The 72,089-nt window shown below is 41.1% G+C and overlaps 1 long non-coding RNA gene across 1 annotated transcript; it reads left to right on the top strand.

The window, feature by feature from the left end:
- Nucleotides 1-24,784: 24,784 nt before the first annotated feature.
- On the top strand, nt 24,785-55,829 carry LOC132398085 (uncharacterized). Its single transcript, XR_009513542.1, has 3 exons — nt 24,785-24,872; nt 24,991-25,082; nt 52,793-55,829. It is a non-coding gene; the product is annotated as an uncharacterized LOC132398085 (long non-coding RNA).
- Nucleotides 55,830-72,089: the final 16,260 nt, after the last annotated feature.

Below are 72,089 nucleotides of genomic sequence, written 5' to 3'. Positions count from 1 at the left end.
CTCTCGATGATCCTTTGGTCTCAGTATCTAAAGATGATGTGCGGGCTGCCTTCAAGAGAGTGGATCCAAGGAAAGCATCCAACATAGATGGAATACCAGGCCAAGTACTGAAGACCTGTGCTGACCAACTGGCTAATGAGCTCATGAATATCTTCAACCTCTCGCTCCAGAACTATATGGTACACACCTCCTTCAAGAAGACTTCAATCATGCCAGTATCCAAGAAGAGCATGATAGCATGTCTAAATGACTATCATCCAGTGGCACTTACATTCACAGTGATGAAGTGTTTTCAGAGGCTGGTGTTGAAGCATGTCAACTCCTGTCTGAGTGGCGACTGGGAACTGCGTCAATTCACCTGTCAAAGCAACAGGTCTACAGCAGACCATTTCGTTGGCTCTTCACAAAACCCTGAAACATCTGGACAGCAAAGATGTATACATCAGGATGCTCTTTATCAGTCACAGCTCAGCATTTAACACCAACATCCTCTCAAAACAAATGAGTAAACTTTAAGACCTGTGCGTCTTTATCCCTTTGTGCAATTGGGTCATGGATTTCCTCACTTGTAGACCCCAGTCAGTTCAGATTGGCAAAAACATCTGCCCCACTATGTCCATCAGCACAGGAGCACTACAGGGATGTGTACTTAGCCTCCTGTTCTACTCGATTTACACATACACCTGTGTGGCTAAGTACAGCTCACAACTCCATATACAAGTTTGCTGATGACACCACTGTTGTAGGCTGTATCAAAGGTGGTGATGAATCAGCATCCAGGATGGTGATTAAAAATTTGGCTGAATAGTGTAATAACAAAACCTGTCACTCAATGTCAATAAGACCAAGGAACTGATAGTAGATTTAAGGAGGGGGAACCCAGAGGTTCATGAGCCAGTAATCATTGGAGGATCAGAGGTGGAGAGGGTCAGTAACTTTAAATCCCTGGGTGGCACCATCTCAGAGGACCTGGCCTGGACCCATCATATAAACATGATTGCGAAGAAAGCACAACAGCACCTCTACTTCCTCAGGAGTGTGTGGATATTCGGCATGTCATCAAAAACCTTGGTGAACTTCTATAGGTGTGTGGTGGAAAGTGTATTGATTGGCTGCATTATAGCCTGGTACGAGAACATCAATGCCTTTGAGCAGAAAATCGTACAAAAGATAGTGAATTTGTCCCAGTTCATCATAGGTAAAACCCTCCCAACCATTGAGCACATCTATATGAAATATTGCTGTAGATAAGCAGCATCTATCATCAAAGATACCACCCAGGCCATGCTCTTTTCTCAGCTGCCATCAGCTAGAAGGTACAAGTGCCTCAGGACTCACATCACTAGGTTCAAGAACAATTACTACTCCTCAACCATCAGGTTCTCGAACAAAAGTGCATAACTACACTCATTTAAGGACTCTTTTATCTTGTTATTTCATGCTCATTATTTATTGCTATTTATTTATTATCTGCATTTGTACAGTTTGTTTACAGCCTTCAGTTCCTGATGATTACAGTTTACAGATCCTGTTTATAACCATATAACCACATAACAATTACAGCATGGAAACAGACCATCTCGGCCCTTCTTGTCACTGCTGAATGCTTACTCTCACCTAGTCCCACCTACCTGCACTCAGCCTATAACCCTCCATTCCTTTCCTGTCCATATACCCATCCAATTTTTTTTAAATGACAAAATTGAACCTGCCTCTACCACTTCTACTGGAAGCTCGTTCCACACAGCTACCACTCTCTGAGTAAAGGAGTTCCCCCTCGTGTTACCCCGAAACTTTTGCCCCTTAACTCTCAACTCATGTCCTCTTGTTTGTATCTCCCCTACTCTTAAATGAAAAAGCCTATCCACGTCAACTCTTTCTAACCCCCTCAAAATTTTAAATACCTCTATTGTCCCCCCTCAACCTTCTATGCTCCAAAGAATAAAGACCTAACTAGTTCAACCTTTCTCTGTAAATTAGGTGCTGAAACCCAGGTAACATTCTAGTAAATCTCCCCTGTACTCTCTCTATTTTGTTGACATCTTTCCTATAATTCGGTGACCAGAACTGTACACAATAGTCCAAATTTGGCCTTAGCAATGCCTTGTACAATTTTAAAATTACATCCCAACTCCTATAATCAATGCTCTGATTTATAACGACCAGCATACCAAAAGCTTTCTTCACCACCCTATTCACATGAAATTCCACCTTCAGGGAACTATGCACCATTATTTCTAGATCACTCTGTTCTACTGCATTCCTCAATGCCCTACCATTTACCATGACTGTCCAATTTTGATTAGTCCTACCAAAATGTAGCACCTCACACTTATCAGCATTAAACTCCATCTGCCATCTCTAATGACATTTGAAATATTTCTGTCAGACCCCCTGCTATTTCTACACTAACCTCTCAAGGTCTTAGGGAATATCTTGTCAGGATCCGGAGATTTATCCACTTTTATATTCTTTAAAAGCACCAGTCCTTCTTCTTCTTTAATCATCATATTTTCCATAAATACCCTACTTGTTTCCCTTACCTTACACAATTCAATATCCATCTCCTTAGTGAATACTGAAGAAAAGAAATTGTTCAAAATCTCCCCCATCTCTTTTGGCTCCACACATAGCTGTCCATTCTGGTTCTCTGAGGGACCAATTTTATCCCTCACTATCCTTTTGCTATTACTATAACAGCAGAAGCCCTTTGGAGTTATTTTCACCTTACTTGCCAAAGCAATCTCATATCTTCTTTTAGCTTTTCTAATTTCTTTCTTAAGATTCTTTTTACATTCTTTATATTCCTCGAGCAACTCATTTACTCCATGCTGCCTATAGTTATTAAAAAGATCTCTTTTTCCAAACCAAGTTTCCAATATCCCTTGGAAACCATGGCTCTCTCAAACTGTTAACTTTTCCTTTCAACCTAACAGGAACATAAAGATGCTGTACCCTCAAAATTTCACCTTTAAATGACCTCCATGTCTCTATTACATCCATCCCATAAAACAAATTGTCCCAATCCACTCCTTCTAAATCCTTTCGCATCTCCTCAAAGTTAGCCTTTCTCCAATCAAAAATCTCAACCCTGGGTCCAGTCCTCTACTTCTCAATAATTATATTGAAACTAATGGCATTGTGATCACTGGACCAGAAGTGCTCCCTAACACATACCTCCGTCATCTGACCTATCGCATTCTCTAACAGGAGATCCAACACTGCCCTTTCTCTGGTTGGTACATCTATGTATTGCTGCAAAAAACTATACTGCACACATTTTATAAACTCCAAGCCATCCAACCCTTTTACAGAATGGGTTTCCCAGTCTATGTGTGGAAAATTAAAATCTCCTACAATCACAACCTTGTGCTTACTACAAATATCTGCTATCTCCTTACAAATTTGCTCCTCCAATACTCGCTCCCCATTAGGTGGTCAATAATACACCCCTATAAGTGTTACTGCACATTTCCCATTCCTCAATTCCACCCAAATAGCATCCCTAGATGAACCCTCTAATCTATCCTTCCAGAGCATCGCTGTAATATTTTCTCTGACAAGCAATGGAACACCTCTCCCTCTTGCCCCTCCAATTCTATCACACTTGAAACAATGAAATCCAGGAATATTTAGTTGCCAATTACACCCCTCCTACAACCATGTTTCACTAATAGTCTCAACATCATATTTCCAGGTATCAATCCATGTTATAAGCTCATCCACCTTTCTTACTATGCTCCTAGCATTAAAATAGATGCATTTAAGAGACTCTCTACCTTTTACTCTCTGTTTATCCCTAACGGTGCAAACAACTTTATTATCTTTTGCTTCCTTCTCCCCTACATCTTTGGTCTGAGTGCCCCCCTTCTCTATCACCTTCTTATACTCTGTCTACTAGCTTTCTCTATTTGTAAACTAACCTCCTCTCTCCTAGTCTCTTCAATTTGAGTCCCAACCCCCATCCACTCTAGTTTAAAGTCTCCCCAGTAGCCTTCACAAATCTCCCTGCCAGGATATTGGTCCCCCTAGGATTCAAGTGCAACCTGTCCTCTTTGTACAGGTCACACCTGCCCCAAAAGAGATCCCAATGATCCAGAAACTTGAATCCCTGCCCCCTGCTCCAATCCCTTGGCCATGCATTTATCCTCCACCTTATTCCATTCCTACTCTCACTGTCGCATGGCACAGGTAGTAATCCCAAGATTACTACCTTTGCGGTCCTTGTTCTCAACTCCCTTCCTAACTCCCTATACTCTCCTTTCAGGACCTCTTCCCTTTTGCTACCTATGTCATTGGTACCTACATGTACCACGACCTCTGGCTCCTCATCCTCCCACTTCAGGATATCTTGGACGCGATCAGAAACATTCCGGAACCCTGGCACCAGGGAGGCAAACTACCATCCGGGTCTCCTGACTGCGTCCACAGAATTGCCTATCTGACCCCCTAACTATCGAGTCCCCTATTACTACTGCCTTCCTCTTCCTTTCCCTACCCTCCTGAGCTACAGAGCCAGAATCTGTGCCGGAGGTACAGCCACAGTTGCTTCCCCCAGGTAGGTTGTCCCCCCCAACAGTACTCAAACAGGAGTACTTATTGTCAAGGAGTACAGCCACTGGGGTACTCTCTAGTACCAGACTCTTCCCCTTCCCTCTCCTAAGCGTGACCCACCTGTCTGCCTCCCGAGGCCCCGGAGTGACCACCTGCCTGTAACTCCTCTTTATCATCTCCTCACTCTCCCTGACTAGATGAAGGTCATCGAGCTGCAGCTCCAGTTCCCTAACACGGTCCCTTAGGAGCTGCAGCTCGGCGCACCTGGTGCAGATGTGGACGTCTGGGAGGCTCGGAGACTCCAGGACCTCCCAAATCCGACACCGAGAACAACAAGCTGCCGTCACACTCATACTTCCCCTTTCCTCAAATAACAGGAAAAACTGAAACCTAAACCTACCTTGCCTCACCTGTTGAGCCAGTCCTTAAGCCTTCACTTTGCTCCCGGCTCACTCTGCTGCCCGCAAACGACGCTGCCCGCTCTGTAAGGCTGTTTCCCTTTTAAATCTTCCACGCTTCACTGCCCAATGTCACACGCGTGCGCAGTCCCGCCTCTCTTAACTCCGATGAGAAAAAGAAAAAAATCAAAGTTAGTTACTGTTCTATAGATTTGCTAAGTATGCCCGTAGAAAAAGAATCTCAGTATTGTATGTGGTGACATGTATGTAGTCTGATAATAAATTTTGCTTTGAACTTCCTTGATCTTTGAAACTATGAGTGAGTCCTATTTGTGGGACAGAATTTACTCATTTTGAATTAATGACACACGAGGCTATGCAGCTACCAGAATCTGTTATATTATAGATAGTTTTGAGCACTGCAAAGATAAGGACCCGATTATTAGTCTGTACAGGAAGCGGCCATTTGTCTGTATGATCTAGAAGGGAAGTTATTGATAGTCAGAGAGTGCAAGGCAGGAAGCACAGAAATGCCCAAGTTAGGGAGACCTGCCCAAAGCAGAAGATAAGGTAATGATTAAGACAGAACCAGGAAAATGCAAGCTACAAACTTGATGGACAGAACTGTTTACAGTAAACTTGACTGTAGAAATGTGTGCCCTGGAAGAAACTAAGGAAGGGCCAAAATGGAAACATGCTGGGCAGGAATGATTTACCATGCAAACATATTTTCACAGAAAGTGTAAACATGAGTTCCGATAAGCTATGCCCAGAAGAAATAGAATAATTGGGAATGTCATCCTTTTGAGCTCTCTTTCTCTCAATAGCAAGCAGCATGCACTCAGTGGTTTGAGGGAATAATGAAGAATGACCAGCCGTGGGATTTACTAACTGTATGCAGTTTTACATGAGGGACATGATACCATGTGGCACCATGAAATGGAAATTTTAAAACCGCACGATGCTCAGGGGGTATCTGGAAAGGAATGGACGTGCTCAAGAGATGGTTCCCATGTTAATATATAGCATGTTGAGATATGTGACTGACAAATCATTCACACTTAAGTATGACAATGAGGTTTATCAGTTAATATATGGCTTTTTCATTTGGAAATTGACCATTGTGGAGCTCCCTGTTGCCACATGACCACCACAGTAAAGCAAGGGCCAGAGAGACACTGAGAGGAATAGGGTCAGTATTAGAGAATATGGGTGAAAGGGTTAATCTCATACCAGACTACAGACACGTGCAGGTAGATTTTAACTGCTTTATGAATCCCCACTTTTTGCGGAGACAGTATTAATCACCCTCCCCAACATTTACTCTATAGACAAGTAACTCATAGTGAGTTTAGGACAGAAAAAGAGAATAGGAAAAGGAGACTTGATAGCTTTGTAAGGAGCAGATATTCAATGGGTGTGTCCACAGTTAATACTTAGATATATGTAACAGATATATTGTAGATCCACAAAGCAGTTCCTCTCAGCAAAAACTGAAGGGGATCGTAAGACAATCATAAGGAGGCATTATGGTAGTGTAGTGGTTAGCGTGAATCTATTACAACGCCAGTGACTGGGGTTCAGTTCCTGCCAGTTCCTGTAAGGAGCTTGTGTACATCTTCCCTGTGACCGCACAGATTTCCGCTCACGTTCCAAGAAAAAAAAACGTATGAGTGATTAAGCAAATTAGACATTTGGGTGTAATTGGGCAGTGAGGGCTTATCAGGCTGGAAGGGCCTGTTAGCATGCTGCTTCGCTCAACAAGATATAGTGACTTGGAAAATGCAGATTGTATAACATGTACTGCCTGGTTTTTGTCTGCAGTCAGGACAAACATTCTACCATTAGAAGGCAACAGGGTCTTGCACTAGATATCGGACAGTCAGCTGAAAGAATGGGGGGGGGTGAAGGTGCCACTTTTGAGATCTCACTCTGACTAATCGTGTCTTGTGAAACTGCAGAAAAAATGAGTGGAGCCTTCTGTATGTTGAAGCAATCCTCCACGTTCTCCATCATGGTGACAAGTAGACATACCCTCTTATGAGAGTGCATGATGCTGGAAAATACCATGAAGAAACATAGATATTTTAAAGCCACATGGCCAGTGCACACCATGAAAAGAAATTAAGTTTCTTTGGTACCTTATAATCAAGGGATAAAAAGATATGGGGGATATGGGGGAGAGTGGAATAGGGTACTAATGTAGATCTAGGTTTCTAAAACTGAATGTGAGAGGTGAAAGCTTAATGTATCAACCAATTGGACACTGATTGTGTTTGTCTAGCACCTGAGGTAAAGTGATGGAATTAAAGTAATTTTTGGCTGATATTGGCTAAAATTCTCACAAACAACAAAACAAGTCTCAAGACACAAGAGTCATGGATGCATAGCATTGAATGAAGGAACAAACTGCTGATGGAGCTCAACCGATCAGGTGGCATCTGTGGAGGGAAAGGGACCATTGACATTTTTGATCAAGACCCAATTTGGTCCAGATTCTAATGCTATCTATTGTAAAAATCCTTTAGAAAGAATTAAAAAGGTATAAAAAGTTCAGTTTCTTTCTTAATAGTAAGTAACATAAATGCAAGGGATTTTTGAAAATGTAGAACAAAGTAAATCAATGAGAAGACATAGTTCAACCTATTAAGAACAAATAAAAGCCTGTCAGATGAGAATTGTGAAAAATCAATTTATGAATAATGGGATTTCCATTGTAAGTAATTGAAATAGCTGACAATGGTTAATTATAAGTCAATATAAATTATTATTGAGTAAAGAATTGCTGAGGAAGAAAATGATATACATTTAACATCTTTTGGATGTCGCATTGACTACCGCTGTTCTGCACATTCATTCAGAGGAAATGTGCTTATTTGGATTTGTTAGCTCGAGGAGAGACTTTTCCCAATTAAGTTTAGTTGACCTCTCTCACACTCATTTGGACCAAGCATCTCGTCATATATAAATCTTTGTCATAAGAATGCTGTTGTTTATGATGGTTCGTGAAATTTATGTGTCACTGGTTCTATTTCTACTCCCATTGGTGATGTATTGTAAACAATTGCCAACAAAATAAACTAAGAATCAAAAGCTGGAATAAGTAAAATCCTTTTAGTTTATAGAAACATAGAACCTTATTGTGGAATTAGACTGTCAGCACAAATTCCTCATCTGTCAGTCCAAACCTTGACCCTTCATGCATGCAGTAAGAAAGCTACAGCAAAAAAAAAGGAAATGACAGGCTCGGGAAATATTATAAACAATTCAACTCATTATCTATCAGTCAAACTTCAGCAATGATGGTTACCAATGTTTTATCACCAGGTCAGCCGCTAATCCATCAGTGTCCAAAATCATCTTCTATCAGGAATTGCCAAATATCCTCAAAAGACGTAGCTTAGAGGGGAAAAAAAAACTTCTTCCAGAGGGTAATCTTCCTCCGTGCAAATATGCATGTCTTTGCACTAAAATGCCTGTTTACATAGATATTGAATATGAATTTTGTATTATCTGAGCACTCTTCCTAAAGAAGGGACTGAAATCGAGAGCTAAGCAAATAATAGACACCAGCTGTGGTTTTGCTGACTGCTGCACCAAAAGGGGAAAGATTGCAATAATGATGCAATTTAACTTTCTTCAGTGGCCTGGAAAATAATGACTTGGGGATGAGTAACATAGGTAAATGTGAACTCTCATGGCCCTATGAGCTGGAAATATGATTTTCATAGGGTCCAGTAGCCTACTATAAAAGGTTGTCATATCAATCAATTGGGCAAATGGACAGCAGATAAAATAAAAATGAGAGAGATTATACCTTAAAGGAATAAAAAACATACTGACTGGAAAAAAACAGCCAAAGGTCAGACCAGAGTCAAAGGTTTAGATACATATTTTTTAAAAATGAGAAGCCAGTTGGTAACACTGCAAAATATGGGGATCTTGGGTACTGTCGTTAACTTGTACATGAAACTGCGAATAAAGGAAGAAGCTGCAGTTGTGGGTTATGTGGGATTTGTAATTCCCATTATTTGACAGGTTGCAGAGTTATCAGGCAGTTCTGTAAGGTTGGAATAGGGTGGTAATACATTTACAAAGAGGTTAATGGGTTGGGAGAAACATATCTGCTTCTTCTAGACCAGAAAAGATGCTCTAAAATCGTCTTGTCTGTTAGACCTGGCTGCTTCCATTTTCCTTTGCTGGATTGACTGAGCCCTGGAAACCTGTTTGACCAGGGTTACAAAAGCTGAGGAATGGAGCTTTTTTAAGTATAATAATCATAGACCTAGCTCTCTGGAGCATTTATGTAAGCACCAGGACTAAATTCTGCTATATTGTTGAGATTAGAAGACTGTTTTTTACCTATTTAACTCTCTACCCATCAATGGAAGATTAAAATTCACCTATAATTGAATGTGAATACATTTCTACAATTAAACAAATATGCATTACCAGAGAGACCAAAGAGCCCAAATACATTAACACAAGAAAATCTGCAGATGCTGGAATTTCAAGCAACACACACAAAATGCTGGTGGAATGCAGCAGGCCAGGCAGCATCTATAGGAAGAAATACTGTACTTCTTCCTATAGATGCTGCCTGGCCTGCTGCATTCCACCAGCATTTTGTGAGTGTAGCTCAAATACATTTATGGAAAGACTCTAAATATAGATAAAATTAACTTTAAAAAATGACCAGTCACAATTTTGTTTAATTAATATGAGTGTACCAGCAGTAATAAAAAACACTGGCTAGTTCAAGTACATGCAAGCATACAATTTAGAATATCTATTGTTACGCCTGTGCCCAACTCTGAGGGGCCGAAGGGTCCCAAAGTAGCCCCCTCCTTTTTGAGAATCGCAAGATCGCTATTAATTCAGGTCAGGAGACCCAGGAAATGAGAGAGAGACGTTTGGAATGTCCTGGCCCCTCAGCGATACAAAGACGGGAAACGGCCATTGTCTCTTGGAGACGGAATTGTGTATTGAGTACTGTGCTATCTATTTGAAGCCCGCAGGGAATGACCAAAAGTGGGCTGGTTGAGGGGAGGCATCCCTCCACCCTGATTGACATCTGAGACCCTGTGAGTCAGGATAAAAGAGGGTCTGGGGAACAGCCCTTGAGACACACCAGAAGAAACGCTAGAAATCCCGTAATAGTGACAGCCGGTGGAAAGCCCACGTGCGTCCTTTTCCATTTGCCTCGGAATTGGTGGGCCTTACCACGGAAGTACGGCTTTAGCTAAAACAAAGGAGAAATCAGCCCCAACGACTCTCGAAGGATTGACATCATAAAAGGAATGGGCAAGTTTTAAACTCTCTCTCTTGACTCCAACCAAAGGCTGCAGCCTGCAGGAACTTGAGTAACTTTTATATTTCCATCGGACAATACGTTATCCCCTAGACAAAGTTAGAGCTATTTCTTACTGATTATTATTATACCCTTGCTTTTAGATTTAGTATTGACGACGTACATTATCTGTATGTTTGCATTGATCTTATTTTTGTGTATTTTTACCAATAAATACTGTTAAAAAATAGTACCATCAGACTTCAACGGACCTCTCTATCTTTGCTGGTAAGTGACCCAGTTACGGGGTACATAACACTATTAAAAAAAGGCCATTAAAGTCAAATGGAGGATACTGCAAAGATTCTTCAAGTTGATATTAGGGATACTAAACTTTAGTAATGAAGAGCAACTTGTGATATTAGTTATGGAACAGTAGAGGCAAAACAAAGACTTAAAGGAAGGATTTCTTTGCCTCAAAATTATGCAGCATTTTAAAGAGTGGATTGGGAAAATTGTTTTACTTAATTGGTGAATCAGTAACTTGCTTAATGAGTTATCATTCCAAATCATTTCCCAGGGCCATCAGAAGGTTTGTTAATAGGAGCAATTGAGCAAGGGACTATTACATCTTTTGAATAAGTGAAAAAATTATCGAAGCAGATGAAGATACAAGGCAATTAGTAGAGAATTGGACAGTGAAATTGCACTAACAAAAAACTGGCATGGGCAAAACAATTTTACCCATTTTATTATTTTGTTCTGGACATGTAGTTTCACTTTGCATTGGATATATATAATACACCATCCTTAACAATTGTAAAATCATTACTCAAAAGTACAATCTATAATTTTGGAATTAAGAATTGAAATGAATAAATAGAAAACTGAATTACTGCATATGAATTATAACTGGGGAATAGTCATTCATTCTCTAGAATCAGCTCAACCTTCAAGAAAAAAATTACTCAATTGACTATAATCTCATCTCCACAATTCTGCTTACTCCCAATAATTTTCAGCAAGCAAGAACCTATCTATTTATGCTTAAAGATATCTAAAGATTCAGCTGCCATTGCCTTTGAGAATGAGAGCTCCAAAGACTCATAAGTTCTACCTCACCATGTCTTAAACAGGTGACCCAGTATATTTAAACAGTGATCCCTAACTCTAAATTCTCCAATGAGGGATTATCATCTACACATCCATCCTGTCAAGATCACTCAAAGCTTATACTTTTCATCAAATTGAATCTTTTTCTTCTAAATTACAATGAATCTTAGCTCAGCTAGTCCAATCCTTTCTCAAAGGACATCTGTTCATTCTACAACTAGTAAACATTCTCTTAGATGTTTCCAATGCACTAACATTCTTTCTTAAATGAAGAGACTAATATTTTACATGACAGCCTGGATTTGGTTTCACCAATGCTCTACATAACTGAAGCAGAACTTCCTTTTATATTCATTTCACCCTACAGTAAACAGTAATATCCTGTTGGCAACCTCAGCTTAGCAGATGTGGGGCCATCATGCTGCCAATGATAAAGTAATGCAGATTATTGAGCAAAGTATTGTCTACCATGGATTGGAGAGAATGCCTTATGAGGATAAGTTGGAAGAGTTCGGGCTTTTCCTTTTGAAGTGAATGAAGATGTGTACACAATGGTAAGAGACACAGATCAAATGGACAGCCAGAGACTTGTTCCCAGAGTGGAAAAGGCTAATACAAAGGGACATAACTTTCAGGTGCTTGGAGGAAAGTATAGGGGGAATTCAGAAGTAAGTTTGTTTTACACAGGGAGCGGTGAGTGCATGGAAGGTGCTGACAGGGGTGGTGGTAGAGGCAAATATGTTAATGCTAATTAAGAAACTCTTGGATAGACACATGGATAATCGAGAAATAGACGACTACGTGGGAGGGAATGGTTAGATTGATCATAGAGTAGGTCAGCACAGCATCGTGGGTTGAAGGTCCTGTTTTGTAAAGTTCTATGTTTTATGTTCAAACTTGAGTCAAACCTGAAATGAGGTAGGTTCATAAGATTGTCATAGGAATCTAATTTGAACCTACTCCGGATACATCTGAATTCTGAAACCATGGTCAAAAATCAGTAGAGTATTGTTTGCTAATTTCTCATTTGACAACTTTTTCCTCTCTCCAAATGGAAAACTGATATCAAAATATTGTAATGTTGTTTTCCTTGTAAATAATCTCAGTCCTGGGATAAAAAGAAAGCGAGAACGCTTTTGCAGCTATGAGCATGGTACCAATTTGCACATTTTGCTTTCTGTTTACACTCCCAGTGTGCTTCTGTCCCAGCACTGACTTCATGTTTTTACTTTGTACTGAGTAAAAAACCTACAGCTGAAACAATCACTTTTGTACCACACAGAGATTTCAATACACCTCCCTTGGCCTTGTAAATATCAGGGGGAAAAAAAGGAAGAGTCCTTCTCCTTCTCTCCCTAGCAATCAGCCCAATTCTTTCTTTAACTTGGCACTTTGCCATTGAATGTTAACCCCTGGGACTTCTATGAGATGTTTTAATAAATTTGCAACTTTCGAATTTTCTTTTTTTATTATGCAATATTATTAACCTCCATTTTGTGACTTTCTACATAAAACCGATTGATGCAGGTAGATTCTGCAATTAATTTTCAATTCACCCCATCATTTTCAGTCCACAAAGAAGCTATATAATTCAATATGAATCTAATCATATCTTAAAATATAGATTTGAGGCTTATATATCCAGTGAGAGTAGTGACAAAGGGAAATAAACAGTAATTTTCTAGTTAACTAACCAAGAGTTTTCGTCATGATATTTCCTTCATAATTGTGCCATTTGAAGGCCTATGGGAAGGAGATTCATGGAAATTTAATCACAGTTCCTTGTAAACAAATCACTTTCAGAAGATGTCCTGATGGAGGAATTTTTCTTTAAAAGGCATCCTGATGGTGGAGCTACTTATTCATTTTGCAGAGCATGTGATGAGTATGTACATTCATATCTCTGCTCTTATTTTTAAAAATTATTACTTTTAATTAAAACATTAAATGGGCTTTTAACTGCACATGGAGAAATCTGTTCCTTGGCTGCATTCTGCCATATTCCTTTTGCTTATTTATGGTAACAGTTCCTTGCTATATTATACTCAGACTACACTTTTATGTTCTTTTATTCCCCTAGCTCACTCAGACGTTTCAAAAAGGCATCAGAATTATAGACGCCTCAAGCAGGGTCACTGGCTGCCCTATCCTGATTATTTCCCTGCATTCAAGCTGGTTGCTTGCTGGGATTTCACAGAAGTGCAAAGGTGATTGATCAGTCACTAATAAATGGTCTCTAAACTTCTGCTGAATAGGAACAACAACACACACAAAATGCTGGTGGAACACAGCAGGCCAGGCAGCATCGATAGGGAGAAGCGCTGTTGACGTTTCCGGCCGAGACCCTTTGTCAGGACTAACTAAAAGGAAAGATAGTAAGAGATTTAAAAGTAGTGGGGGGAGGGGGAAATGCGAAATGATAAGAGAAGACCGGAGGGGGAGGGATGAAGCTAAGAGCTGGAAAGGTGATTGGCAAAAGTGATACAGAGCTGGAGAAGGGAAAGGATCATGGGATGGGAGGCCTTGAGAGAAAAAAAGGGGGGGGAACACCAGAGGGAGATGGAGAACAGGCAAACAACTAAATATGTCAGGGATGGGGTAAGAAGGGGAGGAGGGGCATTAATGGAAGTAAGAGAAGTCAATGTTCATGCCATCAGGTTGGAGTCCGGGTTTTCAATATGCCCTGGGTTGCTGGGGCAGCCAAGATCGACGGCCGAGGCCAATCCATGGCCGTTGGAACATGCAGTGATGGTGCTGGAATCGAGATTTTGAAAATGCCCTGAGTTGCCGGGGCAGCTGAGATCGACGGCCAGGGCTGGGGATGCGATACGAAGTCCATGCTCTGGGGTCTGCAGATGGAAGATCTTGCGATCCTTGCAGGACGTGATAAAGTCAAAAAAATGGCGATTGCATGCATAGATCCGATGGAGGATGAAATAACGGACAGGTCCATTGCAAACGGAGAAAAAGGTGTCCCGGAGGTGTGGAAGGGATTGTGATAGGGACGCCAGGTACCTTCTCATGGCGGAGAGTGTCGCCCTTGGAGCTCGACAGGAGAAACAATGAGATGCAGATTCAATTAAATGTGAGTACCTGGGATCCTCAGAATGTCCAAATTGAGAAGCTTGAAAACAGATCCTGAAGCCAACTGGAGTCAGTTGGCTGCATAGACACGTTCCAAGGAAGGACATATGGCTGTAATAGTGGGTCTGGGTCAAAATATGATCGAAAAGTTGAAGGGCCGAAGGAATTATAGATGGGGAGCAGCGAGAGAGGGTTTCACTGAACTCCCGTTGAAGAGAAGATTTAAACTTCTTCAGTGTAGGCATCACTGGCAGAGGCTTTGCAGTAGAATTTAAAGAGCAAACACGAGGAAATCTGCAGATGCTGGAAATTCAAACAACAACACACACAAAATGCTGGTGGAACGCAGCAGGCCAGGCAGCATCTATAGGGAGAAGCGCTGTCAACGTTTCAGGCCGAGACCCTTCGTCAGGACTAACCGAAAGGAAAGATAGTAAGAGATTTGAAAGTAGGAAGGGGAGGGGAAAATGCAACATGATAGGAGAAGACCGGAGGGGGTGGGATGAAGCTAAGAGCTGGAAAGGTGATTGGCAAAAGTGATACAGAGCTGGAGAAGGGAAAGGATCACGGGATGGGAGATCTTAGGAGAAAGAAAGGAGGTGGGGGGAAAGCACCAGAGGGAGATGGAGAACAGGCAAACAACTAAATATGTCAGGGATGAGGTAAGAAGGGGAGGAGGGGCATTAACGGAAGTTAGAGAAGTCAATGTTCATGCCATCAGGTTGGAGGCTAATCAGTCGGTATATAAGGTGTTGTTCCTCCAATCTGAGTTTGGATTCATTTTGACAAAAGAGGAGGCCATGGAAAGACATACCAGAATGGGAATGGGATGTGGAATTAAAATGTGAGGCCACTGGGAGATCCTGCTTTTTCTGGTGGACCGAACGAAGGTGTTCAGTGAAATGGTCTCCCAGTCTGCGTCAGGTCTCGCCAATATATAAAAGGCCACACCAGGAGCACCAGACACAGTATATCACACCAGCCGACTCACAGGTGAAGTGTCGCCTCACCTGGAAGGACTGTCTGGGGCCCTGAATGGTGGTGAGGGAGGAAGTGTAAGGGCAGGTGTAGCACCTTCCCTCTCCACTGACACTGCCAGTCTCCCTCCCCTCTCTGATCCCATCTCTCATCCATGCCGGGTCTTTACCGTTCCCTGCGACCTTCAACTCTCTGATGCCGAGCGCTCCGTCCTCAGTAAGGGCCTCAGTTTTGTCCCCCTTCGCCCACACCTCAGCGAGTTCCGCGTACGCCATGATGCTGAACTTTTCATCTGCTGGCTCCATCTCCGAGCTTACATCTTTGACAAGGACTCTCCTACCCCCACTGATGACCACTTCTCCCATCTTCAACCCTCCTCCTCTTCATGGACACCCCGCTCTGGTCTTCTGCCTGCTCTGGATCTCTTTATTGCTAATTGCAGATGGGACATCAACCGTCTTGACTTCACCACACCCTGTTCCAATTCCAACCTCACTCCTTCCGAACGCTCTGCTCTCAGCTCTCTCTGCACCAATCCCAACCTCATAATAAAACCTGCTGATAAGGGGGGAGCTGTTGTTGTCAGGCGTACTGACCTCCACCTGGCCGAGGCACAGTGACAACTCTCTCATACCTCCTCTTCTTTACCCCTTGATCATGACCCCACTAAAGAGCACCAAGCCATTGTCTCCTATACCATCACCAACCTTATCAGCTCTGGGGATCTCCCATCCACTGCCACCAACCTCATAGGTCCCACACCCCGCACTTCCCGTTTCTACCTCCTCCCCAAGATCCACAAACCTGCCTGTCCAGGTCGACCTATTGTCTCAGCTTGCTCCTGCCCCACTGAATTCATTTCTGCATACCTTGACACTGTCTTATCCCCCCTTGTTCAATCTCTTCCCACCTATGTTCGTGACACTTCTCATGCTTTGAATTTTTTCAATGATTTTAAGTTCCCTGGCCCCCACCGTCTTATTTTCACCATGGGCATCCAGTCCCTATATACCTCCATCCCCCACCAAGATGGTCTTGAAGTTCTTCGCTTTTTTTTGGATTCCAGACCTAACCAATTCCCCTCTACCACCACTCTCCTCCGTCTAGCAGAATTAGTAATTACTCTCAGTAATTTCTCCTTTGGCTCCTCCCACTTCCTCCAAACCAAGGGTGTAGCCATGGGCACCCGTAAGGGTCCCAGTTATGCCTGCCTTTTTGTTGGCTTTGTGGAACAGTCCATATTCCAAGTCTATACAGGTATCCATCCCCCTCTTTTCCTTCGCTACATCGACGACTGCATTGGCACTGCCTCCTGCATGCATGCTGAGCTCGTCGACTTCATTAACTTTGCCTCCAACTTTCACCCCGCCCTCAAATTTACCTGGTCCATTTCTGACACCTCCCTCCCCTTTCTTGATCTTTCTGTCTCCATCTCTGGAGACGGCTTATCTACTGATATCTACTCTCACAGCTACCTGGACTATTCCTCTTCCCATCCTGTCTCTTGCAAAAATGCTATCCCCTTCTCACAATTCCTCCATCTCCACCGCATCTGCTCTCAGGATGAGGCTTTTCATTCCAGGATGAAGGAGATGTCTTCCTTTCTTAAACAAAGGGGGTTCCCTTCATCCACCATCAACTCTGCTCTCAAATGCATCTCTCCCATTTCCTGCACATCTGCCCTCACCCCATCCACCCGCCACCCCACTCGGGATAGGGTTCCCCTTGTCCTTACCTACCACCCCACCAGCCTCCAGGTCCAACGTATAATTCTCCGTAACTTCTGCCACCTCCAACTGGATCCCACTACCAAGCACATTTTTCCCTCCCCCCCCCCTTTCTGCTTTTCACAGGCATCGCTCCCTACGCGACTCCCTTGTCCACTCATCCCCTCCCCGTCCCTTCCCACCGATCTCCCTCCTGGCACTTATCCTTGTAAACGGAACAAGTGCTACACCTGCCCTTACACTTCCTCCCTCACCACCATTCAGGGCCCCAGACAGTCCTTCCAGGTGAGGCGACACTTCACTTGTGAGTCGGCTGGTGTGGTATACTGTGTCTGGTGCTCCCGGTGTAGCCTTTTATATATTGGTGAGACCCGACGCAGACTGGGAGACCGTTTCACTGAACACCTACACTCTGTCCTCCAGAGAAAGCAGGATCTCCCAGTGGCCACACATTTTAATTCCACGTCCCATTCCCATTCTGATATGTCTATCCATGGCCTCCTCTATTGTCAAAATGAATCCAGACTCAGGTTGGAGGAACAACACCTTATGTACTGGCTGGGTAGCCTCCAACCTGATGGCATGAACATTGACTTCTCTAACTTCCATTAATGCCTCTCCTCCCCTTCTTACCTCATCCCTGACATATTTAGTTGTTTGCCTGTTCTCCATCTCCCTCTGGTGCTCCCCTCTCTCCTTTCTTTCTCCCTAGGCCCCCCGTCCCATGATCCTTTCCTGTATCACTTTCGCCAATCACCTTTCTAGCTCTTAGCTTCATCCCACCCCCTCTGGTCTTCTCCTATCATTTTGCATTTCCCCCTCCCCCCACTATTTTCAAATCTCTTACTGTCTTTCCTTTTGGTTAGTCCTGACGAAGGGTCTTGGCCCAAAACATTGACAGTGCTTCTCCCTATAGATGCTGCCTGGCCTGCTGTGTTCCACCAGCATTTTGTGTGTGTTGTTGTTTGAATTTCCAGCATCTGCAGATTTCCTCGTGTTTGCTGAATAGGAATTTGTTTTATAATGCTGAATTGACGGCTGATATGAGCACACTGTTTTGTACAAGGAAGAGTAGAAGACTATATCACAGGCAGATCAATGAGGGAATGGGGGATGATTTAAAATTGCCTCATTAGGAGCACTGGATGCAATATACAAGTTCAGCAAGGATGTATGTGAATACCTTCTTCACCTGGAGGGGCTGCTAAAGGCCTGCATGGTGATGAGAGAGGGATTCCCTACATCAGTGAGACCAAGCACAGTCTAGGTGATCTGAGCTCGGTCTGCTGTAGGCTTCTGGTTCACCTGAGGCCCCACCGTCAAGAAGAGTACTGACCTTCCCCCTTGAAATTACTGCCATTAGGAAGGAGGTAAGGAGCCTGAAGACCCATATTCTATGTTTTAGGATCAGCCTCTTCCCCTCCACCATCAGATTTCTGAATGGTGCATGAACTCATGAACGCTACTTTGCAATTTCCTTTTTGCTCTATTTCTTTATTGTGTTTTTTTTCCTGTAATTTGCAACTATTTTTTATGTCTCGCACTGCACTGCAGAAATCTTCAGGAGATATATCAGTGGTGATAAAACCTGATGCTGATCTCAACATGGACAGATAGCTGTACAATACAGATACTTCGTGGTCTACATACCCGGAAGTTGACCAGAAGTCTAATATCCCAGCATGCTTTGTGCAAAACAATAACACTAACTGTGGAGACACAAAAGGCTACAGCAAACAAAAAAACAAGCTGTCGTAGCAATTTAGCAAGTTAGACAGCTTGTGTGGATAGTCAACGTTTCAGGACTAAGTGCATAAAGGGGAGATGAGTAACTTGCATAAGGAGGTGAGGGGGAGGGGTAAGAAAGGAAGCTGGTGAGTAATAAGTGGATCTAGGTGATGAGAGGTTGATAGGCAAATGCCGTTAGGTGAGGGAGAGAAAGAAAGGTGAAGGTAGCAAATGAGGCAGGGAGGTGATAAGGTGACAACAAAGGTCTATGAATTATGGTGTCTGTGGAGAAAAGAGGTAATAGTGAATGAAACGAGATGGGGATGTGTTGGTGGGCAGATGGGATAGTGGATCCTGTGGGGTTAAATGTATGGGTGATAGGCAGATGGAACCTGGTGAGAGGTGGCTGAGGGGATAAAACGGGTAACTGGGAGTTAGGGGTAGGCGTGGGAGGATTGTAAAGAAGGCTGTGTGTGAAAGGACCTGGGTGAATCAGAACGAAAGAGAAGGTAACAGAGGGTGTGTGGATTACATGAAATTGGAGAAATCAAATGTTCATACCATTGGGTTGGGTTGTATTCTACACAAGGGGAATGTGAGGTATTGTTCACTCGTTTGCTTCCTGATCTATTACTACACTGTCTTGTCTGCTGTTGGCTTCCACTACTAGGAGAGGCCTAACACCAAATAACATAATCTGTAGCCCTTTGTTTTCTCTGCTTATCACCTGCTAGCTTCTGCTGCTGTCTCCACCCTTCTGTCCTGGCTCCACCTGCCCATTAACACCTTCTCACCTTGTGGTAAACTATGTATACCTGTCTGGACATGCCCCTCTGCTGATTGCTCCTGTGGCTCCTCCCACAGACCCCTGTATAAAGGCGAATGGGGCACTGCTCCTCCCTCAGTCTCCTACATGTCGTGCCCCCTTTTCACTGTTAATAAAAGCCTATCGTTCACCTCCAGTCCCCTGGAGTTATTGATGGTGCATCACGCCTGGATCCACATATCTCTTGTCAGCTCCCCCTCTCATCTTCACTTCATGCTTTCAGTCCTGATACAGGATCTCAACCCAAAATATTGATTGTCCATTTGTGACTACCGATACTGTCTTATCTGCTGAGTTTCTCCAGCAGCTGTTTTTTCACCGTGCAACTGTACAAGTTGGGAGAACAAAGTAGTAAAGAGACTGGTGTGTGAGGGGGAGAAGTCATGAGCGTACAAGTATTTGCTTAAGTTTAAACATGTCCTTTCTAGATAATCTATTCTTTTAGATACTCTATAAGATTATAATGTGTAACATATAGTCATAAACATAGTGTCCATGGTTTGAAACTAATAAATTGAAAACAACTTCAGAGAGTACTTCCACAAAGTAAAACAAAAAGGGGCTGGAACTGGAAAATCTATGTGTATATCAAGGAATTGTTTATTCACACATGGCATTTCATATCAATACACAGATGTTTTCAACAAGAGATACAGATGGAAAAGTTTTGAAACATACTTTTCCAGCTCAAATGTAATCCCCATTGTGACTCTAATATCTTTGAAACTGTCTTTCCATTTTAAATGGCATTGGAGCACACATTAAATATTAAAACAATGCAATCCAACATTAAATTTTGAAGTTGCATTTGACCACATGGAATATAATTCAAAATCGGAATTTTGTAGCATATTAAAATTACATCAGTTGACGAGGGAGAGAGCAGGGATGAATTTTAGTTTGCTCAGATCATGAGGAACAGGAGGGTGATCAACAAGAAACATACCATTTTTAATGAGTGATTTAGAAAGATAAGGCCACCCAGCCAAAGGGTATGGAACAGGAAGTACAGCCTAGTCACTCATCAAATATTGAGTCTCATCAGGTCATTTGTGGATTCTTCCCCAAGAGGGGAGTGAATATACAAAGGAGAGGCTAAACATGGACCTCAGCAATTTGAGTGAGTGAAGCTTTTGTGCTGATGAAGTGGACAGAGTGAGCTTGTAAGGAATAATTCTCTTTGACTTGCACAAAGGTTTTAAAACATTCCCCATTCTTTATGTACTTCATGGTGCATTCCTATGGCACTCCAAACATGAAATACAAAGCATTTTCTTATACGAACGTTAAGTATTTTATGGATTAATATTCTAATTAAATATGTATCAGCTAGGAGAAACGTTTATTATTTTATTGAGACTCTTTTTCCTTGTAATAGAAATTGTAAGTGCACTAACAGTTTAATTTAATATGTTATTTGTTAGTTTAAAATTTTCTCATAATGGTTTATAAGATCGTGGAAGAGGATGACAAGCAGCAGATGGGAGATATTATTGGAAAGACCCATGGCAGAGCTGAAACAATATCTCACCTCATCAGTAATTTAACAGCTTATGAGTATTCTCCCAAATGCGGTCTTCTATTCTTAAATGATAAATTATGATCCGCCATGATTACAGTTTAGTCAAATTTCTTTATTAAGCTAACAGAATCACTTCCATTCTGCAGCTCGATGCAATTATAACTGTGCTATTGATCTTCTAGCATTAGTACACTGTCTGGTAGAGAGAGTCTGATGTGGTTCTGGTCCAGGCACCAACACAGACAGGACTGTAGCTAGGATCTCAATGTTTGCTTTACGCAGCCCCCACCTACACAGCAACAAACCAAAGCGAAAATAAATTGAAAATCATAAAAATTATACAAAAGCTTCTTTATAACAACAAACACGAGGAAATCTGCAGATGCTGGAAATTCAAACAGCAACACACACAAAATGCTGGTAGAACACAACAGTTGTCATTTGGCTGAAGGCCCACAATGCATCTGAAGTCCACCACAGCCAAGTATTCCCTGAATCCTCAAAGACACTGGACAATGTCCTAGAATCATATCCTGCTTCATTATAGGTTAATTCTGAGAGGGGTTTGGAACCTGAGATAAAATTCAGGATGGATTATATTTTTCACAATGCCACATATTAAGGAACTTAGTTGCTAACAGGAGATCATTGTCAACATCGTGTTTCATAATAATTTAACTGAATTTTGTGATTAACAGAAATGGAAAGTAGATCTGTAAAACACAGGCCACCTAAGCAGATCAATTAGCATGTGGAAAAAGGGCCATCACTGCTTTGTCGAGAATTCTTCACTGGAATTCAGTGCTAAAGTAAGGCCAACCTGAAACTGAAACCAAACTATTCCCTTTCATGTAGACTTCAATCAGGTTTTGTTTGCATCTTGGGTTATGCAATCTTTTTCTGACCGTCTAGACTAAATTGTTAAAGTTGTTCTTGATTTTTGACAGTTCCTGTTTGTAGTCCATTCTGAGTAATGAGTGGTCCTTGTCACATTTTATGTGATAGATCTGTTTCTATCACTCAAAAAAGGATGAAGCAGAAAAATAATTGACCATCCAATCCAATCATTATGTGTTGGAATGTATGCTCTAATCAACCTTCTTTCAGTTTTTTTATACCTAATTCTCATCAGTATTACCTTCTATTCGCCATCAAGTGCTTACATAGCTTCCCCTTAAATGCATCTTTACGTGCCAAAATACTCATTTGTTTTTCTGGTTGTGACATCCTTCCTTTCCTGGGGAAAAATATATAACCTGTTACCCTTCATAGTTCAATAAAAAGTTATATCTACAGCAATTATTGAAAATATTTTAAAACTTTCTCAAGATCCTCTATATTCTTCTTTATAGCATAGCAATTAGTATTATACTAAATACTCCAAGTGTGGTCTAACCAAGGTTCGATATAAGTTTAGCATAACTTCACTATTTTTCAATTCTATCCCTTTAGAAATAAACATTTCTGCTTGATTTGCTTTTTTAAAATGGCCCTATTAACCTGTGACGCTACTTTTAGTGAATTGTGTATTTGTACTCCCATATCCCTTTGTTCTTCTATGCTATTTCAGTTTTTTTCAAGAAAAAGTGACCTTTTTATTTTTCTTTGCAAAATGCCACATTGCACACTTATCTTTGTTGAAATTCATCTGCCATTTATGCAATCATGCAGCAAGTTTAGCAATGTTTTCTTGTATTTTATGCTGTTGGCCTCTTTATTTACCACCACTACCCACCCCCAATTCAGAGGCTGCCACAAATTGTACTTTTGATTCACAGTCTAAACTATTAATGTAAATTATGGTTAGTGATGAACTCAGTGGTGATCCTCGTGGGATTAATTTTCCGTCTTCTCCTATTTGAATAGTTCATCTTTATCTCTACCTTCAGACTCCAGGCTTTGAGACAACTAACTACTTGTCCATTGTGCCTATAGTCTCTGATGTTAATTAGCAGTTTTCGTTGGAAATCTATGAGAATGACATCTACTACTTTACCTGTGTCTACTCTCTTTGATACCTCTTCCGGGAGTTCACTGAAGTTGAACACTAGTAACATCTTTTTTGTTTATGTCGTTTTGTTTTTATTGCTGCTGAATGGTTTATAGAATATTGATTATCTGTCATTGCCCTGTTAATATACCGTAATTAAATAAAATGTTGAACCTGTGCATTGTTGTCGATTTTATCTATTCTCTAGATTCTTTTTAAATGCAGAGTGAATATAGCTTTTTTTATTCTCTTTGAGTTAGTTTTAAGTTCTTCCTGATTGTCTTCTAATACTGGGATACTTCACATTATCAATTTCTCTACTAAATACTAAAGTAAGGTAATAGTTGAATATTGTAAGAGTTTAATATTTCTGCTTGTTTTATGAAACTGATTGTGATTTTATGTCATTGTCTCTTAGTGGTTCTATTGACATTCTGACTCTATTCCACATAGGAAAACCTATCATTCCCTTGATCTTTATTATGCTTTTTATTAATATTAAATTATTATTTCCCTGATCCACTATATTTTTGAATTACTAGATCCTATTAAAATGTCCTCCTTCAGTGGAAATTTTAAATAGTAGATTGGACAGCAGCTCCATATGTATAACAAAGATACTCTATATTTCTTTGTCTAATTGCACATAATTAATTTTTAGGTTTATCAAAATCCTCAGTGATTACATGACTAATCTGTTTTTCTCTTATTTTACCTAATTAGTTTACATTGTTCTTCTACAACTCATTTCCAATATTCGTTCATCTGCAGACTACACCTATTAATATGACTGAATCTTTATTATTTCTCATCTCATTCCACAGGCACTCAATTTCTGAATGTTTTTCCTTCAGCCATTCCAGTTATCTCTAAGTGCAGCTATTATATTTCCCTTTTTCTGCTCTTTGTCTTTTAAATTTGTTACAATCAACTATGTTTAATTTCCATTCCTGCCCTTGTATGTAAGTTGGTTGACACAGGTTGAATATTAGAATTAGTTGATATGTGTTGAGATAGAAGAAATGCAATAATAAAAAATCTGTTTAACATGCAGCAACCATGGCAAATCCTCTGCTACAAACTGTTTTCAGAGGTGCAAATTGTTTGAAGATCATGTTTTAAACAACAATACATCATATTCATTTCAAACGTATGTACGTCCTATACTATTTATACAGTATAACCAGAGCTTATTGTGCCTTTCATAAAGACAGATAGCCTTTAAGTTGTGAAGTTTGTGACGTAATGAAGTGAGACAAAAGTGTTCAACTGGATAGGATCCAAAATGATACACAGTTAACTCATAACCATTCAGCTTAGTTCAGGTTGTACATTAATTTTGTTCTGCCTGTTTATTATAATAAGCTCAGTGTGTGGCCAGTGTTAGCTATGTTATTACTTAACTTATCACCTGAGCAAGTGGACAAATTTGTGGGGAATGAGTGCTAATACAAGCTAACTGTTAAAGGTTAAGTGTGTTATGGTTGTAACAGGTTATAAAGACATACCAACACCATATAAGAGCAAACAGACTTTGTGATGCTGTCCTGTAATTACTGGCAAAGAAAATGGAGGTAAAGATGGACTGCAGTTAGCTAGAAGCCTACAATCAGGAAAAGGAGACAACTGTGAAAGTTAATATCCAATCCTATAAGCATGAAGGTAGTTTGGCACAAGAGTCATTGGATCTCACATCTATAGTCAAGAAGTAACTTCAAATAGCCCATCCCACTAATTGCAGCACCTGAAGTAACAGTATCTTGTTGTTCTATTTCCATAGTGCTTGCTTCACTTGAGTATCATCAAGTGAGAACTGAAATCAAGATATAGCGGGAGATTAAAAGGAAGATGTCAAAATGTTTGATCAATAAGGTAAGCTTTGATGAAGGTCTGAAAGGAAGAACGAGAAGAGAATTGAATTGAATTGATTTTATTTCTTACATTGTTCACATGCATGAGGAGTAAAAATGTTACCTCTCCATTTAAATGTGCAATGTGCAATGTGAAATCGTAGTAATTTATAATAACAGAAAATATAATATAAAGTGCAATCAAATCTGCCTGACTTCATCAGTCTGATGGCCTGGTGGAAGAAGCTGTCCCAGAGCCTGTTGGTCCTGCCTTTTATGCTGTGATACCGCTTACCAGATGGTAGCAGCTGGAATAGATTGTGGTTGGGGTGACTCGGGTCCCCAATGATCCAGCGGGCCCTTCTTATACACCTGTCCTCGTAAATGTCTTGGATCATGAGAAGTTCACATCTACAGATGTGCTGGGCTGTCCGCACCTCTCTCTGCAGAATCCTGTGATTAAGGGAGGTACAGTTCTCATGCCAGGCAGTGATGCAGCCAGTCAAGATGCTTTCAGTTGTGTTCCTGTAGAAAGTTCTTAGGACTTAGGGGCCCATACCAAAAGTCCTCAACCGTCTGAGATAAAAGAGGTGCTGTTGTGCCTTTTTCACCACACAGCTGGGGTGTACAGACCATGTGAGATCTTCAGTGATGTGGATGCCAAGGATCTAGAAGCTGTTTACCCTCTGAATCCCAGATCCATTGATGTCAATAAGGGTTAGCCCGTCTCCATACCTCCTGTAATCCACAACCAGCTCCTTCGTTTTTGCGACATTGAGGGAGAGCATGGAAAGATTTAGTGAGGGGCTGGCAGAGTTTAAGATTGTATCATCTGAAGAGATGGCACCCAATCATGGAGGCAAGCTGGAGGAATGCAGATATGTTCAAGATTTATGAGAGAAGATGAGATTCCAGAGGTAAGCAAGGTTGTGTAATGGAGGAATATGAAGGCAAGGTTTTGCATAACTGAATGTTAAGCTAGGAAATGTTTGGAAGAATTTTGGATAACTTCCAATTTGCAAAGTGTGGTACCAAAAATGCGTAGAAACAATAAAGTGCAGAATCCACAGAGTGTAAATGTTTAATCAGCTGTCGAATTGAGGAAACAGGAGCTTCAATTGATGTTACAAACAAGGATATGGACATTCTTTGTAAAAGCATTCATAGAGTGTGGAAAGCTTATCTCATTTCAATTTCAGGTCGTTGCTGAGGAGAAAGAGAGATACAAAGAGACAAGGGGGAGAGAGGGAAGGAAAAAGTAAAAGAGAGAACGGTAGGGAACAAGACAGTGAGAGAGAGAGGGAGAGAGAAAGAGAGGGGAGAGAGGGAGAGAGAAGGAGAGAAGGAGATGAAGATGGAGAGAAAGTCACACCCTTATGATAGAATCAAAAGACAATGTATTTCATCGATCCAAACTTTGAACAAAATCTGAGAAATTAAAAATGATGGAGCAGTTAAGAGAGCTGGTGCTGAGGCAGACTGAGTAACATTACTTAGCAAACAAAAATACAATCTGCTTTCAGAGGATATGCCCAAGGCTGACCAGTAGAAGAGAAATAGGAATAGATACTGGAATTCACCAGAAGTAATGATGTGGAGATCTGAGAAATCGCTTTGCAGGTGTTTCTCTGGCTTTGAGTGAAAAAAAAAGGATGAAATTGCCCAATTGCACTTGTACATAATTACAACCAATCATGGAAAGGAGACGTTGGGGAAGGAGACTGCAGTTAACCATATAAATGTCTGCATGCAGGTATAGAGAAATAGTCTCTCTATTAATACAATATAATAGAATCAAAGATAATCTATAGAGCCTATAAAAAGTATTCACCTCCTTTGGAAGTTTTCATGCTTTATTGTTTTACAACGTTGAATTACAGTGGGTTTAATTTGATTTTTTGACACTGATCATCTTTGGCAGCAATTGCTGCCTTGAGTCTGTGTGGCATCAAGAAGATTGGATTCCTGATGAAGGGTCTCGGCCCGAAACGTTGGCTACTCTTTTCTCACGGATGCTGCCTGACCTGCTGAGTTCTTCCAGCGTCGTGTACGTATTCTAAGAAGATCAGATTGATGTCCGAGCTGTGACTTAGACCATAAGACTTAGGAGCAGGATTAGTCCATTTGGCCTATTGACTCTGCTCCGTCAATCGCGGCTGATCTTTTTTCTCTCCTCCTCAACCCCAGTCCCTGTAATCTTTGATGCCATGTCCACAGGACTATAAGATATCATGTCTGCTCCACGATTCAGTCATGGCTGATCCAATTCTTCTGGTCATACCAACTCGCCTGCCTTCTCCCCATACCCTTTGATGCCCTGGCTAATCGAGAACCTATCTATCTCTGTCTTAAAAACACCCAATGACAGCCTCCACAGCAGCTCATGGTAACAAATTCCACAGATTTACCAAGATGATGAGAGGCATTGATCTTGTGGATAGTCAGAGGCTTTTTCCCAGGGCTGAAATGGTTGCCACAAAAGGACATTGAGGTTTAAGGTTCTGGGGAGTAGGTACAGAGGAGATGTCAGGGGTAAGTTTTTTACTCAGAGAACGGTGAGTACATGGAATGGGCTACCAGCAATGGTGGTGGAAGTGGATACAATAGGGTCTTTTAAGAGACTTTTGGATAGGTTACTTGGAGCTTAGTAAAACAGAGGGCGAAAGCTAAGCCTAAACACAAAAATACAACTGCAGATGCTGTGGATCAAAGAATACGTACACGACGCTGGAAGAACTCAGCAGGTCAGGCAGCATCCGTGAGAAAAGAGTAGCCAACGTTTCGGGCCGAGACCCTTCATCAGGAATGGGGGGGAAGAGAGGGCCGAAGCCCAGTAATAGAGATAGGGGAGGTGGAAGGGCTAGAGGCGCCAGGTGGAGAACCAATCAGAGGAAGGATAAAGTGGGGAGGGGATAAGCATGAAAGAGCTGTAGTGATAAAGGAGCAGAAAGTTGAAAGGGGAGAGAGGCAGAGAGGGACCTAGGATAGGGGGAGGGAATTACTGGAAATTGGAGAATTCAATGTTCATACCACCAGGCTGGAGGCTATCCAGATGGTAGATGAGGTGTGCTCCTCCAACCTGAGTTTGGCCTCATCATGGCAGTAGAGGAGGCCATGTATGGATATATCTAGATGGGAATGGGAGGCAGAGTTGAAGTGGGTGGCAACCGGGTGGTCCTGTCTATTGTGACGGAAAGAGCGGAGGTGCTCAATGAAGCAGTCCCCCAATCTGCGTTGGGTCTCGCCAATGTAGAGGAGGCCGCACCAGGAGCACCGGATGCAATAGACAACTCCAGCAGACTTGTAGGTGAAGTGTTGCCTCACCTGGAAGGACTGTCTGGGGCCCGGAATGGTGGTAAGGGAGGAGGTATGGGGACAGGTGTAGCATTTACACTTACAGGGATAAGTGCCGGGTGGGAGTTCTGCGGGGAGGGACGTGTGGACCAGGTAGTCGCAGAGGGAACGATCCCTGCAAAAAGCTGAGAGGGGTAGGGAGGGAAAGATGTGCTTGGTGGTGGGGTCCTGTTGAAGGTGGCAGAAGTTGCGGAGGATAATATGTTGGATCCGGAGGCTGGTGGGATGGTAGGTGAGGACAAGGGGAACCCTGTCCCTGTTGTGGTGATGGGAGGATGGGTTAAGGGCTGAAGTGCGGGAGGTGGAGGAGATGCGGGTGAGGGCACCTTTGATGACGCCAGAAGGGAAAACACGATCCTGAAAGAAAAGGACATTTGAGAAGTCCTGGAACGGAAAGCCTCATCCTGGGAGCAGATGCGGTGGAGACGGAGGAACTGGGAATAGTGAATGACATTTTTGCATTGGGCAGGGTGGGAAGAGGTATAGTCAAGATAGTTATGGGAGTCAATGGGTTTGTAGAAGATGTCAGTGGATAGTCTGTCTCCAGAGATGGAGACCGAGAGATAAAGAAAGGGGAGAGAAGTGTCCGAGACGGACCAAGTGAATTTAAGGGCTGGGTGAAAGTTGGAAGCAAAGTTGATGAAATTGACGAGCTCAGCATGGGTGCAGGAAGCAGCACCAATGTAGTCGTCGATGTAGCGGAGGAAAAGTTGGGGAGTGGTGCCAGTATAGATTTGGAGCATAGATTGTTTGACATAACCCATGAAGAGGCAGGCATAGCTGGGGCCCATGCGAATGCCCATGGCTACACCCTTGATCTGGAGAAAGTGGGAAGAACCAAAGGAGAAGTTATTGAGAGTTAGAACAAGCTCCACCAGCCGGAGGAGTGTGGTGGTGCTGGGGAACTGGTGGGGTCTGTTATCCAAAAAGTAGCGGAGGGCTTTGAGGCCTTCTTGACGTGGGATGGAGGTGTATAACGACTGAACATTCATGGTGAAAATGAAGCGGTCGGGGCCGGGGAATTGGAAGTTATTGAAGAAGTGAAGGGCATAGGATGTATCCTGTATGTAGGTGGGAAGAGACTGAACTATGGGGGATAAAATGGAGTCTAAGTAGACAGACAGAAGTTCAGTGGGGCAGAAGCAGGCTGTAACTATGGGTCTGCGGGGACAGTCAGGCTTGTGGATCTTGGGGAGGAGGTAAAACCGAGCTGTGCGGGGTGTGGGAATTATGAGTTTTTGGCTGAGGGAGGAAGGTGTCTGGAGTTGATGAAGGTGGAGATGGTGCAGGAGACAGTGAATTGATGAAAGGGTTTTGGCCCGACACACCATCCCTACCTCCTCCCATAGATGTTGTCTGGCCTGCTGAGTTCTGCCAGCATTTTGTGTTTTTATTTATTTCCAGCATCTGCAGATTCACTCGTGTAGCATCAGTAGAAGATTGTCTGACTGACAGTAAGGACAGAAAGGAGTAAAGGGAGCTTTTTCTGATTGCCTGATGGTGACTAGTGGTGTCCCACAGGGGTTGGCGTTGGGACTGCTTCTTTTCATGTTATATGTATATCAATAATTTGGATGAATGAATTAATATCTTTGTGGCTAGGTTTGAAAACAATAAAGAGATAAGTGGAGGGGCAGGTAATGTTGAAGAAGCAGGGAGGCTGCAGAAGGACTTAGACAGATTTGGAGAATGGGCATGGGCAAAGAAGCGTCAGATGAAATACAATGTAGGGAAGTCTATAGTCACGCATTTTGGTAGAAGGGATCAAGGCATAGACTATTTTCTAGATGGAGAGAAAATTCAGACATCAGAGGTGCAAAGTGATTTGGGAGTCCTTGAGCAGGATTCTCTAAAGGTTAAATTGCAGGTTGAGTCAGTGGTAAAGAAAGCATATGCATTGTTAGCATTCATTTTGAGAGGACTATGTAAAGCATTGGTCTATTGAGAAAGTGTAACATAATGTAACCTCTGGTATCTTTTTCCCTGAAGTTTGCTAACTTCCACCTGCAATGCTGCAGTTACTGAGCCATACAGCATCATTGCATTAGGAGACTTTCAGAGGACATGTACTAAGGGGGTGCTCAAGGCTTTTATTTGATTTTAGTCTGGAATCTGGCATGTCTTTACATTGCAAATTGGCTTCTTGTATTTGTTTTGTGTTGGCATTGCAATTGATAGCCACAGGGAAATTGTGAATAGGGAGCCACGATTGTGCGGTGGTACGGATAGATAAGTTGGCCATAGACAGCTTGATTTAGGGGAAAACACACAAAATTCTGGAGGAAATCAGCATGTCAGTAGCATCTATTGTAGGTTAATGTAATTGGGAGGAATGCACATCTTTCACAGCCTCTGGCATTGAGTTGGGGTTTTGCTTTAAGAAGCTGGTTGGACATGATGATGTGTTTACGTAAGGATGTTTAGTGTGCTTTTGTATTTAGCTTTGGAGTTCAATAAAATGTGTTATGGGTTTCATTAAACCTAAGACCATAAGACATAGGAGCAGAATTAGGCCATTCAGCCCATCAAGTCTTCTCCACCATTCCATCATGGCTGATTCCAGATCCCACTCAACCTCATATTCTTTTCTCCATATTCTTTGATCCCCCGACTGATTAGGAAACTATCAACTTCCGCCTTAAGTATATCTACGGACTTGGCCTCCACCAGAGTCTATGGCAGGGCATTCCACAGATTCACCACTCTCTGGCTACAAAATTCCTCCTTACCTCTGTTCTAAAAAGTCACCCCTCAGTTTTGAGGCTGTGCCCTCTAGTTCTGGATATACCCTCCTTAGGAAACATCCTCTCCACATCCACCCTATCGAATCCTTTCAACATTCGGTAGATTTCAAAGGAATCCCACCATATTCTTCTAGATTCTAGTGCGTACGAGCCCAAGACTGCTAAACGCTCCTTATATATTAACCCCTTCATTCCCAGAATCATTTTTGTGAATGTCTTCTGGACTCTCTTCAATGACAGGCCATCCTTTCTGAGATATGGAACCTAAAACTGTTGACAATACTCCAATCGAAGCCCAAGAAGTGTTTTATAAAGCCTGAGCATTATCTCTTTGTTTTTATATTCTATTCCCCTTGAAATAAATGCCGACATTACCTTTGCTTCACTTCCTTTTACTTGCGAACACCTACATTGATGACCCTGATGCTCTAGGATGTTACTGAACATGTTGGCCAATGCAACCACTTTGAAACTGCCAGAGGTTTGGGAGCAAAATTCCATTGCTTAGTTCGTACAAGCTGAGGCCCAGATTGCTCTTTGAGAAATCTCTGCCAACAACACCAATTTTACTATGAAGTAGCATCACTCGGCAACCTGCTGGCTGCAAGAGTTGGGAGTCTACTTGATCATCCACCTGAACACTATAAATACCAATTGCTGAAACTCACCTTTTACAGACTTCTGGACTGTCAGAGTCTGAGTGCGCCATACAGTTGCTCTCCTTACTCTGTTTTGGTGATGGTAAACCTTCCCTAATGGTCCACATGCTATCTCTCCTGGGAAATTACCATCCTTGTTTAATCTTTAAAGAACTCCTCATGCAGCAAATGCTTTTTCCAGTCCACATAGCTCTCAATAATGCTCCTGAGAGGCACAATGGAAGCTTGCTAAAATGGCTGATAGTCTGCACTCAACTAGGCAGCAATACATCATTCCCCCTCCTTTCTCTACGTCAATAAGCCTGGTCAGCAAGGCCCCCAACATAAGGACACCTGTGGCTGTGAAACAGATGAAGCCAGGCCTGTGCTTTTACCGTGCTCGCTCTGGTAGGAACACTGGGAACTTTGACAGTGCTAGCACATCAGGACATCAGTGGTCTGTGAACATTGTGGGTTCCAGCTGCCAGGGTCATCTACTGTTCATAACGGACACCCTTTCAGGGCTATGCTTCCTATGTGACACGGGTGCTCAAGTGAGAGTGCTGCCAGCATTGCCTTTTGATGAAAAGGCAAAAAGCAATGACAACTCATCGGAGGCAGGATCCAGACCTAGGGGACATGACGGATGACATTCTGCTTCAGTGCGCGACGTTACACATGGGACTTTGTCCTGGCTAAAGTGGCTAGACCTCTGCTAAGTGCAGATTTCCTGTGTGCTCATGGACTGTTAGTCGATCTTAAGAACTGCCAGCTTGTGGGTGTCAAGGACTTTGTGGCGTTACCCTGCTCCCCCAGTAATTTCCCCACAATGACTCTGTCAAGCTCATGCACCACTGCACATGAGTTACTCGACTGCTGAGGAGATCCCCAGAGCTCACCAAGCCCACATTCTCTATCACAGTAGCAAAACATGGAGTCGAGCACCACATTCCCAGAAATGGCCCACTAGTCCCTGCCCACATACACAGAGTGGACCCCAACAAGCTGGCAATTGCCAAGTCAGAGTTTGTCAAGATGGAGAGACTTGGAATTGTACAACAGTCAAGTAGCCCCTGGGCTTCACCCCTCCATATAGTCCCTAAATTCAATGGTGGTTGTTGCCCGTTTGCTGGTGACTGATGCCTTAACAAGGCCACCTCACTGGATCATTTCCTTTCATCTCATTTTTCAATCTTTTTATTGATTTTCGAATAAAGAATATACAAATCAGAGGGGGATTTTAGCAAACAGATAATATAAAAGACATATAAACAGCAATAAAAAAAACAGAAAGTATATAATGTCAAGATCAGATAGGTAAAATGTTACGCTGTTATATATACAATAGTCAAAAAAACGACAACTCCTCATAACAATCATAAAAAAAGATTGGAAATTTTATTTGATAAAGGGAAAAAAAATCCCCACTAACTAAACTGAAACAAAAAAAAAGAAAGAAAAAAAAATGACTTGATCATTTCCTGGTCCCATACATTCGAGACTTTTTGGCATGTTTAACTGGAAAGTTAATTTTTTCCAAAGTAGATTTAGTTAGGGGCTACCATCCAGTGTCTGTATGCTCAGAAGATATTACCAAAACAGCTGTGATAACCTTGAGTTTCTGTGCATGCTATTTGGACTGGAAAAATGCAGCACAGACTTTCCAATGGCTGATGGACTCTTTATTAAAAGACTTAGATTTTTTTTTACCTGGATGACATACTTGTCGCAAGTGCGCCCAAATCCGAACACATATCTCATCCCTGCACACATTTTAAACCAACACGGGTTGATGATCAACCTTGCTAAGTGCCAGCTTCTGTTGTCAAACACTGACTTTCTTGGCCATCACATCTCTGGTGTGACACCCCTCCCATCAAAGGTAGCCGCTATTATAGATTTCCCACGGCCCCCACACTACTAAAAAACTGCAGGAGTTTTTAGGCATGGTGAATTTCTATCATATATATTCTATTTCTGAAAACTGCTGAACTTGTGCTCCCCCTGTATAGTATGCTTGAAATCAATACCCTTAATCAAGTGCTTCGCTGATCAGCGGACATGACCAGGGCATTCGATTATATCAAACAAGCTCTTTCTAATACAATCTTCCTCGTGAACCTACTCCTCAACACACCCATTGCCATAACTGCTGATGCCTCAGACTATTCTGTGGGTGCCGTGCATGAACAACTGGTTGGAGGCGTGTGACAGTCATTCATCTTCTTCAGCTGCCAGCTCTGTATCCCTGAAAGGAAGTATATTCTCAGTCTCTATCTGGCTGTCAATGATTTTTGTTTTCTTTTAGAGGGTTGCCATTTCAGTGTTCATTGACCAGAAAGCTCTCATGACTCAGTAGCCAAAATATCAGACTCCTGATCTGCAAGGCAACAAAGCCGCCTGACCTATATACCTGAGTTCGCAACTCATATGCAACATGGAAAGGGGAAAAATAACGCTGTGGCTGATTGCCTTTCACAGCCAGCTGTGGCGGTCATACATAGGGTTTGATTATGCCTGCGTGGAAGCCCACTAAGTTACTGACCTAGAGGTCCAGGCTTACAGAACAACAGTCAAGAGCCTGCGATTGGCTGACATTAAGCTTGGGGAAGCTGGGGTTTCTCTACTGTGCGATGCTTCAACTTGTCGTCCACACTCCATTGTGCCCGTACATTGGAGATGGACTGTTTTCAACTCCACACGTGGCCTCTCGTATCCAGGCCAGTAGACCTCACAGAAACTGGTTGCACTAAAGTTTGTTTGGCATGGCCTTAGAAAGGACATACGTGATTGGACTGCAGCTTGTGTGGAGTGCCAATGGGCAAAAATAAACTATTATGTTAAGGCACATTGGCACATTTTGAGGTCCCTGAATGACGATTTGACCATTTCAATGTGGACCTTGTTGGTACTCTTCCTCCCTCCCACAGTTTCTTTCTTTTCTTTTCAAATCTTTTGATTAATTTTCAAACAAACATAAGAGAAACTGCAAGTACAGAGAGCTTGAGAGTACATAATTAATAAGGCTAAAGTACAAATACAAACAGTTAATGACCCAAATATAACAACCTCCCAAACTCACAGTGTGTTATAAAAAAATGGAAAAATGGAAAAAAGAACCCCTAAAAATACAACAGAGAAAAAAAACTAACCTAATCGACATGGGCTGTTGTATCATATCAAGTATACACAGTAGTGTCAATAACTCTGCACCTCTATCCAAATAACTAAAGGTGATAAGAAAAGGTTCAGGAAAAGGTCATTTTAACTCATATGAAAATATTGAATAAATGGTCTCCGGGTTTCTTCAAATTTGACCGAAGGGTCAAAAATGACACTTTTAATTTTTTCTAAACTCAAATAAGAAACAGTTTGGGAAAACCATTGAACTGTAGTTGGGGGATTAATTTCTTTCCAGCTCAGTAGAATAGATCTTCTAGCCATTAGTGTGGCAAAAGCAATCATCTGCCGAGCTGAGGGGGATAAACAACTGTTATCCACGATTGGTAATCCAAAAATTGTGGTAATAGGATGAGGTTGCAAGTTAATACTCAAAACTGTTGAAATGATATCAAAAATATCTTTAGAGTATTTTTGCAAGCAGGAGAAAGACCAAAACATGTGAGTCAATGAGGCTACTTCAGAATAGCATCTGTCACTGATTGGATTAACATGAGAATAAAATCAAGCAAGCTTGTCCTTAGACATGTGAGCCCTATGTACAACCTTGAATTGTATTAGGGCATGTTTGGCACAAATAGAAGAAGAGTTAACTAACTGTGTAATTTTCTCCCATTGCTCTGTAGGTAAGGGACATTGAAGTTCTTTTTCCCATTCATTCTTAATTTTATCTGACTTCCCTGGTTGCATTTTCATGATCATATTATAAATGATTGCTACTAGACCCTTCTGATAAGGATTTAAACCTAGAATTTTTTCCATAATATCAATTGGGCATGAATTCGGAAAGAGCTGTAACATATTATTCAAAAAATTTCTAATTTGTAAGTATCTAAAAAAATGGTCTCTAGACAAATTATATTTATTGGACAGCTGTTCAAAGGACATAAAACAATTATCTAAAAATAAATCACCAGAACATGTTATACCCCTCGTTTTCCATAACACAAAGGCTTGGTCCATAAGAGAGGGTTGGAAAAGAAAGTTAGATATAATAAGGCTCGATAAGATGAACTTATTCAAACCAAAAATTTACGGTATTGGAACCATATTCGTAATGTATATTTAACTATAGGATTAGTCATTTGTTTATTCAGTTTGGAAAGAACAAAGGGAAGTGACAATCCTAAAATAGAGAACAATGAGAAACCTTGTACAGATTTACACTCCAAATTTACCCATTGTGGACTTCATATTTCACCGATTCCTGTGTCCAAAATATTAAATATCGGATGTTAACTGCCCAGTAATAAAATCTTAGGTTTGGCAAAGCCAAACCACCTTCCTTCTTAGGCTTCTGTAAGTATTTTTTACTTAATCTAGGATTTTTATTCTGCCACACATATGAGGATATTTTGGAGACAATAATATCAAAGAAAGATTTAGGAATAAAAATTGGTAATGCTTGAAATAAGTATAAAAATTTAGGTAAAACCATAGTCTTAATAACATTGATTCGACCAACCAATGACAAAGATAATGGGGACCATCTAGAAACGGGTTGCTTAATTTGGTCAATTAAAGGTAAAAAATTAACTTTAAATAAATCCTTATGTTTCTTGGTAATTTTAATACCCAAATAAGTGAAGTTATCTGTAACTACTTTAAATGGTAGATGTTTTTAGATTGGAACTTGCATATTTAATGGGAATAATTAACTTATTAAAATTCAGTTTGTAGCCAGAAAAATTACGAAACTGAGCAAGCAAAGATAAAATAAAAGGAATAGATCTCTCAGGATCAGAGATATATAATAACAAATCATCAGCATATAGTGATAGCTTGTATGTCCCTTCCCCACGGGTAATAACAAAAAGGTTAGGTAAGTCATGAATAGTAATGGCTAAGGGTTCCAAAGCAATGTCAAATAGTAAAGGACTTAAAGGACAGCCTTGCCTCGTGCCGCGAAACAGTCGAAAAAAGGGAGATCTTTGACTATTGGTAAGAACCGAAGCCAAAGGCTTGTAACATATTAATTTAATCCATGATATAAATGTCAGGTTGAAGTTAAAATTCTGAAGCATATTAAATAAATATGGCCATTCAACTCTGTCAAATGCTTTCTCAGCGTCTAAGGAAATAACACATTCTGGCATTTTAACTGAGGGAGTATAAGTATATTAATGTTGAAAGATGAATAACGTTTTTTAATAAATCCAGTCTGGTCCTCAGAATTGATTTGAGGTAGTATATTTTCCAGTCTAGTGGCTAAAATTTTGGTAAAAATCTTGGAATCCACATTCAGCAAAGATATAGGCCAGTATGATGCACATTCAATAGTGTCTTTATCTTTTTTAAGAATTAGAGAGATGGAGGCATCATAAAAGGATTGTGGTAATTTACCTACAGTTTACATAACCAAAGAGTGAGTATAGATGAAAAGGATTTAAAGAATTCCACAGTATAACCATCCAGACCAGAGGCTTTACTTGAATTCATTGAAAAAATAGCCTCTTTTATTTCAGTTTCCATAATGGGTGCATCTAATAATACACAATCCTCGGCTGTTAATTTCGGAATATTCAGTATCCTTAAAAATTCATCCATTATAGAAGAATCATCAGAAAATTCTGATTGAAATAAAGAGTTACAAAATTCTTGAAAGGCTTTATTTATCTCTTTATGATCAATCGTCAAGCTACCACCCTGTTCGCAGATCTTAACAATCTGCTGTTTAACTGAAGCAGATTTCAACTGATTAGCCAATAATTTACCAGATTTGTCCCCATGTATATAAAACTGAGTCCCAGGTTTAAGTAATTGATTTTCAATCAAAGAGGACAATAGCAAACTGTGCTCCATTTGAAGTTCAACTCTCTTTTTATAAAGCTCTTTACTAGGAGTCACACAGTAAATCTTATCATTTTCTTTAATTTTATCAACCAATATAAGTATTTCAGTGTCCACAGTTTCATACACCTTCTTACCACGGTGGATCATACCACCAGGTGGTAGAGGCCATCACTTTAGCATTGGTGATGGCCGCAGACATGGCTTCCATGTTCATCAGCACCTGGGTTGCTTGGTTTGATCACAGTCCCCAGTTCATCTGAGACCTCTGGTCTGTGATGGCCCAGAGCCTCAGCATTAGGATACATTACACCATGGTATATCACCCACAGTCCAATGGCCTGTGCGAGTGGTCTCACGCTCCTTAAGGACTGCTCTGAGGGCTTCCCTGACCGAGGAGTGTTGGTGTGATCAGCTCCATGGGTCCTGCTGGGGCTCAGAACTGCTCCAAGAGAGGACCTGCAGTTGTTGTGGCTGAGTTGGCACACAGACAGCCATTATGAGTGCCAGGTGATTTCATTTCTGATGCCACCAATGCCTGCTTAGCCTCTCAACAGCATTCCACCCTCCTCAGTAAATTCAATTACTTCTCACCTATTCATGGTGTATAGCACTCTTGGGTCCCTGTTGACCTACATGCCTCCTTGTTTGTTTTCATCTGCCATGATGCACACCAGCTTCCCCTTGCCACCTTATGATGGCCCATTGTATGTTTTGGAATGGAGAGAAAAGACTTTTATCCTAGATAAGAGGGATATCCCTGAACTTATTTTGGTAGATTGCCCACCAAGATTTTGAGTATCCCACTGCCATGCTTCTAGCATCACAGATTGACTATGTGTGCATCAACACACCTCTTGATGAGCCCGTGGCACCTGCGGTTCCTCTACCCACGGAAAACAGGACACAAGCCAGGCAGCTCGTCCAAGCTCCAGATAAGCTGACAATGGTAGTTTTAGTGAATTATAGGGAGGGGGTCTACGTAAGGTAAAGTAATTGGGAGAAATGTACATAATTCTTATGCCCTTATCCAACAACAATGCCTCACTACCAAACAAGCTAAATGTGTTTTATGCTTGCTTTGAAATTCTGGGCAGATTTTAGTCTAGAAACTGTCCAGAATTTCCCTATTGCATAGCTCTCTATTTTTCTAAGTTCCACGTACATATCTTAAAAGACCCTATTGTATCTGCCTCTACTATCTTCGCTGGCAGTGAATTCCATGCACCCACCACTCTGTGTGAAAAACTTACCTTTGACAGCCCTCTTGTACCTACTTCGAAACACCTTAAAACTATGCCCCTTCATGTTAGCCATTTCAGTCCTGGGAAAAAGTCTCTGGCTATCCACATGAACAATGCCTCTCATCATCTTACACACCTCTATCAGGTCACCTCTCATCCTCCATAGCTCCAGGGAGAAAAGGCTAAGCCCATTCAACCTATTTTCATAGGGCAAAATTAACTTTATCATTGATGAAAGATTTAAATTTGATTGATATATGGAGAAGAATTAATCTAAAAGAAAGATTACTCATTTTATTCAAATAAACATAAAACTTATTCAAGGATAGATTTTTTCCTAATATCAACGAATATTCAAGACAGAGTGAAAAATATGGAGTATAAAGCAAGAATATTGTCGGATCATTCCCCCTTGATAATGACAATGATAATGATGGATAAAGAGGAATCGATTTACAGGTGGAGATTTAATTCAATATTACTAAAACGTCAAAAGTTTTGTGATTTCATGAAAAAGCAGATTCAGTTTTTTTTTAGAAACAAATTTACATTCAGTTGATGATAAATTTATAGTATGGAAAGCAATGGAGGCATATTTGAGAGACCAGATAATAAGTTATACTTTTAAAATTAAGAAGGAATATATGGTAGAAATAAATCAATTGGAAAAAGAGATTACAAAATTAGAAAAAGAATCTCAAAGATATATGACAGAAGAAAAACAAAGACAACTTGTTAATAAGAAGCTACAATATAATACACTTCAGACATACCAAACAGAAAAAGCAATTATGAGAACTAAACAGAGATATTACGAACTAGGTGAAAGATCACACAAGATTCTTACTTGGCAGTTAAAAACAGACCAGATTTCCAAAATGATAAATGCAATTAGAACAAGTGTAAATAAAATTACTTATAAACCTTTAGAAATTATTGAAACTTTTAAGAATTTTTATTCTGAATTGTATCAATCAGAATCACAAAATGATAATGTCGAGATAAAAAGGTTTTTATCACAAATAGCTCTTCCAAAATTGAATTCAGAAGAACAGAAGGGATTTGACATGTCTTTTACATTAAAAGAGGTCGAAGAAGCTTTAGGATCACTTCAGAGTAATAAATCCCCGGGAGAGGATGGTTTTCCACCCGAATTTTATAAAAAGTTTAAAGATTTACTAATTCCTCCTTTTATAGAGTTAATATACCAAGTGGAAAGAATGCATAAACTTCCAGAATCTTTTTCGACAGCTATTTTAATAGTATTGCTAAAAAAAACATAGAGATCTTTTAAAGCCAACATCATATAGACCTATTTCTTTGTTGAATACCGACTATAAAATAATAGCAAACATTTTATCTAATAGATTATCTAAATATTTACCAAAATTAATACATATGGATCAAACAGGATTTATCAAAAATAGACAATTGGCAGATAATGTAACTCGGTTACTTAGCATAATTCATTTAGCACTAAAGAGGGAGGAAATGAGTGTGGCAGTTGCCTTAGATGCAGAAAAAGCATTTGATAGATTGGAATGGGATTTTTTATTTAAGGTATTGGAAAAATATGGATTAGGAGTATCTTTTATAAAATGGATTAAAACCTTAAATGCTAATCCCAAAGCTAAAGTAGTGACAAAGGGTCATCATCATTTAAGTCAACAAGGTCAACTAGACAAGGTTGTCCATTATCACCTGCTTTATTTGTGTTAGCGATAGAACCATTAGCTGAATTAATTAGAACGAACCCAGATATTATGGTTTTCAGAGTTAACCAGGAGGAATATAAGATTAATTTATTTGCTGACGATGTTTTGTTTTATTTAACAAACCCATTGCATTTACTGCGTAAATTATCTTCTGGATTGGAAGAATATGGGAAAATATCAGGCTACAAAATAAATTGGGATAAAAGTGAAATTCTACCCCTTACTAAAGGAGATTATAGTCAATGTTGACCAATAACTCAATTTAGATGGGCGATAAATGGTATATTTAGGTATAAGAGTTGATAATGATATAAAGAATTTATATAAATTAAATTATTTACCATTATTGAAAAAAATTCAAGAAGATCTTGATAAATGGATTACATTACCAATAACATTTGTAGGCAGAGTAAATGCTGTAAAAATGAATATATTCCCTAGATTACAATATTTATTCCAAACTCTACCAATACAATTACTGCAGAAGTTTTTTCAAGAGTTAAATAAATATGTGAGGAAGTTCCTATGGCAAGACAAGATGTCAAGAATATCGCTGGAAAAATTGACATGGAAATTTGACCTAGGAGGGTTACAACTTCCAAACTTTAAGAATTACTATAAAGCAAATCAACTTAGATTTATTGCATCTTTTTTTGATGAAAATAAACCGGCATGGATTAGAATAGAATTAAATAAAATAGGAGAAAATATACCAGAAGATTTTATATATAAGTGGGAATCTAAATGGATACAGTAAAAGAAAGAATCTCCTATATTAAAACTTGATTGATTTATGAGTTAAGATAAATGTTGATGATGAGATAAAGAAATCCTTATTAAAGAAACCTTTAATTCAAAATAAACTTATTCCTTTTACAATGGATAACCAACTTTTCTACAATTGGTTTCAAAAAGTGATTAGATATATAGGAGATTGTTTTGAAGGAGGTATATGTTACTTACCTGTGGGTATCTTGTACTTATCATGTGACAGTGGTGTTGAAGCTATACTGGACTTAAGGTAATGGTCATGTGATGGTGGAGTGATGTCATTTTCCCACCAGTAGAGGTCATGTGACAGTTTTTTTTTACAGGGTATAAAAGGAGGACCCCTCCCTGTGAGGAGGGGCAGTTCGTGGCTGGATTTGCCATTTTGACTTCATGCCACTGCGTGGTCTAATCTTATGATGCAGTTTGGTTGAAGGATGGAGTTTTATCTAATGCCTAAAGTTTAAAAGGTCATTGCCGGCAGTTTCTTTATAACACTGCCAGTTAAAAATCAGTGGAGTGTGAAGATCGGAGTTTGGGAGTTAAAAGATCGAGAAAAGTCGATTTCAATGGTGAAACAGGTTCAACCCTGTTTGATCCTCATTTGGAAGGAATTCGTTGGCTGTCCCCGTGTTATTCCCTGTGAAATAGCAGAAAGGATTGGGAACAGTTTTGTAAAGGAAAGGTCAGTGCCTTTAAGCCGTTTCATTTCCATCTTCGTAAATTCTCCATGGGAAAAGTATAGTTTGACTGGGAATCGCAGCAACACAACGTGAAAGAGAATTTAAATCATCTAAAAAGTCTCTCCTTTAATGGACTGTAAGCATTTTGAACTTTTGCAGTACTACTTTGAAGAACTGTTTTTGCAACATCGTTTTAAGAACTGTTTAAGCTTCATTGCTTTAAGAACTGTTTAAGCTGCCGCACAGCAGCTGATTTCCGGTTACATTAGTGATTTGTTTACTTTTGGGGGTTTGTTTTTCAGTGTTTAATAAACATTTTGTTTGTTATAAAAAAAACCCTGCCTCACTTAAATTGTTGCTGAATCCGTAACATATATTAATGCCATTTGATCAATTAAAGAATAAATACAAAATATCAAACAGCACTCTTTTTTGTTATTTCCAATTAAGGGCTTATTTAAGAGATAAGTTGGGTCAAACAATGTTATTGCCGAAACCTAATGAAATAGAAACTATAATTCAAAAAGGAAACATTTTTAAAATGTATTTCCTGTATGTATATTTTGATTCAAAAACAGGCAATTAAATAAGGAATTCATAAGTCAAGACAAAAATGGGAAAGTGATTTGAATATTAAAATTGAAGAAACAAGTTGGTCAAGACTTGACAGTATGACAAATACAACAAATGTTCGGTTAAGTATAATTTTTTACATCAATTATATATTACACTGTAGCGGTGTGCTACATGCAGCACTGAAGTAACGACACGGAGTCGGTGAACTGCAGTTACAAAAAGATTTTATTTGAACTTCGCGGCCTCGCTTTAAAGCCTTCCTGATCCCGCCCTCCCCGGGCGCGGATGCTGTAGGGGGCACGTATTCACAGTCCCACGCGGGCTTTTCCCCTTGCTGGTGAAGCAGACTTGGTGCTCTTTTGGGACTGGCCTTTATGCCGGCGCGCTGGCTATTTGTGAGCCGGTTCGAGTGCGCTAGGAAGTGGGTCACCACATAACCCCCACAGAACCGGTGATACACTCCCCCAATGTCTACAGTCTGGGCCGGAACCTGTTTCAGAGGTCTGCCTCTGCGCCATGGTGCCGGAAATTCGACCGGCTGCGCCACGTCCAAATGGGCTGGTTTGAGTCGGTCTACCATGAAAACGTCCTCTCTCCCCCCAACGTCCAGCACGAACGTGGACCCGTTGTTCCTGAGCACCATAAACGGCCCCTTGTAGGGCCACTGTAGCAGTGGCCGATGCCCGTCCCTTCGTACAAACACAAACTTACAGTTCTGCAGGTCTTCGGGTGCACAGGTTGGGTTCTGCCCATACCCCCAAGTGGGTATGGGGGCCAGGTTCCTGAGTCTCTCATGCAGTCTGCCCAGGACTGCTGTGGGTTCTTCCTCGTGCCCCCTTGGGGCTGGTATGAACTCCCCTGGGACGACCAGGGGTGCGCCATATACCAACTCGGCCAACGAGGTGTGCAGATCATCTTTGGGCGCTGTGCAGATGCCGAGCAGGACCCAGGGAAGCTCGTCCACCCAGTTAGCTCCTCACAGGCAGGCCATGAGAGCCGACTTTAGGTGACAGTGGAAATGCTCCACCAGGCCATTAGACTGTGGGTAGTAGGCAGTGGTGTGGTGCAGCTGTGTCCCCAAAAGGCTGGCCATAGCTGACCACAGGCCGGAGGTGAACTGGGCGCCTCTGTCGGAGGTAATGTGGGCTAGTACACCAAAGCGGGATACCCAGGTGGCGATCAGTGCCCAGGCGCAAGATTCAGAGGTGGTGTCGGTGAGCGGAATCGCCTCTGGTCATCTTGTGAACCGGTCCACGATAGTCAGGAGGTGCCACACTCTTCGCGACACTGGCAGGGGGCCCACGATATCCACATGAATGTGGTCGAAACACCGGTGGGTGGGGTGGAACTGCTGCGGCAGAGCTTTGGTGTGCCACTGCACCTTGGCTGTCTGACAGTGCATGCACATTTTGGCCCATTCACTGACTTGCTTGCAGAGTCCGTGCCAAACGAACCTGTGGGAGACCATCTGGACAGTTGTCCTGATGGAGGGGTGCGCTAAGTTATGAATGGAGTTGAAAATGCGCTGCCGCCAGGGTGCCGGGACGACAGGACGGGGTTGGCCGGTGGTGACGTCACAGAGTAGGGTCCTCTCACCTGGGCATACGGGGAGGTCCTGGAGCTGCAAACCGGAGATTGTGGTTCTGTAACTAGGGATCTCCTCGTCTGCCTGCTGCGCCTCTGCTAGCGCCTCAAAGTCTACCCCTTGGGAAAGGGCATGAATGTTAGGGCGAGAGTGCGTGTCTGCCACGACATTGTCCTTACCCGAGACGTGCCGGACATCCGTCGTGTATTCAGAGATGCAGGACAGATGGCGCTGCTGGCGGGACGACCAGGGATCGGACACCTTCGTGAACGTAAAGGTAAGCAGTTTGTGGTCTGTGAACGCGGTGAAGGGCCTACCTTCTAGGAAGTACCTGAAATGCCGGATTGCCAGGTATAGCGCCAACAGTTCCCGGTCGAAAGCACTGTATTTGAGCTCGGGCGGTCGCAGGTGTTTGCTGAAAAATGCCAGGGGTTGCCAGCGACCCTCAATGAGTTGCTCCAGTACCCCACCGACTGCTGTGTTAGATGCGTCTACTGTGAGGGCGGTAGGGATGTCCATTCTGGGGTGCATTAGCATCACGGCATTTGCCAAAGCTTCTTTCGTTTTAATGAAAGCAGCGGCGGACTCCTTGTTCCAGGTAATGTCCTTGCCCAGACCCGACATCAGTGCGAATAGGGGGCGCTTGATTCGGGCAGCTGAAGGGAGGAAGTGGTGGTAGAAATTGACCATACCCACGGATTCTGAAGGCCTTTGATTGTGGTGGGTCAGGGGAAATGGCGGACTGCGTCTACCTTAGCGGGCAGAGGGATTGCCCCGTCTGTAGTGATCTTGTGTCCCAGGAAGTCGATGGTGTTGAGCCTGAACTGGCATTTGGCCGGGTTGATTGTCAGGCCGTATTCACTCAGTCGGGCGAAGAGTTGACGGAGGTGGGACAGATGCTCCTGACGACCGCTGCTGGCTATGAGGATGTTGTCCAAATAGATGAATGCCAAGTCCAGGTCGCGTCCCACCGCATCCATTAACCGCTGAAATGTCTGTGCGGCATTCTTTAGGCCAAATGGCATGCGGAGGAACTCGAAAAGGCCGAACGGGGTGATGAGAGCCGTTTTGGGGACGTCGTCCAGATGCATCAGGATTTGATGGTATCCCCAGATGAGGTCTACCTTGGAGAAGATCCGTGCGCCGAGCAGGTTTGCTGCAAAGTCCTGAATGTGCGGCACAGGGTAGCGGTCTGGTGTGGTAGTCTCGTTCAGCCTGCGGTAGTCGCCGCACGGTCTCCAGCCTCCCGTCGCTTTAGGCACCATGTGCAGGGGGGAGGCCCATGGGTTGTCGGACCGCCATATGATTCCCAATTCCTCCATCCTCTTGAACTCCTCCTTCGCCAGTCGGAGCTTGTCTGGGGGAAGCCTTCGAGCACGGGCGTGGAGGGGTGGTCCCTGGGTTAGGATGTGGTGCAGTGAACTGCAGTGCCAGAACCGATGGGAAATCCACCAGAACTCTGGTGAAGTCATTGTCGGACAGCGTGATGGAGCTAAGGTGTGGGGCTGGCAACTGGGCTTCACCCAGGAAGAACATTTGAAAGGTCTCGGCGTGGACCAGTCTCTGCCTCAGTAGGCTGTGAGACCGCAAAAAATCCGCACCCAGAAGCGGTTGGGCTATGGCGGCCAGTGTGAAGTCCCACGTGAACCGGCTGGAACCGAACTGTAGCTGCTGGGAGCGTGGCCTGGTGATCTGTGTGACGGACGCCCCACTCTCCTTCTTGGCGTTCCACAGCAAGTCCACCCAGGCTGCCACCTTCTGGGGGTCGCTGAAATCCACATCGGACAGCAGCAGGCGTTTGTCCTCGGGCAGCTGCTCCAGGAACGCCTGCTCAAACATAAGGCAGGGCTTGTGTCCTCCGGCCAGAGACAACATCTCATTCATTAAAGCCGATGGAGGTCTGTCTCCCAAACCATCCAGGTGCAGTAAGTGGGCAGCCCGCTCGTGCCGTGAGAGTCTGAAAGTCCTTATGAGCAGGGCTTTGAATTCCATGTACTTGCCATCCGCTGGCGGAGACTGTATGAACTCCTTAACCTGGGCCGCTGTGTCCTGGTCGAGGGAGCTCACCACGTAGTAGTAACGTGTGTCCTCAGAGATTATCTGCCGAACGTGGAATTGGGCTTCTGCTTGCTGGAACCATAGGTGACGTCGCAGCGTCCAGAAGCTTGGCAGTATAAACGAAACTGCATGAACAGATGCAGCGTCGGTCATCTTTGGCCCAAATGTCGTTTGGGCCATTGGGGTCACAAATTGTAGCGGTGTGCTACACGCAGCGCTGAAATAACGACACGGAGTCGGTGAACTGCAGTTACAAAAAGATTTTATTCGAACTTCGCGGCCTTGTTTTAAAGCCTTCCTGATCCCGCCCTCCCCGGGCGTGGATGCTGTAGGGGTCACGTATTCACAGTCCTATCCTGTGCACGGATGCTGTAGGGGGCACGTATTCACAGTCCTGCGCGGGTTTTTCCCCTTGCTGGTGAAACAGACTTGGCGCCCTTTTGGGACCGGCCTTTATCCCGGCACGCTAGCTATTTGTGAGCCGGTTCGAGTGCGCTAGGAAGTGGGTCGCCACAACAACACAAAAAATAAATAAATTAAACCCAAATTTATCTGATCAATGTTTCCGATGTAATCTAGAAATTGGTACTTTTTTACACTCTACTTGGTCTTGTTTTAAAATTCAACCTTTTTGGACAAATTTAAGAGTTTTATTGGAACAAATTATTGGAACACAACTTCCACATAATCCAACATTATTTTTACTAGGCGATACTGAAGGGATAAAACCGAAATCCAAACTGAATAAATATCGGAAAGAATTCATAAAAATTGCATTGGCAGTAGCCAAAAAGGCTATTGCAGTTACTTGGAAATCGGATTCATACTTACGTATAGATAGTTGGAAGAATGAAATTTTCAGCTGCATTCCACTTGAAAAAATTACTTATAATTTAAGAGATAAGTATGAAATATTTCTGAAAATTTGGCGCCCTTATTTACCAAAGATAGGATTAAATATATAGGTGCTCCAAAGATAAAATTTTTGGTTATTTTGGGAAATAAATAAATATATATACTAAAGCTATTATGAACTCCGTGGAGCATGTGGGGATCTTCCGATATCCAGACATTCTTTTTTCTTCTCTTTTTTTTTTCTCTTTCTACAGGGATATGTTAGGGAGGAGGGGTTAAGGGGAGGGGGGAAGGGTTGATAATTTTTTTCCTTCTGTAACTATTTGAAAATTCAATTAAAAAAATTATATTAAAAAATGTTTTTAAAAGAGATTGGAGTGGCACCGCTCCACTGGAAAGCTCCATTGCTCAAAGTACCACAACCCTGGCAGGGTTTGCTGGCCATTACTTCCTACAAAGCAAAACCCAACATCATGAATGGTAGCAATGCCTCAAGACCAGACAAGCTCAATGTCTTTTCTGCTCGCTTTGAAAGGGAGAATAAAACCACAGCTATGCAGATTTCTGCAGCACCTCTTTCTCTCTCTCTCTCTCTCTCTCTATGAGGCTGACGTCAGACTGTCTTTCGAGAATCCTTGCAAGGCAGCGGGGCCCAATGGAGTAACTGGTAAGGCTCTGAAAACCTGTGCCAACCAACTGGCAGGGTTTTCAAAGACATTTTAAATCCCTCACTGCTACATTCCCACCTGCTTCAAACACACAATTATACCAGTGCCCAAGAAGAGCAACGTGAGCTGCCTTAACAACTATCGTCCAGGTAGCACTCTTATCTACGGTGATGAAAAGCTTTTAGAAGTTGGTCATGGCTGGAATCAACACATGTCTCAAGAAGGACCTGGACTAACTGCAGTTTGCCTATCACCACAATAGTCTACAGCAGGCAAAATCTCAATGGATCTCCAATCATCTTTGGATCATCTGGACAATGCAAATACCTATGTCAGGATGTTTTTTTATTGATTGTAGCTCAGCATTTAACATAATCATTTCTATAGTTCTGATGGGCAAGGTACAGAATTTAGTCTCTGTACCTCCCTCTGCAACTGGATCCTTGACTTTCTCACCGGGAGACCACAGTCAGTGCAGTTTGGAAATACCATCTCTGCCTCACTGATAATCAACAGTGGCGTGCCACAAGGTTGTGTGCTTAGCCCATGGCTCTACTCTCTCTTCACCCACAACTAGGCATAGCTCAGATGCCGATTGTAAATTTGTTAATGATACAACTGTTGTTGGTAGAATTTTAGATGGTGACGAAAGGGCATACAGGAGTGAAATATATGAATTAGTTGAGTGGTGTCGCAGCAATAACTTTGCACTCAACATCAGTAAGACCAAAGAGCTAATTGTGGACTTCAGAAAGGGTAAGATGATGGAACACAGAACAACCCTCATAGAGAGAAGTAGAGACAGCGAGCAATTTTAAGTTCTTGGGTGTCAATATCTCTGAGAACCTAACCTGGATGCAACATATTGATACAGCTATGATAAAACCTTTCCACATTTCAATTCCAATTCTTTTGAGCTGTAACTTAGATATTGGAGCTTTATTCTAAACACAGCAATCAACTGGTTCTTAAGCCTATTGGCAAAACTTTAATTGCCACTACAATTTAGCAACATAATAACCAGTCAGGCTACTTGGCTCTTCAATGGACTTCAATTTTGTTTTGCTCTAATTATTTTTTTCTTCTAAAATATGTGATATGTTTTCTTGTGAATGCTATGTAGCTGTGATGGTGCTGCAAGTTAATTCTTAATTGAACCCAGGTATACTGTACATGCGCTGCATATGACAGTAAACGTGACTTTGAAACTTGACTTTCACTCTGATCCAGCAATCAGCCTTTAGTGCACTTTTTTCCATTAAGTAAATCTTTTTTTGGGACGTAGACCAATATTACACAGTTTATTAGGAGTGTGTTCACAAAGGGCCTCTATAACTGTAACAAGATACCCTTCCTTCTGTTATTACATTCTTATAACATGAAGGCAAACAATTATTGGCCCTATTAACTACTTACTGCATCTGCTTGTTTGCTTGCACTAAATGATGTTCAAGAACACCCAAACCACTTTGGGCATCAGAATGAAGTAATACAGCATTTTTTAATGAAGTGAACAATATCAGACTTATCCATGTGATACTGCAATGCTTTTGTCCATTTCTTCAATGCTTCTTGAAGCCCCTTCACAGTTCATAATACACCTGGTTCAGTCTCAATGGCAAACTTTGCATATAAATGTGGCAGCTGCCTCCCTTGACAGTCAGGAAGGAAGCAAAGTGGAGAGGGTTTTTAAACTGGATGGGATTCAAAGGAGATTCATGAAAATGATTCCAGGATTGAATGACTTGGCAATTGATGGCTCTGGGCCTGTATTCACTGGAATTCAGAAGAATGGGGGTTGACTTAATTGAAACCTATCAAATGGTGAAAAGCCTTGATAGACTACAGTATACATGAAGAGGATGTGTCCTATGATGGAAGATTCTAAGACCAGAGGACACAGGCTCAGAACAGAGGGATGTCCTTTTAGAACAGAGTTGAGGAGGAATTTCTTTAGCTAGAGAGTGGTGAAACTGTGGAATTCTTTGCCACAGGCAGCTGTAGAGGTCAAGTCTTTATGTATACTTAAGGCAGAGGTTGATAGATTCTCGATTAGTCAGAGCTTGAAGGGATATCAGAGAGAAGGTAGGAGATTGGGGCTGAGAGCAAAATTGAATCAGCCATGATGAAATCGTGGAGCAGATTCGGGCTAAATGGCTTAATCCTGCTCCTATATCTTACAGACAAACATATAAAAATTCAAAGTTGCAAAGGTGTTCTTCACCTTGGCCTCAGGTTGCACATAGTTGGAGCAATTCTCCTTGTTGAGTATGCATTACTTTGGGACATTGCTGAAACTCTTCTACTTCTCCTGTCTTTCCCCTTCCCAGAAGCTTGTTCTTGATTACATTATCAGTGCCTATTATCTTTATATATTACTCTAAAGCGGGGGTCGGCAACCTGCGGCTCCCGAGCCATTTGTGGCTCTTTCACCTCTGTGCTGCGGCTCCCTGTGGCTTTGGGAAATAATTGGTCAGTATTTAATTAAAATGTATTTTATGTTAGTTTGTTAGCTTTTGAAATGTAATTCTAAATTTGAAGATTATGGTGATCTTGTACAATCTAAGTGTGGCGACACATTTCCTCACAATTAGCCAGCATTCTGGCTAAGGGAGATAGCCTACGGGGGTTTGTGAGTACGCGTCTTTTGCAGCATCCGCGCCCACGGGGATGGGTTGAGGGAGGCTTAAAAGCAAGGCTGTTTAGTTCGAATAAAGTTACCTTTGACTGCAGTCTTTATTTTAGCGCTGCGTGTAGCGCTACACCGCTACAACGTGTTTTTTATCGCTATTAATATACATCACCACAGCCAATGCCTGACACCCGCCAGTGCGCGCTTTCTTTTAATTCTTCGATCCAAGGTAGGCTACCTATGTAGTAACCTTCAACCCAACGTCTTTTTTTCGGAGTTCAAAATGTTTTTGTTGCATGCAGAAATGTAATTTCGTTTTCTCTGCAGGAGTTCATCAATTTCAAAAATGCAACACATTATAGTTTGTTTATACATAGCATAAAGGCAAAAAAAAACACGTTGTATGCAGTGTTATTTCATTTTGTGGCTCCCAGTGTTTTCTTTTCTGTGGGAAATGGGTCCATATTGGCTCTTTTAGTGGTAAACGTTGCCGACCCCTGCTCTAAAGGAAGAGCCCATTAAGTCCCATGTTGAAGAACAACTGCTTCCTGCAGAGTTATAAAAGAAAACCAACCACAACGCTTGCTGACCAAAAGCCCACAGTAAATTTTAGCAAGTTTATAATGCATATTACAATCACAGTAATCTCAGTGACCAGTGATAGTCCTTTTTGCAGTTGAACCCATGTTCCCTTGGTAATACAAAGATTTAGCAGGATTGTAAAACTCCAAATCGGCAGCAATGGCATCAGATCAGCATTGCATATTGACTGATGTCACCTCTCATATTTCTATTGGCCATTGCATTTCAAATATGAACTTCCTACCCAATATTCAGGTCAGCATGACTTGCCACATTGTGATTAATTTAGCACCCGAAGCCCTAGCAAAAGGTACTTTGCAGCTTTAATTCATGGCCCAAGTACCTTGTTCATGACTGGGAGTGAAAAAGCAGGATCTGTTTCAAAGCAACTATTCCATTTTGTATGCATCAATCAGCTGAATAATGTGCTAAATCAATCACTAGAACTGAGAACTAAATTTTACAGCAATGAGACCAGGAGACAAGGATTTTAAAACATTAATCTTTTTGACCTTGTCTTTTCATGTTCCTTACATGTCCAGCTGTATTATGATTTACATGACATCATCTCTTACCAATGCTGACCACAGGTATCCATAGTGAACCCTAGCATCTAATCTCACTGTAAAATAGTTGGGGTAATTTAAAACAATCCAAGCAACTCTGCAATAATGGACAGAAGCTATCAAAATTAAGTAAACTTAAGCTGTGCAGATCAGATAATCCCCAGAATGAACCATACCCCTTCCTGTTCATATTTGATTGCAGTGGGCCCATCTCACAGATCTGAAGCATTCCCAAGTGCAACAATTTTATAGTGACAGGACCACCAGCTTCCTCCCTTGAGGAAGTCATGCCTGTTACATTTCCATGATGTCCTTGATGGCCGAAAAGACAGCTTCCCTAGGTTTGCTGACCATAGAAATTGTGATTCGTTTTTGATCATTTCTAGTTAGGATTTGACAATGAGGAATATATAGAAAATATTAAAATTGAAGTGAATTGTTAAAAATCATTAAATATTCTAAGAAAAGGTTATTTGAAACATAAAAAGTAAAAACATGAAACTGATGTGAAATGATTTTAAAACAAGCTGATTTTTTTTCTTCCTAATCTTAAACTCCTATTTCCAATAGAACGTGGAGCTTAACAGAGTCTTGAACAAGTCTGTGCATTGTCTAAGGGGCTATCTCTGCTTTCCATTTGGAGTCTAGACTGTCCTGGTCTCAATCCATTTGACAAAATAACACATCTACATGGTGCTTTGTTTCAGGAAAGCAGCATCAATCATCAGGGACCACCCCCATAACCCAGGACACGATCTCTTCTCACTGCTGCCAACAGAAAGAATGTACAGGGGCCTCAGGATTCACACCACCAGCTTCAGGGACAGTTATTACCCCTCAACCATCAGTCTCAAACAGGATGGATAACTTCACTCAACCTTTTCCCATCACTGAAATGTTCCCACAACCGATGGATTAATTTTCAAGGACTCTTCATATGTTCTCGATATTTGGTTCTTCTTGTTTATTTATTTATCTATCTATCACTATTATTTTTTTTTGTATTTGCAGTTTGTTTTATTTTGCAGACTGGTTGAAAACCCAAGTTGGTGCTATCATTCATTGATTCTATGATGTTTATTATTCTATTATAGATTTATTGAGTATATCCGCAGAACTAAAACTCAGGCTGAGCAACACTGGGACCAGAACACATGTACAAATCTTGAAAAGCTCAAGGACACCAGTGTGAGATCTGCTATCACCATTCAGCTGAAGAACAGATTCCAGGCTTTGCAGGAACTTAACTAGGATGTGTCAGTTGACAGGATCTACACAATGTGGAAATGGATTGCTTCAGTCCACAAGGAGAGCAGTGAGGCTTGTCTAAGATACAAAGTTTGAAAGAAGAATAAAAAATGGACACAGCAGGAAACATCAACAACATTAAAAAAGACAGAAAATTAAGAAGAAAGTGTTAGATGCAAAGTCAACATGAATAAAGGTAAAACATCAACTGGCATTACTGCATCTAACAAGAAAGAGACTTGTAAAAAAGGATAAGAGAATCTACATAGAAGACCTTGCAGAGGAAGTTGAAGCAACAACCATTGAAGGTGCGCAGGGAAATGGATACAAGATTTCAAAATTGGTATATGGAACGTACCAGGCTAGGCACAGATAAAAACAATCTGCTTTTAACAATTGAGAAGGAACAAGAAGCACGATAGGTGGAATAATTCAGAGAATTACTGAATAGACAACCATCAGATTAAGAACCTGACATACAAGTGCAGCAGAGGCCTTTGACATCCACACAGATCCATGCAAGAAAGAAGAGATTGCTGGTGCAATTAGATCATTGAAGAACAGCAAAGCTCCAGGACATGACAATTTGAATGATGACCTGTTCAAAGCTGAACCAAAAGTTGCAGCAATCATCCTGCAAATAGTGTTAACTATAACCTGGGAATGGAAACAAGTATCCAGGAAATAAACAATGGGAGATATTGTAAGGATCCCCAAGAAAGAAGTGCTAAGTGATTGCAACAACTGGCATGGCAATGCACTTTTGTAAGTGTCCAGCAAGATTCTCACCAAAGTCATTGTACAATGGATTACAGACGCTATTGATGTGTGCTTGAGGAAGGCTGTGTCAATCAGATCTTCATGATGCAAAACATGACAGAATATTGCAGAGTGGCAGAAACAATTGTATGCGGATTTTGTGAACTTTGAAAAGGCTTTTGATAGCATCCACATGGAGACCCTCTGGCAAATTCTCAAATCTACCAAAGTTATCTAGTTTATCCAATGTTTCTACGTTAACTTCACCTGCAGAATTAGAGACTGCATTGAAAGTTAAGACAGGAGTCAGGCAAGGCTGTGTGATGTGGACGATATTATGTAACTTGGTGATTGGGCTTTGAGCCAAACAATGAAAGATAAGCAAAGAGGCAAGGCTGAACTCTATTCTCTACTTTAGAAGACCTTGATTTTACAGATGACCTCATATTACTATCACACACAAGAGAAAACTCAGTGCCTGTGTACCTTTGATGGACAGCTTGGACTCAGAGAGAGCCAGAGAAAGACTGAGTCATGACCCTCAGAGTAGGGTCTCCTCTTCCCATCAATGTGTATGGCATCTACTTACCTATTCACCCGACCTGGGCAGCAGCATACTGCAGGAAGATGGGGCCAAGGATAACATCCAGTGTAGACTCAGCAAAGCTAGAAGCATCTTTGGATCAATGAGATCCGAACATATGGAGATCCACGAAGTACAGAGTCCACACCAAGGTGATACTGTACAAGAGCTGTGTTCTGTCCACACTCCTGTATGGGTCAGAATGTTGGCACATGACAGAAAACAACCTTGCAAAGCTGTCATCATTCAAAACCATGAGCCTATGGTAGATCCTTCATATTTTTTTGCCCAGAAGAGATCTCCAACCATGCCCTACACCTTTAGTGTTACCAAGAGGACGTAGCCACAATCAGCATGAGGAAATATTGGAGATACATTGGGCATGTGATCAGAATACAGAGCAACTCCATCATCTAGATAGCACTTCATCGGACCCCGGAAGGACAGAGGAAATGTGGGAGACAAAACACGACTTAGTGCCATACCATAAAGGACGAAATGATGACCTTGAACCACACCTAGGGCACAATAGAGAAAATAGCGTAGGACAGGCAGAGATGGGGGACCTTCATTGCTGCCCTAAACTCCAGTGGCATAAAAGGCAGTAACTCTGCAGGAAAATGAATCTCAGGGTTTAATATAGTGACATATATGTACTTTGATAATAAATTTACTTTGAACTTTGAACTTTGTATGCTGAGTTCTAGTACTTCCATTTAAACATTGTTGGCATTATATCAACACTGGGACATTGGTAGTCCTCAAAGTCAGACAGAATTTGGTAATATTTTGATTGAAAAAAATTATTTTTATCTAGTCACTAAGGTCCTGCCATAAATTTTCAGTGGGAAATGACCATAATGGGCCTGTACTCCTTGGAGGTCAAAAACCTGTGATGTTCTCGCTGAGGCATTAGATACTGAACAGGTCCAACAAGAGGAGATTCTGTGGGGAAGTTTCCCCAGGTGGAGGAACCTAGAACTAGTAACCATTGTCTCAGGAAACCGGGTCAACTATTTAAATTTGAGAGAAAGACGAATTTCTTCAGAGAGTAACCAACTTTCGGAATTCTCCATCCCTGTGAGGTATAGAGACAAAATCATTAAGATAATGGTTATTTTGCACTACAAGGGAATCAAAGGTAATGGAAATTGAATGGGAAACCAGGAGTGGGGCCACTTTCCTTACTTAACTGACAGAATGTGTCTGAGTAGCTGTTGGCCTACTGCTGCTCCTGTTTTTTATGTTCTGATTCTACTCTAATTGTGCATTATATTGCTATTTGTCTCAGAGATCACAGAATAGTTGACCTTGGGAAAATGCAGCTTGGATGTATTTGCGGCACAGAACAATGAACATAACTCCACATTGTATTTTATCTGAGAGCACTAGATAGGCCATCGGAGAAGGATCTTAAGTGAGGATATAACCATAGTGTATCTAATTTGAGACTGCTTGACTCAGCCATTAAACACAAAATGTTCCATTACCCTGGTAATGCATTTGTCATCTTGATGAGTACCTTTCAGTAATAAGCAATGACAAACAAGGTGCTGATTTTTCTAAAAAAAATAAATGAAATTTTCAGCCATTATTGTGCTTTGCTTTATTGAGACAGATGGTTGCAGTGTGGTGTCAAGCTGATATTGATAACTGTCATTCCTTCTCACCTCTCTTGTCTATTTTATATTGAAAATTACAAAGTGTGTGTCTGATCTGTAAGAAAGATTGCCTGCTATAGCAACAACTGTTTTGTCTGTCAACAACATTCATAACCATATGTTATGTTATTCATTTTAGAAGGAACATTTATTTCAGAGGCAGCTTGCAGAAGTGAGCTCAGAGCTGTCAGAAATTAGAGGAAATTTTTAAATAATACACTATTTCTCATTTCAGAACTTGCATCTAAAGCAAAATATCTACATACCTAATGTTGTGCAGTTATCCCTATGATATCAGTAAGACCCATTTATCCTTAAAATGTTATGGATCCAGATCTGTTTAATGCATAAATTTCTACTCTCATATTCAGGAGGCTCTTTCAGCACTTTCTTTGAAATCTCGCACAGGAAATAAGAGCAAGGTAGAAATATGATATTTCATCCATTTTTCAACAATTACATTTTTTTGCATTTCATTGAAGTCTGACTGAACTTTTCTCCCTTGTGTTCAATTCACTTAATTGGTAACATAGTCACTCCTGACTAAGCAGAAAATGAATTCAATATTCACGTGAAAAATCAATTCATAAGTCTTCTGGATTCTGTTGGAATTCTTTGAGGACAAGCAGGATAGAGAAAAAAGAATCAATGGGTGTTTTGTACTTGGATTTTCAGAAGCCTTTGACTAAGTACTGCACATGACGATGCTTAGCAAGATAAGAGCACATGGAATTACAAGAAAGATGCTAGCATGGACAGAGCATTGGCTGATCGGCAGGAGGCAAAGAGTGTGAATAAATGGAGGCTTTATTGATTGGCTGCTGATGAATAGAGGTCTTCTGCAGGGGCTGGTATCGGAACTTCTTCTCTTTATGCAGATAATCTAGATGACAGAATTGATGGCTTGGTGGCCAAGTTTGCAGATAATAGAAAGATAGGTAGAGGGGGTGGTCCTGATGAGGAAGCAGGGACGCTGCAGAAGGACTTAGACAGATTTGATGAATGGGCAAAGAAGCGGCAGATGGAAGGCAGTGTTGGAAAGTGTATGGCCATGTACTTTGGTAGAGGGAATAAAACAGTGGACTATTTTCTAAAGAGTGAGCAAATTCAAAAATCTGAGAAGCAATGACTTGGGAATCCTCATGCAGGATTCTGTTATGCTTTGTAACTTTAAAATATTAAACTAATTCAAAGGAAAACATGGGGGTCCAAAAATGCAGATCTAAATTCCGGTTTGCTTTCAGTGGGGCACACACATATCACTTGATAGCATGATGACATATCTCATAATCTCAGGTTCTGGGACCTCCTCCATGGTGTTTATAGGATTTAGCTCTGAGACTGCAGGAAGTAGTTCTGACAGCTCTGGACACATTTCTTCTCCTTTTCTTTCTCTGGATCTACTTCAGTCTCTTTCATTTTCTTTGTCACATTCTTTCTCTGTTTCACACCATTCTTAAATATTCTTTCTCTCCATCTCCTTTTTCTTTATGTTTGTGCAACTTGATCTTGGGAGGTCCATTTAGCTCACCGGGTTATTCTCATATTAATCCTTCTATTGCCTCCTTTTAGATCTGATCTCTGTTTTTGGCATCCTCATCTGCAACATGATCTGACGAATCCTCTGTTTTCGTCTGTCCATTGACTCCTTTCTTTTTGATATTCCATTCACCCAGCTGGGCTTTGGTCTTTGCGCTGACTTTTACAAGCAGCTTTTGCCTCCCACTTGAAGTTCATGTAATAAACATATAACAATCACAGCACGGAAACAGGCCATCTCGGCCCTCCTAGTCTGTGCCGAACTCTTAATCTCACCTAGTCCCACCTACCCCCACTCAGCCCATAACCCTCCACTCCTTTCCTGTTCATATACCTATCCAATTTTACCTTAAATGACACAACTGAACTGGCCTCTACTACTTCTACAGGAAGCTCATTCCACACAGCTATCACTCTCTGAGTAAAGAAATACCCCCTCGTGTTTCCCTTAAACTTCTGCCCGCTAACTCTCAAATCATGTCCTCTCGTTTGAATCTCCCCTACTCTCAATGGAAACAGCCTATTCACGTCAACTCTATCTATCCCTCTCAAAATTTTAAATACTTCGATCAAATCCCCCCTCAACCTTCTATGCTCCAATGAATAGAGACCTAACTTGTTCAACCTCTCTCTGTAACTTAAGTGCTGAAACCCAGGTAACATCCTAGTAAATCATTTCTGCACTCTCTCTAACTTATTGATATCTTTCCTATAATTCAGTGACCAGAACTGTACACAATATTCCAAATTTGGCCTTACCAATGCCTTGTACAAGTTTAACATTACATCCCAACTTCTGTACTCAATGCTCTGATTTATAAAGGCCAGCATTCCAAAAACCTTCTTCACCACCCTATCTACATGAGACTCCACCTTCAGGGAACTATGCACTGTTATTCCTAGATCTCTCTGTTCCACTGCATTCCTCAATGCCTTACCATTTACCCTGTATGTTCTATTTGGATTATTCCTGCCAAAATGTAGAACCTCACACTTCTCAGCATTAAACTCCATCTGCCAACATTCAGCCCATTCTTCTAACCGGCATAAATCTCCCTGCAAGCTTTGAAAACCCACCTCATTATCCACAACACCTCCTACCTTAGTATCATGGGCATACTTACAAATCCAATTTACCACCCCATCATCCAGATCATTTATGTATATTACAAACAACACTGGGCCTAAAACAGATCCCTGAGGCACCCCGCTAGTCACTGGCCTCCATCCCGATAAAGAATTATCCACCACTACTCTCTGGCATCTCCCATCTAGCCACTGTTGAACCCATTTTATTACTCCAGCATTAATAACTAATGACTGAACCTTCTTAACTAACCTTCCATGTGGAACTTTGTCAAAGGTCTTGCTGAAGTCCATATAGACTACATCCACTGCCTTACCCTCATCAACATTCCTCGTAACTTCTTCAAAAAATTCAATAAGGTTTGTCAAACATGACCTTCCACGCACAAATCCATGCTGGCTACTCCTAATCAGATCCTGTCTATCCAGATAATTATAAATACTATCTCTAAGAATACTTTCCATTAATTTACCCACCACTGATGTCAAACTGACAGGTCTATAATTGCTAGGCTTACTTCTAGAACCCTTTTTAAACAATGGAACCACATGAGCAATACGCCAATCCTCCAGCACAATCCCCGTTTCTAATGACATCTGAAAGATCTCCATCAGAACTCCTGCTATCTCTACACAAACTTCTCTCAAGGTCCTGGGGAATATCCTGTCAGGACCCGGAGATTTATCCACTTTTAAATTTCTTAAAAGCGCCAGTACTTCCACCTCTTTAATTGTCATAGGTTCCATAACTTCCTTACTTGTTTCCCACACCTTACACAATTTAATATCCTTCTCCTTAGTGAATACCGAAGAGAAGAAATCATTTAAAATCTCTCCCATCTCCCTCAGCTCCACACAAAGCTGACCACCCTGATTCTCTAAGGGACCAATTTTATCCCTCACTATCCTCTTGCTTTTAATATAACTGTAGAAACCTTTCGGATTTACTTTCACCTTATTTGCCAAACCAACCTCGTATCTTCTTTTAGCTTTTCTAATCTCTTTCTTAAGATTCCTTTTACATTCTTTATACTCCTCGAGCAATTCCTTTACTCCATGCTGCCTATATCTATTGTAGACATCCCTCTTTTTCTGAACCAAGTTTCTAATATCCCTTGAAAACCATGGTGCTTTCAAACCTTTAACCTTTCCTTTCAACCTAACAGGAACATAAAGATTCTGTACCCTCATAATTTCACCCTTAAATGACCTTCATTTCTCTATTACATCCTTCCCATAAAACAACTTGACCCAATCCACTCTCTCTAAATCCCTTCGCATCTCCTCAAAGTTAGCCTTTCTCCAATCAAAAATCTCAACTCTAGGTCCTGTCCTGTCCTTCTCCATAATTATATTGAAGCTAATGCTATTGTGATCACTGGACCCGAAGTGCTCCCCAACAGATACATCTGTCAGCTGACCTATCGCATTCCCTAACAGGAGATCCAACACTGCCCCATCTCTAGTCGGTACTTCTATGTATTGTTGCAATAAACTATCCTGCATACATTTCACAAACTCTAAACCATCCAGCTCTTTTACAGAATGAGCTTCCCAATCTACGTGTGGAAAATTAAAATCTCCCCCAATCACCACCTTGTGTTTACTACAAATATCTGCTATCTCCTTACACATTTGCTCTTCCAACTCACGCTCCCCATTAGGTGGCCTATAAAACACTCCTATCAGTGTTACTACACCTTTCCCATTCCTCAACTCCACCCAAATAGCCTCCCTAGAGGAGCCCTCTAATCTATCCTTCCAAAGCACCACCATAAGATTTTCTCGGACAAGCAATGCAACACCTCCTCCTCTGGCCCCTCCTACTCTATCACACCTGAAGCAACTAAATCCAGGAATATTTAGTTGCCAATCACACCCTTCCTGCAACCATGTTTCACTAATAGCTACAACATGAAAATTCCAGGTAGCAATCCACGCTTTAAGCTCATCCACCTTTCTTACATTGCTCCTAGCATTAAAATAGATACATTTAAGATACTCTCCACCTCCTCCTCTCTTTTCATCCCTAACAATGCATTCAAATTTATTATCCTTTTCTTTCTTCTCCCCTACATCTTCGGGCTGAACGCATCCATTCTCCATCACCTGCCTTTCCTCCCTCACACACAGTCTACTTACTTGCTCTACTGGTGAACTAACCTCCTCTCCCATAGTTTCCTCAAATTGATTCTCGCCCTCCATCTTACTAGTTTAAAGTCTGCCCTGTAGCCCTAGCAAACCTCCCCGCTAGGATATTGGTCCCCCCAGGATTCAAGTGTAACCCGTCCTTCTTGAACAGGTCACGCCTGCCCCAGAAGAGGTCCCAATGATCCAGAAACTTGAATCCCTGCCCCCTGCTCCAATCCCACAGCCACGCATTCATCCTCCACCTGATTCCATTCCTACTCTCACTGTCGCGTGGCACAGGCAGTAATCCCGAGATTACTACCTTTGCAGTCCTTCTTCTTAACTGCCTTCCTAACTCCCTGTACTCTCATTTCAGGACCTCTTCCCCTTTCCTACCTATGTCATTGGTACCTACATGTACCACGACCTCTGGCTACTCACCCTCCCACTTCAGGATATCTTAGACGCGATCAGAATTGTCCCAAACCCTGGCACCAGGGAGGCAAACTACCATCCGGGACTCCCAATCACCTCCACAGAACTGCCTGTCTGAACCCCTGACTATCGAATCCCCTATTACTATGGTCCTCTTTCTTCTATCCCTACCCTTCTGAGCTTTAGGGCCATCCTCTGTGCCGGAGGCCCGGCCGCTGTCACTTCCTCCAGGTAGGCTGTCCCCCCCAACAGTACTCAAACATGAGTACTTATTGTCAAGGGGTACAACCACTGGGGTACTCTCTAGTACCTGCCTCTTCCCCTTCCTGACTGTAACCCATCTATCTGCCTCCCGTGGTCCCGGAGTGACCACCTGCCTGTAACTCCTCTCTATCACCTCCTCACTCTCCCTGACCAGGCGAAGGTCATCGAGCTGCAGCTCCAGTTCCCTAACTCGGTCCCTCAGGAGCTGCAGTTTGGCGCACCTGGCGCAGATGTGGACGTCTGGGAGGCTCGGAGACTCCAGGATCTCCCACATCCGACACCGAGAACAACAAGCTGCCCTCACACTCATACTTCCCAAATAACTGAAAATAACAAGGAGAACTAAAAGATAAGCCTACTGTGCCCTCTTCCGCCTCAGCCCTCTGAGCCCAAGCCCTACACTCTGCTCCCGGCTCACTCCGCTGCCCGCAAATGGAGCTGCCCGCTGCTTAAGGCTGCGTTCTTTTTATATCTTCCCTCCTTCCCAGGCCTCCTTCACGCACCTGCGCAGTCCCGCCTCTCAGAACTCCGATCTGAGAAGCAATTTGAAAATGGCCGCTGCTGCACAGATAACCTACAGAGCACAGCATAGGTGCTGATTCTTTATACACACAAAAGCTTGCAATTTTCCAGAAGTTCCTTGAACTCTCTTTCAGCTGAAAACCAAGCCACGTTTTGCAAGTAACTGCCTGATTAACTTATCAGAGACTTTCTCAAATATTTTGCCTACAAAAACTGTTGTAGTTGGATCACTACTTTTGTTGCTTCCATGCTTCTTCTGAGCAGCATGGTCCTTTCCAATCAGAGAGACAGAGGTTAGCTTCAACACTAGCTTGTTCTTTGTTGGGCATTGGTTCAAGGTGTTCGGCATGGAGGAAATTGTGGCATCATGCAGTACCATTCTTATTCACTCTCAGTTGGCTTCAATGCAGGGATGGTTCTCTAATCAGGTGATAATTGTCTCAGCCAATCTCATCTCTACAATGCAGGTCCTTCTGTTTTTACTGCATACATGCTCAACATGGCTTGTTGGTTATTGTATTTCACTGTCACGAATGTCATTTCCACAGGAGTTGTCTTTTCTCTGGTGTAAGTTCTGAGTTGGATATCTGCAGGCTTCAGTTCAGTATCTTTACAATAGCATTTAAACTCATTTTGTGGAATGACTGAAACAGCTGAGCCAGTGTCCAATTCCATATTAATTAATTCTCTGTTCACTTCTGGTATAAATTAGATTGCTTCTCTGCTGTTAGTTATCACATTGTAAATCACAAACCTATAGAGTCCTGTGCCACTCTCATCATTATCAGATTTTTCATAAACAGCATGCAGATTACCACTCATTTTGAAACTGCAACTTGATTTTTTACATTATTTCTTCCCTGTGCAGTCCATTTATTTTTGTCCGGTTGACATGATCTTTGTATGTGATCTACCTTGCTGTGACTTCTGCAAATTTCAGCCTTAAATCTGCATTTGTTCGGTGTATGTGAGCTTCTGCCACAATGTGTTTTGTTTCAACAGGCTGGTTTCTGTTTAAATGCTGTCATTTTGTTCAAGCTCACTTTCATTCCTGACTGCTGCTCAATTGCATCTCTGCCTGCAGTTTCCATTGAAATAGAAATTTCAACTGCTCTTTTAAATGTAAATTATGCTTCGGTTAGGAGCCAATTTTGAATGCTTTCTTTTAAATGCAATAATTTATCACTGCATCATTAAGCCATCAGTGAACTGCCAATGCTCAGACAATCTCTGTAATTAGGCCGCATACACTGAGGCTACATCCACACTACACCGGATAAATACGTAGCTGAAGCATTTTCTCTTCATTTTTAACCTTTGTCCACACTAAAACGGCATTTTCGTCCCCTGAAACTGGAGCTTTTCAGAAATGCTTTCCAAAATGTTTTTTTTTAAACATCAGATTGGCCGGATCAGTGTGGGCGGGATAACCGTAGACTTTTGAAAACGCTATCAGATAGTAATGCGTTATTTCATTGTTTTCTTGAATGCAACCTAACAATTTCAGAACAGACAGCAACAAAACTGACACCAGAAGAGTTAGAAATGTACTCACCAAATACTTTGACCCATAACTTACTGAATAAATAAGTATACTCACTTCGCCCTGTTTTCTGTCCTTGCTCGTAAGAAGGTGGTTTACCTATTTATGCAAGTATTTCTTTGACAATAGATGTGTAACAGCCTAATGTAACATTGTTTGGAAATACAAGATAACACTGATGCAGACATGTTTTATGCATTTTTTACAAGGTGCTTTATTAATGCAACAGAGTTAGTCAGTTTTTCAATGTTTGTCGTCAGCCGGGTCAATCTGTCCGTGAACTCCCTGTCAGTTGCCTCCGTACACTCCAGTATTCTTTTTTTACTTTTAAGGTCTCCTGCGCGAAAGCCAACAGCTGTCCGTCGTTTAAGATTTTTTTAGTCTGTAACTACACAAATGCACACTTTTATGATGAGATTTGACACCAAACATGTCCCTTGTTTTCAGTAGATGTGTCCTGCACATGTGCAGAAGGAGATTCGCCGAAATCTCCGTTTCAATGTAGATAGAGATATTTTTTAAAATGCATAGTGTGGACGCCTATTGTTTTTACGCGAAACCGGCGTTTTCAAAATTATCCGGTGTAGTGTGGATGTAGCCTTAGGCTTCATAAGTGGAATCAAAACGAAGGGAAGTCAATTTCAGACTACATCCACACTAGACCGGATAACTTTGAAAACACCAGTTTCACGTAAAAATGATAGGCGTCCTCACTATGCTTTTTTAAAAATATCTCCGTTCACATTGAAACGGAGATTTCGGCGAATCTCCTCCTACTGCGCATACACAGGACACATCTACCAAAAGCAAGCGACATGTTTGACGTTGAATCTCACTGTGAAAGACGGTGTGTGTTTGTGCAGTTACAGACTAGAAAAACTTAAACAATGGACAGCTGTTGGTTCTCTTGCAGGAGGACTTAAAAGTAAAAAAAAACAAATACTGGAGTGTATGGAGGCAACTGACAGGGAGTTCACAATCATATTCACCTGGCTGATGATGAACATTGAAAAACTGACTAACTCTGTTGCATTAATAAAGCACCTTGCTAAATGTGTAAAACATGTTTGCATCAGTATTATCTTGTATTTCCATACAATGTTACATTAGGCTGTTAGACATCAATATCAGAGAAGTACTTGCATAAATAGGTAAACCACCTTCACACAAGCAAGGACAGAAAACAGGGCCAACTGAGTATACTTATTTATTCAGTAAGTTATGGGTCAAAGTATTTGGTGAGTACATTTCTAACTCTTCTGGCTTCAGTCTCATTGCTGTCTGTTCTGAAATTGTTAGGTTGCATTCAGGAAAACAATGAAATGGTGCGCTGCTGTCTGACAGCGCTTACAGATTTCTCCGGTTACCCCGTCAACACTGATCTGCCCAAGTGGCGTTTTCAAAAATACACACCTTGGACAGCGTTTCTGAAAAGCTCAGGTTTCAGGGGATGAAAACGCCGTTTTAGTGTGGATGAAGGGTAAAAACAAAGAGAAAAAGCTTCGGTGTCGGATTTATCCAGTGTAGTGTGGACGTAGCCTAAGTGGAATCAAAGCATTCAAGGTGTGCTTATGAAGGTGCTTTGCAATTTGCAATGGCTTTGGGTCTACATGTTCCTGCATCACTTTTACAATAGCAGCAAAGCTAATTTCTGATGGTTTGGTTGGAGCTGTCAAATGTCAAAGCAACTGTATGCCTTTAAACCTAATGAACTCAACAAAATTGGCACTTGCTTCTCATTGGCTATTTCATTTGCTTCAAAATACTATTCTAATAGCTCAGCATACATGTCCCAATTGCCTGCTGTGTAATCAATCTTGTCTATCTTTCTGATGTAGCCCCCATTTCTGGTTTTATATAATGATTATTATCATTCGGTAGTCATTCTTTATGTATTCCTTTGTTTTTTGACTCGATCATGTCTTCCCTTCTGAAGACCATCTCTGCATGTGTTTGTCTTTTTCTTTTAAATTCGACCATTTCTTGCAGCATTTTTGTTCAGTTCAAACATCTTGCTCCGCTTTAACAAGTTTTTAGCCATCTCGGGTTCACACTAAAATACCTCATCACTGATGTTATGTTTTGTAACTTCATAACATTAAGCTAATTCAAAGGAAAACAGGGGAGTTTTAAAATTCAGATCAAACATTGAGTTTACTTTAAGCAAGTTGTGTATATACACGTGATAGCATGACAATGTATACAATTAATGTATTTTTGCGTATAACCCATGATTATTTATTTAAATAAACTCGACTGCTTAACTAAACAATATATATATATACAAGATTGCTCAAATATTATTGAAATATCAAATACCCCACAGATTTCTTAAAGTTTAACTTGCAGGTTGAGTCGGTGGTGAGGAAGGCCATTGCAATGTTAGCATTTATTTTGAGAAGACTAGAATATAAAAATAAGGATGTAATGCTGAGACTTTATAAGGCACTGGGTGAGGCCTCATTTGGAGTTTTATGCCCTTTATCTAAGAACGGATATGTGGACATTTGAGAGGGTTCAAAGGAGGTTCACCAAAATGATTCTGGCTTATCATATGAGGAGCATTTGATGGCTCTGGGCCTGTAGTTACCAGAATTTTAGAAGAATGAGGTTGGAATCTCATTGAAACCTGTTAATGTTGAAAGGTATAGATATAGTGGCTATGGAGAGGATGTTTTCTGTAGTGAGAGAGTTTAAAATGACTATGTCATTGATGATATCAAAACCTCAGAATGGAGGGATGTCCATTTAGAATGGAGATGGGGAGGAATTTCTTTAGCCAGAGGATGATGAATCTGTAGAATTCATTGCCACAGGTTGCTGTGGAGACCAGGTCATTGAGTGTATTTAAAGTGGAGTTTGATAGGTTCTTGATTAGTCAGGGCATGAAAGGTTATGGGGAGAAGGTAGGAGAATGGGGTTGAGAGGGAAGTGGGTCAGACACGATTAAATGGCAGAGCACACTGAATGGGCCCAAAGTCCTAATTCAGCTCCTATGCGTAATGGTCTTTAGGCATTTCTGTGTACTCATGCCTAACATGTCAGGAGTCTCTCAAAATGTATGTCGTATGAAGTCTTTCTCCATAGCCATTAACAAGTGGAACTTAGACTCAGCACCAAAAACAATAGCAACAGCATTTTGCCCTTCTACAATATCTTTAACACAGTAAAACATCCCAAGACTGTTCATGACAGCTTTATAAGGCAAAAATCAACATGAAGCAGCGTAAGTAGATATATTGGAACAAATGACAGATTTTAAGAAACTTATTAAAAGAGGTGGCTGTGTGGAGAGATATAAGCTGGGAGCTTGGCTGCTCTGAAACTCGACAGCTAATGAGGTTTGTCAATCATGAGAAGAAGTAAGCTAGGAATGCACCAGATGTCAGAAACAGGCTGAGAGGTGTGAAAAAATCCTGTGAGATATATGCTTGAGGATATTTCCATGCAGAATTTTTATGGATGTAGCTCATTTCAATAAGTTGACTATGTCATTGATGATGTCGCTACCATATTGCTCCATGAACAACAGCTTGCAACTGGAAAGGGGCCTTGAATAAATTTCAATGTGTTCTACACTTCCCCAATTGACTTCCATATATTTCTGTGTAATTAATATGCTTGCACTTGAATGAACAACCAATTATCTACGGATCACTTTGGATGTCCTGACAAGATGCAATAGGGCATTACATGAACATAATTTGGTTCTTTTATCTTTTCCATTTCCAGTTGTCAGGCAAAATTGAATAATGTTAGGCTCAAAATCTGGGTTATGCTGATTATTTGAAAAAAATTATCTCAGACTTCCAATCAGACTTCACTTCCAGGTTGTAAGTCTTGAGATACTCTAAAGATGTTTAAAATCTATCTTTTAGTCCAAGAACATTATGGGCTAACATCAATTTTCAGTAGATCAATTTCTGAATGTATTTTCTACACTGTGTATAACGTGTTAATATAGAGCATTCCTGTTAACAGCAAGTTTACTGTAGCAAAAATGACAGTTGTTTATATAAGGAATTCTCCTTTTCAGCTGTTCCCAATTGATTGTACAGCTGATTCGTGGAGGTGAAATGTTTCTCAGATATATGGTTGTCAGTATGGAAACTGTGTAAATCAGCAAACAGCTCTCAGCATTGACTGAAGTTGGTCAGACATTGTGCCTGAATGGCTAGAACTTTCTCTTTATCTTGCTTAATAAACACATTGACAGGAAATACCTTTTTGTCAGAATTGCAGGAATCACTCAACAGGAGTTGAGCCTCGTAGGACTAAACAAAGCAAGAACATATGTCACTGTCAAGAGGATGAAATAAAGTGGCTATATTGAAAAGTGGCTCAACTTAGACTTTCTCTTAATACAGCAACCATTGTATCTGTCTACATGGTGTGTTAGTTTGCCTTAACTGCTGGGAACTGGTCAGTTAATAAAACAATCTTGCTTTTGGAGAATTTTAATGCTATTGATACAAGTAAAGGTGGAACCAAACTAAATCAGGCAATTATCTCATAGGACTATAAAAACTAAAGAGCTATTGATAGTAGGTCACTGATGGCCTTTCCAGCTGCACGGCTTCCACTTCATCCAGTGCAGTATTCTGAAGAACTGAGATACCATAAAGATAATGTCCACAATCCTTCTAGGGGCTCCGAGGAGACTCGTATTCCCCTACTTTCTCAGCCGACTGACAATGACCTGTGGAATTTTAACCAACAGGCCACCATGTGGATGCACTTTATGCCTCCTTTGGGTGGCCTACAGGCCAGAAGTTTTAAATAGCCTTTGGGGATTCTGACACTCACTTTGACCCCCTACCCAATTAAAATCAACTTGAAGTTAAAAAAAAAACAACTCCTCTGTACTTCCTTTCTTCTATTTATCTTATCTATTGAATTATTTCCTCTATGTTATCAAAGATTTACTTATCCATAAAAATTGGTCTTGACCTATTTCATTTATGTGCATTTACATCTGTTTCAATTTATCTTTGTCTATTTATCACCATCTGTCAATTTCACACTTTTCTCTGTTTCTGAGTATATGCTTTTCAATGCTGCCTCGATTTAAGTATATTGTGAACTCAGAAATCTCATTTCTCCACGTTTACCTTTGTCTGTGCTTCCCAATCACTCATTTTATCTCTCTGAGTGTACCGTACTTACTCTAATGTTATCCTTTGTGGTGTGTGCTGTGCACATAACCTGGGTTTCCTGTGGGCCACAAATCTGTCAGCCCTGAACCTGTTCCACATTAAGATCTAAAAACATTGATCTTACTAATGATCAGAACCATGATGGGCCTCACTAAACATTAAAAGTAGAATTGCATACAGAAGCTGATAGACAGAAGCAGTCAGGCATGGAGAGAAAAAAAAATTACCCAGTAGTTCTTATAACGAACATAAAATCATTACAGCTTTTCGTGGATGAGAGAAAAGGAAAATTAGATCTCCGTTATCCACAATTAAGAACATGAACAGTCACTGTCATTGGAGATCAAAAGCTTATCCTTTTCATAACTCTGCCCAATCCATCCATTTCCTCATGATATCCCTTAACCCATATGCCTAGCAGCAAATGCAACAGCCTCACAAACATATTGCACTGTCTACTTCAATAGTTTTGCCCAATAACTTAGTCAACAACTATCTTTGTTCTCATCGTACTGTGTTCTCCTGACACCCCTTCCTATTCATGTACAAAATCAATACATTTGAAAAATGGCAACAGTCACAAAAAAGTTAATTCATTAATGAAATATAAAATTAAAACCTGACATTACAATGGAATTTGTAACATAAATTAAAAGTTTACTAGATGTTCTTTTACTGGGTGGCATAATGGTGCAATGGCTAGTTCCACAACCATACAGTTCCTGACTCAAGTTCAATCCTTATTCCATGTGCTACCTATATGAAGTTTGCATGTTCTCTCTGGGACTGTATGGATTATCCTTAAGGTTTTCTTCCTCATCCCAAAGAAATATTGATAGGTTAATTGACTACTGTAAATTACCCTCAGTATAGATGGGTGGGAAGATATCACATTGGAGTTGATAGGTATGTGAGAAGTGGAGGGTTTTTGAGGAATAAATGGGCCAGTGGGACTGACAGATTTGTCCTGAGATCCATCTATGCAAAACTCAACTAGCTGAAATGTCACAGGGAAATATGAGAAATGTAATAGCTATGAGAAATACTGATACTGGAAGGAAAAATATAGGAAAGGTTCTTACAATTGGTGTTCCCTGCATATTGATTGCATATGTTATGGGTCAACGTTTCTGTGAGCAACACTTTAAATGCCTGGACGGGGTGGGGGGAGTTGGATGACATCAGTATAACGAAATGCAGACAAATTTCTGGGACATTTGAGAAAAAGAGTTAAGACTTTGGACCACATGCAGGAGATCGCTACATTTCTGCTGGCACATAACATAAATTGGGGGCTCATCCGGGATATGAACAAACTGGAGCTTATTGATTGATTTCATTGATTACTTTCCTTTTGATTGACTTGTGTGTGGGAACCAGCAGCAATAGACCGCAAACTGAGTCAGGGTTTAATGTTTTTATTTATATTTATTAATATCTACTCAAAATACAGAAAATTAAACAAACTACTCTTCTAAACAGAAGTTAACAGTGTGATACATTGTAGCTCCCAAACTGACAGGCTTGGGGACCATTTGTAAAGTCTTAAGATGGCAAGCTAGAAAGTTCCAGTAATCCATGGAAAAGATGAGAGGAGAAACTTGTAGATCCAGATTAAAATGCAACAAGGAAGCGATCATGAAAAATTCCATAGGTCCCATGCCTGGAAAACAAGGTAACAATCACAGAAGATCTCAGCTGACAAGTAATGTTCTAAAATCCAGTTAGAGATATCACAAGCTGACAGTCACGGAATACTCCTTAGCATGAGTGGTCACCACATAACACACCTGAATCCATGTAAGGCTTAACAAAAAGTTGTTGTCACAGTGTACTCCAGGAATCCACGCATGGATTGTACAAAATAACAGTCACATATCCAATTTGCACCATGTGCCACTAATTAACCCAATCCTTTGGGCATGGGAAAGTAACAAACTTCATCCCTTACTGTAGCAAGCTCCTGCTCACGGTCTGAGGTCTTAACTCCCTCTCTTTCTCGAATGTCCCAGCAATCTGTCCACATTTCATTATACTGACATCATCCACCCATCCTGTCCAGGCATTTAAAGTGATGCTCACAGAAACGTTGACCCATAACACATATGACAAGTAAATATTGGAAATGATGGTTTTGCTGTATTGTACTGATTGTCCCCTACTTTACAAGAAAGCCCGAAGAGGAGGACAAGTGATAATAATACATGCTCCTATATCCACATCATTCCTCGATTTTTGCCATTTTATTTGCTGAACTTTAGCACCTACAATGGGACAATGAAAATTCATTTTCTTTCCTTTTTTTACTCTTTAAAAGCTGCTTTTTGACATTTTCTGGGTTAACTATCTTCTGTTAAATTTTAAAACTTTAACCATGTGGTAACAGATAACTAGTGCAGAAAAGGGAGGAAAGGTCTTAATTAGTTTTCTCTTTCTGTAAAAAAAAATTTTGCTGAACAAATCTTAAGGCCCACAATGTTCTTCCAACTCAGATGCCTCTTGACACATATGAGTTTTGAAATTAATCACCTTTAAGTATTTTTGAGGAAGAGTTCATATTATACTGTACTGGGGAAGTTTGAAATTAATGTAACAAAATAATATGTAATGTTGACTATTCATATTTAACAATTGATTGTTATTAATTCTAGTGAAAAAATGCATGATATGAGGATGCAAAATCAGTCAAAGCTGAAGGAAATAAATTCAGCAAAAAGCTTCTAAAGTTTGCACTGATCAGAACTATAGAGATGTTGAATGTCAGTTAGATCGGAGGCAAGCAAGTCAGTTCATCATTTGAATAGAAAGGTCTAGGTGTACCAGTGACAAATGAACATCAGAACAGTTGATGTGTCATGAAATGGCTGAAGTTGTTAAAATAAAAAAAAAACAGTTAATCTTTTAAATGCTTACAGAGTCAGAATTTCAAGATAGTTTCAAGTGCTATGTAAAAGTTGTGAAAAATCATCTGAAGAAAGGGTATGAAATCAGAGGCAAACATACAGAATTTTTGAGCTGGATAAATCCAACAGCCTGGTCTTCTAGGTATTTAAATGGTGATGGGTTGGGAGTAGGAATTGGTGGGATTCATTTATCTGTGAGGAGAGGAATGAGAGGAGCTATTTATTGGCAACATGAAACAGACAGAAGGGCTGAGTCTAAGGATCAAGATAAAATTGAAGCAGAAAAATAAGTCTTAAAATAAGTACAAACAGACAGATGATTCAACACTGCCCACCACATATTTACATAAACACACTCATACACGTCTACACATGCATAGATACTAAAAACATGGATATAAACAAACACATAAGCAAACATACAGTCACACATATGCACACGAAATGCATACAAGCACACAATATGGACACAAAGCACACATATGCAAGCATGGACGAACAAACACATATACAAATACACATGAAAATGAACATAGCATTATTGCGGATTTCAGAACTTCCA

Source organism: Hypanus sabinus, chromosome 8, assembly GCF_030144855.1.
Source record: "Hypanus sabinus isolate sHypSab1 chromosome 8, sHypSab1.hap1, whole genome shotgun sequence".
Taxonomy (NCBI): domain Eukaryota; kingdom Metazoa; phylum Chordata; class Chondrichthyes; order Myliobatiformes; family Dasyatidae; genus Hypanus; species Hypanus sabinus.
Note: the sequence above shows the minus strand (reverse complement) of the source record. Positions and strands in the feature narration are given on the sequence as shown.